This window comes from Zeus faber (genome assembly GCF_960531495.2).
Source record: "Zeus faber genome assembly, chromosome: 20".
Classification (NCBI taxonomy): Eukaryota; Metazoa; Chordata; class Actinopteri; order Zeiformes; family Zeidae; genus Zeus; species Zeus faber.
Genome location: NC_137207.1, coordinates 28,450,017 through 28,520,016, shown reverse-complemented (window position 1 = coordinate 28,520,016; position 70,000 = coordinate 28,450,017). Strand labels below are relative to the sequence as shown.

The 70,000-nt window shown below is 46.7% G+C and overlaps 2 protein-coding genes across 2 annotated transcripts; both read left to right on the top strand.

Moving 5' to 3' along the window:
* Window positions 1-26,998: 26,998 nt before the first annotated feature.
* On the top strand, window positions 26,999-51,922 carry prr12a (proline rich 12a). The gene is given in 16 exon segments (XM_080021617.1): window positions 26,999-27,757; window positions 29,426-29,583; window positions 30,340-30,501; window positions 31,853-32,750; window positions 32,752-36,121; window positions 36,543-36,779; window positions 36,862-37,666; window positions 37,842-38,272; window positions 38,550-38,666; window positions 39,056-39,189; window positions 41,259-41,767; window positions 42,525-42,632; window positions 42,729-42,826; window positions 45,258-45,389; window positions 45,510-45,605; window positions 50,796-51,922. Coding segments are annotated over 16 exon segments (7,473 nt in total). The 5' UTR covers window positions 26,999-27,674; the 3' UTR covers window positions 50,931-51,922.
* Window positions 51,923-54,814: 2,892 nt separating this feature from the next.
* Window positions 54,815-62,565, top strand: irf3 (interferon regulatory factor 3). Its single transcript, XM_080021593.1, has 10 exons — window positions 54,815-54,880; window positions 55,883-56,097; window positions 56,251-56,419; window positions 57,218-57,448; window positions 57,539-57,604; window positions 58,910-59,110; window positions 59,271-59,361; window positions 59,826-60,127; window positions 60,442-60,560; window positions 62,158-62,565. Exons 2-10 carry the CDS (start codon window positions 55,933-55,935, stop codon window positions 62,260-62,262), a joined length of 1,449 nt encoding a protein of 482 aa, XP_079877719.1. The 5' UTR covers window positions 54,815-54,880; window positions 55,883-55,932; the 3' UTR covers window positions 62,263-62,565.
* Window positions 62,566-70,000: the final 7,435 nt, after the last annotated feature.

Below are 70,000 nucleotides of genomic sequence, written 5' to 3'. Positions count from 1 at the left end.
GCATTATTAAAAACTCCTAATAACAGGGTTTGTAGCAGTGTCCTGCAGCTCCATCAGTATGCGCACGGTGCGTCCTGTCTTATATAAACTCTGCAGGCCCGGTCCCGGTTCCGGTCCCGGTCCTTATCCGGGCCCCGGTGTTGTTCCTAGCCCCGTTTCACAGCCCGTTGTGGTCAGGCTGCAGCATCCTCACTGCGGCCCGGGACATGGAGGCTGTTCTCCGGCGGACCAGCCATCTTCACCCCCGCCCCCCTCGTCCCTGCAGCATCTCCTCCGCCCGGCGGTTCGGTGCTGCTCCTCCCCCGGCGTCCGGTCCGGAGGTCTGGGAGGAGGCGGAGGGGTGATGAAGAAGGAGTGGTCCCGCTGTGATGGAGGAGGTACTGGTTCTCCGGGCTGTGCTCCGTCCGGGACGAGGCCTCTCCCTCTGCCTCCTGCTCTTCTTTGCCGTAAATCGATGTTTTCTCTCCGCTCTTCCTTCGCATCAGCATCCGGGTCCCTCCCTCCTCCTCACCCTCCCCTCCCTCCTTCTCTCCCTCCTCCTCACCCTCCTCTCCCTCCTTCTCTCCCTCCCTCCTCCTCACCCTCCCCTCCCTCCTCCTCACCCTCCTCTCCCTCCTTCTCTCCCTCCCTCCTCCTCACCCTCCCCTCCCTCCTCCTCACCCTCCTCTCCCTCCTTCTCTCCCTCCCTCCTCCTCACCCTCCCCTCCCTCCTTCTCTCCCTCCCCCCTTCTCTCCCGTGTCTGTTAAATGGTGGATTCTCCTGAATTATAAGTGGAAGAAAAGGAACACAATGTTTTCAAGGGAAACACCTGAAACATACTGATCTGCATATCCCAAATAGTGTAGCAGCTACATGATATATGATTATTATTATTATTATTATTACTACTATAATAATAATAATAATAATGATAATAATAATAATAATAATAATAATAATGTATTTTTTATTCTATAAAATTAAATTATGACATTATTTACATAGGAACAGATATATATAGATAAGATAGACATTGTGGTATTGCAGCAGCACCTAAAACCTAAAAATTGTAGCAACATTCAATTATTATTAATTTATTATTTGTTTTCTTAAATTATAAAATAGTTTACTTTATTAAATTGTTCAGTTTAGAATATAGAGATAAACGTTTCGGACAAAAGTGTGAAATTGTGCCCAAAAGGGTGTATGGGGGGTGGGAGGGTGGAAAATGTACTTTATTTTCAGGAAAAGTGCCGTCGGCTGCGTCTTGTGCCTGCACCCGGAGGTTGGTTGTATGTGTGTGCCCCTACACCAATGCCAATGGGGATAAGTCAAGTACACTCACTGGTGGACATCGTACACACATACACACACACCCACCCCCCACCCGCCCCCCCCCCCCGGTTGCATCCCTCTCCTTTTCTCCCCCATTTGCTGCCATAAGTATGACAGGAAGAGGTCACGTGACCAGTTGTAGTTCCAGTTTTCCTGGACCTAATTCACTGTTTTTCAATACATGTTGTCATCCAATGTTCATGTTTTTGTGTAAATGTTGTTTGTTTCTATGTTTATTTGTCTCACCGTGGTGATTCTCCCCCTTGGAGTAGTGATCAGTTGTTTATAGACCCAAACATGATAAATAGTTCTCCAAAGAGGGGGGTTGGTGGTGGTCCTCCAGAACCCAAAACTGTGCTCTTGTCATTCTGCAGCTCGTACACAGGACAGAGTTGTTGCAGCAGTTGTTGATGATTTCAGAATGAATAAAGAGTTGCATTGCAGGTTGATAAGTTTAACTCCGCTTGCAGAATAACTCTGTCCTAAATGCAATGGCACAAATACTCTGTGTTGTATGTCCAGCATGCTGACAGCACAGGTAAAAAAAAATATATCTATATAAAATACAATAGATCTACATACGCTACTCACAAAAAGTTAGGGATATTCGGCTTTCGGGTGAAATTTCAGGATGAAGCTAAAATGCACTATAACCTTTACAGGTGAACTTAATTTGACCTTCTCTAAACCTTTGAATGCACATGTCCAACTGTTCAATGTTTCAGTACTTTTTGCACAACTTGCTGTTCTCTAACAAGGAGCTGAATGGAAAAATTCACAACAGGTGTTTGATCCATGAATCCAGCAATACATTTCCTGGTTCAATTAGAATTGGTATTTTAACAGTCCTCTTCATCATGCTGTTCACATGTTGACATCATGAGACCAAGACCACACCTAACAACTGATCAACAGCACCTCGCCTTGCGAGGCTTCAAACAGGATGTTGTCAGAGGGAAGTGGCCACTGAGCTTAGAGTGTCACAGAGTGTCATCAGCAGGTTGCAACAGAGATACAGAGACTAGAAGAGTCACAGAAAGGCATAGAAGTGGACGTCCTTTGGCCACATCCCACACTGATGAGCGCTTCATTGTGAACAGTGCCCTGCGCAACCGCATGATGATGCCACTCAACTCCAGGCACATTTAAGGAAGGTGAGAGGCACCAAGTGTCACGCCAGACCATTCAAAACCGTTGACATCAGCGTGGTCTGCGTGCTAGACCACCTGCAAGGGTGCCTGACCACACCACCAGGCACAGGCATCATGGTCTTGCAGGGGCCAGGGAGCATTGACGCTGGACGAGGGACCAGGGGCCTCAGTGCTGTTCTCTGATGAAAGTCGATTCACGTTGAGCAGAGATGATGGAGACGTCAAGGAGAGCGCTACGCATCAGCCACTGTTGTCACCAGACGAGCCTTTGGTGGTGGTGGTGGTGTTACAGTGTGGGCAGGTGTGTCTAGTCAATACAGAACTGCCCTACACTTTGTGAATGGTACAGTGACAAGCCCATACTACCTGAATGACATCATTCATCCAGTCATTGTGCCCCTGCATGAACAACACATTTCATCTTCATGGACGACAACGCTCCAGCTCATGGAGGAGGCATCATTAGGGAACGGCTGCTGGAGACTGGGGCACCTCAAATGGAGTGGCCTGCACTTTCTCCAGACCTGAATCCCATAGAAAACCTCTGGGATCAGCTGAGTGGCCGTGTAGAGGCTCCTAACTCTGTACCCCAGAACCTCAATGACCTGAGGGCCCCCTTCAAGAAGAGTGGGGGGCCAGGCCTCAGCAAACAATAAGTTGACTTGTGAACAGCATGAGACGTGGTTGTCAAGCTGTAACTGATGCTCAAGGGCACATGACAAGTTATTGAGACATTGACATTTGTTGTTGTGGTAAACCCACCACTGTTGTTGGCTTTTGTTTCAATAAATTGTTTGAGATGAGGAAATCACAATTGCATGCCTCTACTTAGATGATCTACTTTCATGATATTATATTACTGTCTTTTTACATTTTCCATAAATTTCACCCGAAAGCCAAATATCCCAAACTTTTTGTGGGTAGTGTATATTGAATACCTATATCGATCTCTCTCTTCCTCTCTCTCTATATATATATATATATATATTTTTTTTTAATGATTATTTATTTTTATATATATATATATATATATATATATATATATATATATATATATATATATATATATATATATAAGTTGTAAATAGTAAGTAAGTAGTCAGTGAGTAAATAGATATTTAGTAGTAAATGGATGTTATGAACTTATCAACTGGTTTAGCAGATAGTAAATAGATATAGGAAATATCTATATACGTATATTGAGTAAATATATATATATATAATAAATCAATTTTAAATAAGTAGGAAATATATATTTTGTTGTAAATAGATAGTGTTATGAACTTACCAAGTGGTTTAGCAGATAATAGATATAGAAAATATCTATCTATATTTAGTAAATCTCTATCTCTCTATATATATATTGGGTTTTTTTGTAAATAGATATTAAATAAGTAGTAAATAGATATTTAGTAAATAGGTATTAAGTAGTACATATATAATTAGTAGTAAATATATATTAAATAAGAAGTAAAGATATTTAGTAAATCGGTATAAAGTAGTAAATAGATATTAAGTATTAAATATACATTTAGTAAATATATATTAAATAAGTAGTAAATAGATATTTAGTAAATATATATTAAGTAGTTAATAGATATTTAGTAAATATATATACAAGTAGTAAATAGATATTTAGTAAATATATAATTAGTAGTAAATAAATATTAAGTATTAAATATGTATTTAGTAAACACATACAAAATACGAAGTAAATAGATATTTAGTAAATATATCATTCGAAGTAAATAGATATTTAGTAGTAAATTTATATTGAGTAAATACATATTTAGTAGTAAATATATATTTAGTAATAAATACATATTAAGTAAATATATAATTAATAATAAATAGATATTTAGTAAATATACAATAAGTAGGAAATAGATATTAAGTAGTAAATATATATTTAGTAAATACATATTCAGTAGTAAATATATATATCGTAAATATATAATTAATAGTAAAGTAGTAACAGGAGTGGAGTTGGAGAAGGCGGATGAGTTCAAGTACAGGCAGGGTGGAGCGGGTGGAGAAGAGTGTCCGGGGTGATGTGTGACAGAAGGGTTCCAGCCAGAGTGAAGGGGAAGGTGTACAGGACGGTAGTGAGAGCAGCCATGTTGTAGGGTTTAGAGGCGGTGGCACTGACTAAAAGGCAGGTGGATGAGGTGGAGGTGGCAGAGTTGAGGATGTGGAGGTTTTCATTGGGAGGGACAAGGATGGACAGGATTAAGAACGAGGACATTAGAGGGACAGCTCAGGTTGGACAGTTTGGTGGAAAAGTGAGAGGCCAGATTGAGATGGTTTGGACACATGTGGAGGAGATATGAGAGTTACATTGGGAGGAGGAGGCTGAGGGTGGAGCTGCCAGGCAAGAGGAAAAGAGGAAGCCAAAGAGAAGCTTGATGGAGGTGCTGACGGAGGACATGCAGGCGGGTGGTGTCAGGGAGGAAGATGATCCGCTGTGGCCACCACTAACGGGAGCAGCCCAAAGAAGAAGATAATTAATAGTCAATATATATTTAGTAAATATATTATTAGTAGTAAATATATATGAAGTAGGAAATAAATAATACATATTTAGTAGGAAATACATATTGCGTAAATATATAATTAATAGTAAATAGATATTTAGTAAATAAATAATTAGTAGTAAATACATATTTAGTAGTAAATATGTATTTCGTAAATAGATATAAAATAAGTAGTACATACAGATTTAGAAAATATATAATAAGTAGTAAATATATATTGAGTAGTAAATATGTATTTAGTAGTAAATACATATTGAGTAAAGATATAATTAATAGTAAATAGATATTTTGAGAATATAAGTAGTAATAAGTAAATAGTAGAAGTAATAAATATATATTTAGTAAATAGATAAAAAATAAGTAGTAAATACATTTAGTAAATATATAATTAGTAGTAAATAGATATTTAATAGAAACTATATATTTAGTAAATATATATTAAGTAGTAAATATATAAATATATATTAAGTCGTAAATATATATTTAGTAAACACATTTATTACAGGCAGTGTGGAGGTTAACTAGCGCAAATACTGTAATAACACTGGAAACCTTAATTCGGTTATTTCTGGAATGGCACCGTCATTACATATATTACATAGCAGTCTACCTCCTGTTGGCCTTTCTCCTTTGTACACTTCAACACTTTTGTTGCTTTGCTTTCTATGATTTGTTTAATCTTGTCAGTTTGTTAGCACTGGCTAGGTAGTTAGCACGACGCCTACGAGGCGAGATGCCGACGGGTTGGGCGCAACTAAGTTGACAGTGTAGGGGGGATTGAAAAATAAGGCTTTCTTTGTTCGCGAAAGAGAGTTCAGTTGAAAACACAACAGCAAGAAGGTTATGGTTTATTACAGCTTATATTTTCCGTTCATCATGATATGATTATTACAGGGGCTGTGTTGGACGGTTTTTGCTAATTGGGGGGTTCAGAAACCAACCAAGGCGGACATGAAGGAACACTCGCCGAGTGACGTCACCGCTGGCCGCCGAGAGGCTGGTTTGTTGTTTATATTTCAGTGTTTTTGATCCACATTTAAATATTTTTCTATAATAACAAATAAATTAATATCATGGGAGGTTCGATGATAATAGTACAACGTCTGTCGTTTTTGTATCCCATTTTCCTACACTACTCCTACCACTAAAAACAATAATTAGATAATAATAATAATAATAATAATAATAATAATAATAATAATAATAATTATTATTATTATTATTATTATTATTATTATTATTATTATTGTTGTTATTATTATTATTATTATTATTATTATTATTATTTTTATTATTATTATTGGTGTGTTTTTATTTTAGATGTACGTTATTTAATTTTCTTCCATTTCCTTATGGAACGGCAAAAGTGCCCTGCATAATGGGGACACTTTCTCTGCCCTGTCTTTAAATTATAAATATAACAATTCTGAGGACAATTGACACGCACCAGAGTAAGTTCTACTCAATAAAACCACAATAATATCACTGTCAGAATTTATAGACATTCCAGAGATATCAATGTAGACAAACTTCCTGAATTATAATAACTGGTTACAATAACCATGAGCAACATATGCAGCTAGATTTATTATTATTATTATTATTATTATTATTATTATTATTATTATTATTATTATTATTATTTTGATTTAATAATAAAACACTAGAGTTAACCATTTTAAAAACATGTTGATGACGATGATAATAATTTAAAAAAACAATAATAATAATAATAATAATAATAATAATAAGAAGAAGAAGAAGAAGAAGAAGAAGAAGACTGTATATCTATCTATCTATCTATCTATATATATATATATATATATATATATATATATATATATATATATATATATATATATATATATATATATATATATATATATATATATGTATATATATATATACAGAACTTATATGGGGATGGTAGCTCAGGCGGTAGAGCTGGTGGTCTAGTGATCTAAAGGTTGCTGGTTGGATCCCAGGCTCCTCCTGCTAGCATGCTGTAGTGTCCTTGAGCAAGACACTTAACCCCTCATTGCTCCTGGTGGCTGCGTCCGTCAGTGTTTGAACAATTGTAAGTCGCTTTGGATAAAAGCGTCTGCTAAATGTAAATGTATATATATATGTGAGTAATTGACCAGAGCCTGTATATTTGAATATTTTTTATGTCTATTACTCCACTAGATTATTTTGGAGGCTAGAAGAAAGCAGAAAGAGCGTCCAGATTACAGGGTGTCAGACTGGAGGAGGGATATCACAGGGTTAGATCAGATTAACCAGATTAAGCAGATGAACCATTAACCAGGCTGTGTTTAATTGGCTGCTGGCTCCATCATGGGGCACTGGTCTGGGTTTTGGAGCTCTGGTTTACCGATTAGTTTCACTGCATTTAATCTCTGGTTATGTACTCTGGTATGTCAACTCTGGTACATCTCTGGTATGTCTGTCTGACTGGTTATATACTGTACCTGTTCTAGGGATACTATGCAAGATAGATAAGATATAGTGCAGATATATATTATATCATATCTATTATATAATATATATTGTGTGTGTATATATATATATATATATATATATATATATATATATATATATATATACTGTGTATATATATATATATATATATATATATATATATATATATATATATATATATATATATATATATATATATATATTACGATACGATACGAGGCCCCTCGTATCGTATCGTTTTTTGAGGCCCCTCAAAACATTTAGGACGTACAGGTAAGCAATCACTGGAGTGACAGGAAAGAACACAAGTACAAATGGCACCTGGCATGACAGCACAACGATACACAAGCAACACAGATAACAGATTAGACAAGCACAGGTGTTGACAGGATAAACACAAGTACAGACATATGACATGGCACAGCCCACAGATACACAAAAAATAGCAAAAATGACAGGTACGATTTTTTCAATTTACAAAGACATAAGAAGACTAATACCCGTGAAATCATAAAAGGCTCTGGAATCATTTGTTTGTTTAGTAGTAGAATGGACTGATGTACAAAGGAGTTTTTAAGCCTATTTCGATTGAAGGAAGGGACTCTGAAGGGCCTATTTGAAGGCAGGGGCTGATATTCATTGTGCAAAACATGTGTGGAGTCAGAGGAAATCTATATGGCCAGCCCAACCAAGCTGTTGCTATGGGCCTCTGAAAGGCTTGAGCTACAGGGAGGCCAATGATTTTGGAGCAAAGTTTTAACTGATTTTGAAGTAAAAAAACAGGAGTGTGTGTTTACTGTTTTTCATAAAGAAAATCCTCAAAATTCAGTCAACATTTGAACAGTATGAACATTTTTACGATTCATACTTCAACAAATACTTCGATAAAATGAATTATGCACACCATAGAATTAAATAGAATAGAAATGTCAAAAAAAGAAAAAATCTGAGCGATGATGAAAGCATTTAAGGTGAAATGTTCTGTTTTTTTGTGAATAGTTATTGTTACACCTTTAAGTCATGAATGAAATGATTTTGATTTTATGACTTAGAGTGTTTTTAGCTTTAAAAATTTGCAGTATTCATCATCCCTTTTTTTCTTTATCGCATTTTGATTCTTACAGAATGTATTGTGGCGAGCTTGTGCCGTCAAAGACGGAGGGCTCTTTTTTAAGCCTGCGTCCCACACACTGCACAATCAGCAGGGAGTGGTTCCATTTGTCAGGATATATTTATTTTCACAGACGACAATAACCATAACCGGCTACATCGGTCAACGTCACGGTCCTGTCCTAGTCAACAATAGTCAACGCAGTCTGGGTCACCCCTCAACACAAACAACACAGCCCAACACCAACAGAATATCCCGAACAATTGAAAACACATAATAAAACAAAATGGAGACAAAATCCTCATAATCCTTTGCATCAACATTACCAAAAGGCCTGGGCCCACCCCCTTAGGTCGCTACATAGCCCTCACCTGGGGGGTTAGTCGCCCCGACCACTCCATCACCTAATATAAAGTCTGCGAAATGTTCCAGTTGGCGACGCTGACAGACTGGCCGCCGCCAGGCATGGTGCACTGGTCGGGGCGTGGGGTGCTGTGCTTGCCCTTGTCCCCAGAAGGAGAGACAAGGGGCCGATAGGGAGCAAGTCTGTCTTTGTGCAGCAACACCACGCACCCCACTCCTGCACAGCAGTTCAGTAGGACCACAAGACCAGGGACAGGTACAGGTGGCGGTCCCAGTCCCGCTGGTGTTGGTAGGTGAGGATGGCCAGCTGAATTGCCAGGGTTTGGTTGAAGCGCTCAACCAGCCCATCGCTCTGGGAATGCAGGGGCATCGTCCTCGTTTTGCTCACCCCAACTGCCTGCACACCCCACCGAACACCTGGGACTCGAAGTTCCGCCCCTGGTCATTGTGGAGTTCAGCAGGAACCCTGAAACAGGGCGAACATCTCCTCCACCAGCCTCTCCGCTGTTGTAGCCATGCTCTGATCTGGCACCGGATAAGCCACAGGCCACTGAGTGAAATAATCCATGGCGACGAGGACGTAGCAGTTGCCAGAGTCAGTGACGGGGAAAAGGCTGAAGATGTCCACCCCAACGTGCTCCATCTGGGCCCCCACCAAGTACTGTTGCAAGGGGCATGGGAATGCTGCTGAGCTGTACCTACCTTGCAGCAGTGCACATGTAGCTCGACATCCTGTTGGCACCCCGGCCAGTAGAAGCGTCCTCGGAGAGGATGAAGAGTCTGAGAATTCCCGTAGTGTCCCTTCCCTGCTGCACCGTGGACCAGCTGGAGGATCTGGGGACGTAGCACACAAGGCACCAGAAGCTGGAGCCGGTGGTTCCCCCGTCTGGGGCCTGCCATTGACGATACACCGCCCCATCGTGGAGCTCAAGGTTACCCCACTGGAAAAGGTAGCCCTTCCCCCTTAAGGCCCAATACCGACACCTCAGCCCCCACTGGTAGCCATCCTCCAGCCTGGTGGTAAAGTCCCTCAAGAACCAGTGGTAGTAGGAGGCCAGGCCCATGAAACTTCACAGCTCAGTAGTAGTCAGCGTTGGCCAGTCTCGTAACCTCTTTTGCCGGATTGGTGGCAACCCTCTGCACACTGACCACATGCCCCAGGAATGTTGTCTCTCTCCGGAACAGGTGGCAATTACCCTAACCCTAACCCTAACCCTAACCCTAACCCTAACCCTAACCCTAGTCGGCGTAATCTGGTAGTGCGTAGGGAGAGAGAAGAGGGAGTCCTTGGTGGTTACAGCATTCAGATGCCTGTAGTCCATGCAAAACTTCCAGCTAGCATCCTTCTTTCTCACCAGAACGACTGGCGCTGCCCACAGGCTATCCGAAGGCTCGATCACTCCCACAGAAGCCATCTCCCGGTTCTTTTCCTCCGCTACGCGACGCTTGGCTGAGGCCAGACGGTGGGGCGGATGGGTGGGGATGAGCCATTATCAATGGCATGCTGGACTGACCCCGTCTGCATGCAGTCCTTCGTCCTTGGCGGTTATAGACGTCGACATTGTTGTCGAGGAGCTCCTTTAGCTTTTGACACAGTTGGTCATCGAGTGCCTCATGGTTACGTTCCCACAGCTCCTGGACTGCCACCCAGGTCTCAGTAGAGGGAAGGGAGGTAGGCGGCGTAGGGGTCCCCACCGGCTGTTGGGCCCTGGCGGTGATGTGGAGGGCCCCTTGCTGGTGCAGCTCAGGCAGCAGCTGTCCACTGGTGGTCTCGCCGAGTCCTCCTCCTCGGGCCTGGGTGAAGCGCTATTGTCTCCAAGCCAATGGTGAGGGTGGTCTGGAAATGTGAATCTGCACTGGTTTCGTGCCCTTCATACCGGCTTCTTCACCCGTCACCGTACCTAATCTGGACAGCAGTAGAGGTCCATGCTGAAGAGGGTACCCCCCTGGTGCCCTGCAGGATTCCTGGAGGGAAGAGGGTGATGTTGGACCCAGTCGTCCACAAAGGGTTGGCAAACCTGGCCATCGAGTTCATAGTCCACGTAGGGGCCCCTGGTGGGGCCAAGGCGGACTAACAAGGGTGCATCGGCCTTGGAGAGAGGTCGGGTTTGGGAGCGTGATTATCCTCACTGGGCCGCTCCCCTGTCGTTTCCCTGCGGTAGGGTTAACGAGGCTTGGGTGTGGGCGCTGGGCAGGCACGGGCTATGTGACCAGGCTCGGAGCAGCGGCCCATGGTGGTCGTCGCTGGGGCTGGGGGACTGGGGCTGGCACCCAGCAGACAGGCTCTCCATCCTCTTCCTCCAGATCGTAGCAATCCGCTGCTCTGGTGCGTGGTCGGAATGAGGGTGCCCATGGTGGGATGGCTCAGCCACCAAAGATTCCCTTGGCCCGGCTTTTGTACTGCCTCATCTAGTGACCGAGGTGCATATGAGGTGAGCAGCACGTAAAACAAAGCATGTGAGCCGTACATGTTTGCGTAGGTGCTCCAGTGACAGCGCCTGTAGGAAGGCGTGCAGGGCGGGATCCTCCTAGTCTGCTGCACAAAACTGTGGGTAACATTGAACTCGGTCAAGACAGAGAGTTCTTTTATAAGCCACCGCCTGTATCCTATACACCGCACGACCAGCAGGGGCACCTTACATTTATTTTCACGGACACAAATAACATGTAGAACCCCTGAAGCCGTAACCGGCTACGTCGGTCAACGTCACGGTCCTGCGCTAGTCAACAACAGTCAATGCAGTCTGGGTCACCCCCCAACAACACAGCCCAACACCAATAGAATATCCCCAATGATTGAAAGCACGTAATAAGACACAATGAGACACATAACATCTCCGGACTGATAATCCTTTGCATCAACATAGCCAAAATGCCTGGGCCCAACGCCTTGGGTCGCTACAGTATTGATTTAATTTAATTTAAGGAGCTTTCTGCTTCTTTTCAGATGTTTCAAATGATTGTGAGGTGTCTGGGAATGAGTAGCATTCCAAGACAGTGCCCATTGTATAAAATAATAATTATTAACAGACGATGTCAGGGGTCTCAAGAGAGAGACAGAGCCCATTGTCAGGGGTCCCGGTGATAAGGGAGGTGAAAACGTGAACGGTGACCTATGTAGGGGAATCAGATGGTCAACATTGTGTCTGGCTTAGCATAAAAGCACCTGCCTGAGTTTCATTCGACAGAGAATCCTTCCGGCTTTGTTCTCTCCTGGGCTGTCCATGGCAAGTCTGGTCTGATACTGTTCTTTTGTAATATATCTATTATTTTACTCAAGTCAGCGTCATCGGTCACTCCTGCCACTGCCACTTTGTAGTTTCTTGATGAATTTGATGTGTTGATGAAGATCAACACATCAAATTCATCAAGAAACTACAAAGTGGCATCATGAACTAGGATCTGCTAGGCCTCACCTGCCGATGCTGCCTGCTCCAGCAAATTACAACTCACAGGGTGAGTGTTACCTCACAAAATTGAGCTGTGTGTGGTTCTTGAGGCGGTAGTGTTTTGAGGCTGCACTGACAAGAGCGAGTTGCGGCGATGGAGATGATGTGTTGATGTGTGAAGTGAGTTTCCGTCTCAATTTGGGTTTATTAAGTTGTAGAAGAAAGTAAATATGGGGAATAAGAGAATAATGAACGAAGAAAGAGAGAATTAAGTTGAAATAGAGAAAAAATAATATTATATGAATGAAGATGAAAAAGGATGAAAAGTGAAAAAGAGATGAAAGTTAAAAGCCTAAAGTAAGATGAAAAAGATGAAAAGTGAAGCAAAAAGAGTTACAAGTTAAAGGGTTTAATGGATGAAAAATAAAGTTTGAGAAAAAGAAATGGGGAAAGCAGAGCTAAACCAGCCTAAGAGAATGAATGCATGCTGAAAGAATCTGATTAAAAGGATAAATTGTTAAAAGTTTGGCCAAAGTGAAAATTTAAAAGTCTGGCCAAAGTGAAAATCTTGATGAAATTAGAAAAGTATACCTGAGTCGATGTTCAAGTATAAAGCCAAGCGCTGTTGAAGTTTTTGGAGAATCAGCTGTACTGCTGGATAGATGTGTTTTTTTCCTTTGGTGTGTGAGTGTGCCTGTGTGTGTGTGAGAAGTGTGCCGGCTAAAGAGATGTGAAAAGATTTGTGTATTGTTCGTGTTTATGTGTAAATGATATATAGAATACGTGGGTTATTAAATAGGTATACATATGTGGTGAGCAGTTAAATAATACATAAAAGAAACATTTCTTGCCCCTTTAGTGATAAATATATTTTTTTATGTCCTGTTTATGGACTTTGTAAAGCTTATAATAAAGATTATGAGCTTTTCTTTAAGGAAGTTTGAAAAATATATATGAGCCTCTTTCTTCAAAGGATGTTTTATAAATATATATGAGCCTTTTTCTTCAAAGGACGTTTAATACATTTGATAAAGGATATGAACCTTCACAGGACGTTATATATTTGATAACAAAATGAGCCTTCTTGAGAGAAGGACTAGAATCACCAGAAACAGTTTGCCTACACATGCATGTACACATTCAGAAAAGAAAAGAAAATCTTCTGCTCTGAATTATGGGTAGGATTTGTGGATTGTTTGGTTGGTGTGTGGGTTTTTTCTCTTTGTACTTGGAGTGTGTGGCAGTGCTTGTTGTGAGTTCTGTTGGTTAAAGGAGCAGATAGTCTTGGTGAAATAGAAGCAAAAGTTGAGTTTTTGATGCAAGAGAAGAGGTTTTGTGTTTCGGCTGCTGAGTGAAAGGAATCAGCTTTGATTTATGACTGTGCGTAACTGCATTGGGCTGGGCTGTTCCGACGGGGAGCTGAAACAGGATGTTCGTTCGCTGACGACCAGTGCAAACTGGAAGGTGACTAAATTTAAGAGGTGGAGCAAGGGGTGGTGCTTCATAGTGGAACTTAGTCGACTCCCCCTGACAAGAGGGGCGGAGAAGAAGTATGATAGAAGAAAATAAATAAATAAATGAATATTAAAAATAAAATAAAATAAAATAAATAGAAATAAAATAAATAGAAATAAAAAAAATGAATTAGAGGTGATATTAGATTGACTAATATACTCTTTCGATTTAAATGCGTCGTATGAATAAAAGTAAACATTGCTTTATTTCAAATGTGCGAGAAATAAAAAAGCTAATAATGTATGTCTCATTGAATTGTATTATAGTATGTATAAGAATTTAGAGTGGTCTTAGGACACTGAACTCTTGTGTTGTTCTTTTTGTCTTTTCTTTCTTCCTCTCTTTTACTTTGCTGAGTGAAAGCTGAGGGAACGACAGAGAAGGTGGAATGTGTCTGAATTGAATCATCCAAGGGGCAGATGACAAGACATCTGGCAGTTCTTCACAGACACCAGGAGCTTGCGGATGACAGCGCATAAGAAATTCTGAATTCCTTGAATAAGGCCAGTATGGATTATCCACAAACTCTTTTCAATAGACACCTGCATTTACCTATATGTGTGTACATCTAGTTATAACCTACATGATTGCTTGTTCTCACATATAGGATTACAGTAGTTATTTTTCTTATATAGCGTTTGCAATTAGTTAGTAAGAGACTTGGCAACGGACTAACTAATCAAGGTATTTGCCTAATTAATGGAGCATTATTGATTTGATTGATCACATGCGGAAAAACTGATTTGATTTAAATACGGGTGAGTGCTGTGAATATTGGTTTCATTATCTGAGTATGGTTTACCTTGATTGAGGCTGTTTTGAGAGTGAACATTGATGGGCATTTTGATAATTGAAGATAAATGTGTATGATCAGATGTATCAGATCATGAACAAGTGAAGTTGCTTTCATAAGTGGGAAGCTATTTGTCTCCTTTGGGGTTGGTAAATTCAGTTGTTTTTGGTGGAGTGTGATTACACGGTGCTTTATAAATAATTTTTAAATAAATCAATTCGATTTACAATAAAATAAATGGATACAAAAATTACAAAAGTAATCACTCCTATTGATGTAGGGCGAAAGAATAATCCTCTTATTAAAGATATTGCAAAAGTATCAGGAAAATGGAGCAAGCGGGGGCCTGACATTTCACAACCATGGCCAGCTGAAGGAACTCTTAACCCGGATGTGATTAAAACAATGCAGGTGCTTGTTTCCACATACAAAGTAAATCAAAAGAAAGGAAAAAGAGGAAAGAGACGCACGGAGAAAAGACAAACGGAACTTGGCATTCTGCAGCTGTTCGTAAAGGAGGGACAGACATGGTTCGAAGCTGCAAAGGAAAAAAGAGAACAAAGTAGACAAGAAATAAAGAAAAATGAAAAGGAGGCAGAAAAATTGATTGAGAAGATTACCGCACGGATGAGAGTGAACAGGCTGAAAGTGATCAAGAATTGGAGAAAGAAGGTCCTTCCTGTTTTCAACCGTTAGCAGCCACTACAGGGGTAGGAGATGACAGACGCATGGTTTTAAGAGAGATTGAGAGGAGTATAGACAGATGCCTCGAGGACATAAGTGACTCCACCTGTTCAGAAGTTCAACAAATATTGGGAAAACAATTACATGAATTGCAAATAACGGAGAAGAAATAGCCTCAAAAGCCAGACACCTTGAGGTATGAAGAAGAAACAGTCTTTATTCGTCACGCAACACACCACACTACAACACATGCTTGCACACACACGCTTTGATGGTGGCCGGTGAAATGGATCCTCTGCATTTGACCCATCCTGGCTTGTCCTTCCTCCGGGGGCACAGCCAGGAGCAGTGGGCGGCATACGTGGACGCGCCCGGGGACCAGGTGATAAGTGTCCATCGCTGGTCAGATGATGGGTGCATGTTTTTGATGGGGATCCTTACTCACGTGAGGTGGAGGAAACCCCATGTGAGCACGGGGAGAACATGCAAACTCCACACAGAAAGGCTCCTATTTGGGAGATAACCCGCCGGAGCACGGTGCCAACAGCGCCCCAGGCGGGAATCGAACCCAGGACCTTCTTGCTGTGAGGCAGCAGTGCAATGCACTGCGCCACTGTGCCATCGTTCCACGTGATCTATGGCTAAGAAAAGGAAAGAGACCCAACAAAATGTGTCCAGTGATAATTTGAGGACCAATTTTAGAGTACAAGCCTTGGCAGAATACAGACATGTCTAACATACTTGAAAAGTTACCCACTCTTCAAGATGGAGCACATCCTTGGATCTCAAACTGGAAGAGGTTTTGGTGGGAACACAGCCTGCCATGGGAGATATTAAGAGACTTCTGGCTAGCCTTATTGGAGTCCCAGCGATGGAGGAGATCCTGCAGGCAGCAGGCCTTAACAGATATGTGGCAACTGCAGTGTATGACCCAGAATTGTTTGCTGCAAGCAGAGGTCGAATGTGGAGATCATTGAGAGATGAATTTCCAACAAACGTACACCCGGACAACATCTTTGTTGAGTCATTGGGCCCACAAGAAAACCCAAGAGCTTATGTGTGATGGGTTCATCAAGTGTGGAGAAATATCACAGGAAATGATCCAGATTTGAATCAAATGGAGAAATCAATTCTCCGAGCCAAAATACAGAAGGGGCTGCCTCTTCAAGTGAGGAGCAAATTGGCAGAAGTGGTTGGTCTTGGAAGCATGACCAAAGGTGTTTATACGGATCACATAGCACATCAAGTGGAGCTATATCGGAAAAAGGAGCATGACCAGATAGAACAGGACCAGGAGACTCAGAAAACTCAACCAAATACAGTTGGTGGATAATAAGAAGGAAAAGTAACAAACTGTGGTTGTGCAGAGCCAGTCACAACAAAATCAATAACCATCACAACCACAGCAAGGACAGAGTCAGGTTCAACCACCTGTGGTCCCCACTGTCTCCCTTCCACAGCCAGCTTTTGATCAACCACAAATATGGAGAGAAAGAGGTCAAGGAAATTTAGGAAGAGGTAGAGGAGGAAATTGCCAACAGTCTTCAGGAGCTTGTTATAACTGTGGACAACTAGGCCACTTTGCGCGTGACTGTTAGAAGACTGACAGAAGTTCATAAAAATCATGATTTCAGTTCACCAGACAAGGAAACATGCCATGAAGACGCAATCAAACTGTTACAATCAAACTGTTACTGTTCAGGGTTGTTCGTGATGCCATATTGCTGCGCCGTACTGTTGTATACTGTGCTGTATTATCCCAAACACTACCTCACTCTATTCACATTCACATCCCACTTTAGTTCACATGCCACTTTAATGCACATATCTGTATATACATAGGCATATTCCCTCTATCTATTCCATTTTATTTCATTTTATTTTTATTGTATTTTATTCTATATATTTTTATCTTTTTCTTTAAGTATTCAACTTACTGTACTACGTTTTAGGAGTCAGTTAGTCGGTCTGTTAGAAAATGTTTTTTTACTTTTATTTTTTTCCTAGGACATATTGTGTGCTATCACCGGGTGCGTTGCATTACATTTCACTGCATATATGTATGAAAGTATGTATATGTATGTGACAAATAAAAATCTTGAATCTTGAATCTTGAACAGCTATTGGTAGACAACAGACACAAGGCCCCTCAGAAGAAGCTACAGAATTGTCAAGAAAAAGTAGTTTATATGGGTTAGACAATAACCCATGGACACAGAGGCATAATGTTTCGATAATGAAATTGCTGCATGCAATGAATGAATGAAATAGCTGTAGCTAAGTGTGCAGCACACAAAATGGACACGTCAAGGGTTACTCAAGGTGACAAAGCAGCGGATGAGGCTGCTAAAGCAGTTACAGGAGCAAACAAAGCAGGCAAAGTTCTTCTTGTCACCCATGAAGTGGACTTGGAAGATAAAATCACGCTCAGAGATGTGACCTCGATGCAAGAAGCGGTGTCAGCCATAGATAAACAATTATGGTTGGACCGAGGGGCCACACAAGAGTCTACTGGTCTGTGGAGAAATCATGAAGGACTGATGGTCTCACCCCCCGACCTATTAGGTTTGATGATTCAGGAAGCACATGGGTTAGCCCATGTTGCAAGGGGGGAAGTAAGGAGAAAAATCACAAAAGAGTATGGTTTTTGGGCACCGTACTTGCTTGAGCAAATTGATTATGTCATAGGCAGATGAACAATCTGTCGTAAAAACAATGTTCGGAGGGGTGTAATGAGTCCACCCGGTCACATTCCAACTCCGACAGGTCCCATGCGTGAGTTGGTTGTGGATTTTGTTGACATGATAAGACCAGTAGGAGGTAAAAGATTCATGTTAGTTGACGTGGATAGATTTTCATGGTGGACTGAAGCATGTCCAACCAAGCGTTAAGATGCTCAGTCAGTTGCCAAGCCAAGTTTTTGTGTCGTGAGGTCATGAGCAGGTGGGGACTTCCAGATTACATATCTTCAGATAATGGGAAAGAGTTTGTGGATAAAACAGTAAAATTAATTCAGAAAAAATTGGGAATGAAACAATGTCTAGGAGATGTTTATCATGCGCAAAGCCAAGGTGTTAGTGAAAAATTGAATGGTGGGCTGAAAAATCGCATTGTTAAAATCTGTCAGCACACAGGTCTGAGTTGGGTAGAGGTGTGTAGTAAGGAGCTAACACTAGTAGAGAAATATCCATTCTGAATATCTGATTCTGTCATAGACTCAATACTATTTTTGACTGAGAAAATTCATGGAAAAAGGGGGGAAAATTAAAATGTTAATCATATATTGGAATAATGTTGAAGCGTAACGCAAAAGCGAAATTATTATACTGTATTTGATGTGTGTGCAAGATACTGGCTGGTGAATTTTTCTTTCAGGACCAGTCTGAGGTTGGCTGTGTCCGGAGATCGTAACAGCCTAATGGACTTGAACACTCAAACATGGACATTCAAAAATGGAGGATGAAAATAGACGACGGACCCTGAATGAGGACATCATGATCAGGAGTGTCGAGTGAAATAGAATTGAAGATTGATGGTGTTAAAAAGCAACAGTTCAATACATACATAGGTGTTATGCAGGTTTTTATAATATTGGAGGTTGTTTATTACAATGTAACCTGTATTATTGATGAAAGGTCTGTACTCTACAGTAGATATTTTTAGCAAGACATATATATTACTTTGATTTAGTATTGTTTTTTTGAAGTTTTCTGTAACAGGGTGAAATGGAACCTCAGGTGTTTTATTTTTTTCAGGGTTTTGAGGGACATTGATAATCGGCAGGGACAGGTTCATTGGAAGGTCCGATGGGTCGACCAACCTAACTTTGGACAAAATTTTTGATTTGTTTCTGAGGTTCTGAATGTATGCATTTACATGTAACATCCTGTACAGTTGTCTAAGCCCTTCTTCTTTGCGGTTAATTGATTTGGAGTGCAATAGGTGGTTGCCTGGGGCAGAGGAACCGTGAGAGAATTTTCCTGTCTTGATTGTTGTTGAAAGATCTAAGAAAGCAAGCTGCCAGATGGGTTTTTCGCTCTCACACTCCACAAATGTATTGTATTGCTAGGACTAAGCATGTTCAGAAGGGTATAATGCAATCAATTTGTTTGTTTGTTTGTAGGTAATTTCTATTAAGCCAATTAACGTCGTAAGTTCAATGACTCTTCTCTCTGTCGAGACTTTGTGTAGTCTCGAAGGGGGGAAATATGAGGTGTCTGGGAATGAGTCGCGTCCCAAGACAGTGCCCATTGAATAAAATAATAATTATTAACAGACGATGCCAGGGGTCTCAAGAGAGAGACAGAGCCCATTGTCAGGGGTCCCGGTGATAAGGGAGGTGAAAACGTGAATGGTGACCTATGTAGGGGAATCAGATGGTCAACATTGTCTCTGGCTTAGCATAAAAGCACCTGCCTGAGTTTCATTCGACAGAGAATCCATCCGGCTCGGTTCTCTCCTGGGCGTCCATGGCAAGTCCAGTCTGATGCTGTACTTTTGTAATAAACCTATTATTTTATTCAAGTCAGCGTCAGCGGTCTCTCCTTCTTCATCAACACATCAAATTCATCAAGAAACTACAATTGTTTTTGAGATTCCGTTTTTAATCCTTTTCCTGTGGATCTGCATTGTCTTTTTCCTCTTCTTTCCAAATAATTTACTTTTTTAAAACCATGTTCTTCATTCCAGCCCCCTGTTCTCACTCTTTATTCAGTCTACCTCCCTCTCTTTCCTCCTCCACAGTTTTGGTCTTCAATGCTCCACTCCTGGTTTTCCAGAAGCAGCTCTACAAGAAGCCCAAATGTGGATTGAAGCGTGGCGAATATAATCCAGACTGAATCTGCTATTTAAGACACGGTTAAATATTCCAAATTAAGTCATAAATCCATTGCTGTCTTCATTTAAATATTGTCCTTAAGCATTGTTAATAATCACAGCAAGGCCCAAAAAGCAAAAACATGTTAATCATGAGAGGTTTGTTTTTAGCAATATTATGATATTTGAGCATTTATATATATATTTTAGCATTTATATGTGTACTGTACTCCATGATGAATGCCATGAGCACCGAGGCGGGCTGGGAATGGGAATACAATTTATTTTGAATCACTAATTCCTCTAAAGCAACGTGCCACCTGCAGGCCTCTGAAATGTGTAAAAAAGTATAAAAAATAAAAATCTTCTTTTTCTTTGGGCTGCTCCCGTTAGGAGTCGCCACAGCGGATCATCTACCTCCAACACCTTCTGTTCTGCGCATCTTCCTCCCTGACACCAAGCACCTGCATGTCCTCCCTCAGCACCTCCATCAAGCTTCTCTTTGGCTTCCTCTTTTACTCTTACCTGGCAGCTCCACCCTCAGCCTCCTTCTCCCAATGTAACTCTCATCGCTCCTCCACACGTGTCCAAACCATCTGAATCTGGCCTCTCTCACTTTTCCACCAAACTGTCCAACCTGAGCTGTCCCTCTAATGTCCTCATTCTTAATCCTGTCCATCTTCGTCCCTCCCAATGAAAACCTCCACATCCTCAACTCTGCCACCTCCACTTCATCCACCTGCCTTTTAGTCAGTGCCACCGCCACTAAACCGTACAACATGGCTGCTCTCACTACCGTCCTGTACACCTTCCCCTTCACTCAAGAGCCGAATCTCCAAAAAGAGTGGAACCTTCCATCACGACTTATAGTCGTCACTTTCAGAGTGAAACTTGTTCTGATGAACACAGTTGATGTTCTGCTGGAACAGTTAGATCAATTAGTGCATCCTTGCAATTTTGATCTTGCAACACAACAGTATTAAGGGGATGGTTGCTCAGGAGGTAGAGCTGGTGGTCTAGTGATCTAAAGGTTGCTGGTTCGATCCCAGGCTCTTCCTGCTAGCATGCTGTAGTGTCCTTGAGTAAGACACTTAACCCCTAATTGCTCCTGATGGCTGCGTCCGTCAGTGATTGAACAATTGTAAGTCGCTTTGGATAAAAGCGTCTGATCAATGTAATGTAATGTAACTCTGGCTGGAACCCTTCTGTCACAGATCACTCTGGGCACTCTTCTCCACCCTACCTGTACTCTCTTCTTCACCTCTCTCCCGCACTCTCCGCTGCTTTGGATGGTGAACCCCAAGTACTTGAACTCCTCTGCCTTCTCCACCTCCACTCCTTGCATTCTCAGCTTTTCTCCACCCTCCCTCCCATTCAGGCACATGTATTGTGTCTTAATCCTGCTGACTTTCATTGCTCTTCTTTCTAATGCATGCCTCCACTTCTCCAGGCTCTCCTCCACCTGCTCCCTACTCTCGCTACAGATCACAAAGTCATCTGTGAACATCATAGTCCACAGAGACTCCTGCCTGATCTCATCTGTTAACCTGTCCATCACCACTGCAACAAGAAAGGGCTCAGAGCTGATCCTTGATGCAATCTCACCTCCACTTTGAATGCCTTGGTCACACCTACTGCACACCTTACTACTGTCTGCCTGCCCTCATACATATCCTGTACCACTCTTACCTACTTCGTTGCCACCCCCGACCTTCCTCATTCAATACCACACTTCCTCTCTAGGCTGTTGGGTGGTATGCTGAGTGGACCCAGGTGCAGAGAACGAGGCAGATGCAGAGATGAGGTGGCAAAAATAAAGGTTTACTTGTTACAAGCACACAACAAAAAAAAAAAACGGACAAAAGACAAGTAAGAATTTCTTGGGCTTGGAAATGAGAGCTTTGTCAAGGGTCTAGAAAAACTCAAGGCTGAGCACAGAAGGACACAAAAGACAGGGTATAAATAGGAAAGACAAAAAGAGACACAGGTGAAACATATGACATAATGAGGCTGGGTAATCAGAAACAGAAACAGGTGAAACAAAGCAACATTGATGAGGCAGTACTGGCGGCATCTAGTGGCCGATGCCAGAAGGACCCAGGGAAACACTGTCAGGACCCCCTCGTCCAGGATCGACTCCCGACGTTCCCCCAGGAAGTGCCGGGTGGCGACGGCGGAAATCCTGGACCAGGGAGGGGTCCAGGACATCCCGGGCCGGAACCCAGGAGCGCTCCTCCGGACCGTAACCCTCCCAGTCCACCAGATATTGCAGGGCCCCGCGGACCTGGCGGGAGTCCAGCAGCCGGCGGACCGTGTAGGCGGGCCGACCGTCAATGATGCGAGGCGCGGGAGGAGGCCTCGTGATGGGCGCCAAGGTGCTGGTGACCACTGGTCGGAGACGAGACACGTGGAAGGTGGGGTTAATCCTCATGGACCGGGGGAGCAGAAGATGGTATGCGACAGGATTGGCCCGCCGCACGACCTTGAAGGGTCCAACATACCGTGGCGCGAGCTTGCGTGACTCCACCCGCAATGGAAGGTCCCTGGTGGACAGCCAGACCCTCTGGCCCGGACGGAGCATAGGCGCTGGTCTGCGCCGTCGGTTAGCCTGGATCCGCTGCTGCCGGGATGCCCTCAGCAGCGCCTGACGAGCCCTCTGCCAGGTCCATCGGCACCGCTGGACAAACCGCTGGGCTGACGGCACTCCCACCTCCGCCTCCTGCACCTGAAACAGAAGAGGTACGTACCCGAACTGGCACTCAGACGGGGACATGCCGGTGGAAGAGCAGCGCAGAGTGTTTTGAGCGTATTCCGCCCACACTAGACGGTCGCTCCAGGAGGCAGGGTTGGAGGACACGAGGCACCTCAGGGTGGTCTCCAGGTCCTGGTTGACCCGCTCCGTCTGGCTGTTGGATTGGGGGTGGAAACCGGAGGACAGGCTGACAGAGGCGCCGAGGAGCTGGTGGAACGCTTTCCAGAACTGGGAGGCAAACTGCGGACCGCGGTCCGACACGACATCCAGGGGCAGGCCGAACACCCTGAAAACGTGCTGCACCATGAGCTCAGCAGTTTCCAGAGCTGAGGGGAGCTTGGGCAGAGGAATAAAGCGGCAGGCCTTGGAGAACCGGTCGACAACGACGAAGATGACGGTGTGGCCCCGAGACGGTGGAAGGCCAGTGATGAAGTCCACCGAGAGGTGTGACAAGGGACGACTGGGGATGGGAAGGGGATGCAGCAGCCCCATGGGACGTGACAGGGGGTTCTAGTTCTGGGTGCAGACAATGCAGGCAGCGACGCAGGACCGGACATCCTGCTCCATGGTAGGCCACCAGAAAAACTGTGGAGGAACTCGAGGGTCCTGGAGATCCACGGGTGGCCAGTGAGGCGGGATGAATGCCCCCATTGCAGGATTTGTGACCGGACAGCCTTCGGACAAACAGGTGACCCAGGCCCAGACACGGACGAGATTGTATGCGTTTCGAAGATCGAGTTTGGTGAAGACGGTGGCATCTTGCAGTTGCTCGAAAGATGTGGACATGAGAGGAAGGGGATAGCGATTCTTGACCGTGATCTTGTTAAGGCCACGGTAATCAATGCAGGGACGCAAGCTGCCATCTTTCTTACCCACAAAGATAGAGCCTGCGCCCGCCGGGGAGGTGGAAGGGCGGATGAAACCTGAGGTGAGGGCCTCCCGGATGTACTCCTCCATGGCTGTAGTCTCAGGGGCAGAGAGAGAGAGAAGAGACGTCCTCGAGGAGGGCAGGTGCCAGGCAGAAGGTCCATGGCGCAGTCATACGGCCGATGGGAAGGAAGAGTGGTGGCGCGTCCCTTGCTGAAGACCTCCCTCAGCTCAGCATACTCGTGGGGCACTCGTGAAAACTCGGGATGGATGGGAACTTGAATACGGACTGGAGCCAGGATACGGACAGGAACTCCGGAGTGGACTGGGGCCTGTGAAGGGGCCGGAGCTTAGACATGGACTGGAGACTCGAGGGGGTGAGAAGATGGGTTGGAACAAAGTGGTATGGCAGGCAAGACCCCATTCGGTGAGACGCCCGGAGGCCCAATCCAGATGTGGGTTGTGACGGACCAGCCATGGGTAGCCCAGGACCAGTGGAAATTCAGGAGAGTGGATGAGGTGGAGCTGGATTACCTCTGAATGTTTTCCCTCCAATGAGAGCCAAAGGGGAGCGGTGAGATGACACAGGCTACCGGAACCCACTGGTCTTCCATCCAGGGCTGTCACCATGAGAGGATGCTCCAGAGGTGCCAGAGGGAGCTTTAGGGCTTTTGCTAGCCCCACATCCAGGAAGCTACCTGCAGCGCCGGAATCCACCATAGCTTGGAGGGAGTGATGTTGATCTCCCCAGGCGAGGGAGGCAGTCCGCAGGACCCCAGTCGCCTCGAGCTCGGGAGAGAAGGTTGGCCTCGTCACAGTTCTCCCTACCCTGGACGAGAGTTGCCTTTTGCTGAGAGCTCAGGGCAGGAAGAACGGAAATGACCCGGGATCCCACAGTACAAGCAGCAGGGCTCCCTCATCCGCCGGTCACCTTCAGACCGAGAGAGCTGTGTGCTGCCTACTTGCATAGGCTCCTCCGTTGATGCTGGAGACGGGCTCGGGACAGCTCGGAGATGCTCGGGAGACGGCGTCCCCAAGACTGCTCTGCGCGCTGGTAGTGGTGAAGCGGAAGAACGGCGTTCCCTTTGTCTCTCCCGGAGGCGGTTGTCCACCCGAATAGCTGTTTCGATGAGCGTGTCCAGGGCATCCTGCGCCCCCCGGAATGCCAGCTTGTCCTTGAGACCATCAATGAGACCATCCTGGAAGGACGCGTTGAGTGCCTCTTTGTTCCATCCAGACGCCACTGCGAGGGTGCGGAATGTGATGGTGTAATCCGCTACGCTCTGTACCCCCTGGCGGGGCCAGAGTCGACGCCTCCCTCCCACTGACTGGGTGGTCAAAAACTCGGCGCATCTCTTCGGCAAAAGCCTGGTAGCTGGAGCAGGCCGGGGTTTGCTGGTTCCAGATGGCTGTGGCCCAGGAGAGTGCTTTGCCTGTGAGTAGTGTGACAATGTATGCCACCCATGAGCGCTGGGTGGGGAACTGTGATGGCTGGAGCTTGAAAGCCAGGGAGCATTGCGTCAAAAAGCCACGACAACCTCCTGGGTTACCGTCGTACCTCTCTGGCGCCGGCAGTCATGGTTTGCGGTGATATGGAGGACGCGAGTCCATGGGATGCAGTGCTGGCGCAGGAGCCATAGGTGGAGCTTGTGCCTGGCTCTGCTGGACGGCCTGGGCGAGGGACTGCAGTTTGTCCAGGATCTGTTGGAGAGCCTGTTCGTGACGGCCAACCGCAGTCCCCTGGTTCGTCAGGGCCACCCGCATGCGTTCCATCTCTGGAGGCTGACTCTCTGCTGGGTCCATGTAGAGGCTCAGCCTTGCTGTTGGGTGGTATGCTGAGTGGACCCAGGTGCAGAGAACGAGGCAGAGGCAGAGATGAGGTGGAAAAAATAAAGGTTTACTTGTAACAAGCACACAACAAAAAAAAAACAGACAAAAGACAAGTAAGAATTTTGTGGGCTTGGAAACGAGAGCTTTGTCAGGAGTCTAGAAAAACTCAAGGCTGAGCACAGAAGGACACAAAAGTGCACATTACATTTAGCAGATGCTTTTATCCAAAGCGACTTACAATTGTTCAATCAGCGACGGACACAGCCATCAGGAGCAAAGTGTCTGCTCAAGGACACTACAGCATGCTAGCAGGAGGAGCCTGGGATCAAACCAGCAACCTTTAGATCACTAGACCACCAGCTCTACCTCCTGAGCTACCAGGTGAAACATATGACATAATGAGGCTGGGTAATCAGAAACAGAAACAGGTGAAACAAAGCAACATTGATGAGGCAGTACCGGCGGCATCTAGTGGCCAATGCCGGAAGGACCCGGGCGAAACCTGACATAGGCACTCTATCATACGCTCTCTCTAAATCCACAAAGACACAGTGCAACTCCCTCTGTCCTTCCCTGTACTTTTCCATCAGTGTTCTTAAAGCAAACATGTCATCTGTAGTACTCTTTCCTGGCATGAAACCATACTGCTGCTCGCTGATCCCCACCTCTCCTCTTAACCGAGCCTCCACCACCCTTTCCCATAGCTTCATGCTGTGGCTGATCAACTTTATTCCCCTGTAGTTACTACAGCTCTGGACGTCTCCCTTATTCTTGAAGATGGGTACCAGTACAAAAAAAATATATATAATAATAATAATAATAATAATAATAATAATAATAAGAAGAAGAAGAAGAAGAAGAAGAAGAAGAAGAAGAAGAAGAAGAAGAAGAAGAATATATTATTTAAATATTATTTAATCAATTTTCCATTGATCTACGTTTTAGATTGGATTTTTATATTTATTTTAATCCAAAAGTATTTCAAAACATTCAAAGACTATTCAAACCAACCAAAATTCCTTGAAATAAAGGTTTATTCTGAATTAAAATAAAATAAATCCAAAGTTATTTTCATTTATTTTAAGATGACTCAAAAGTGGTTGTTGATTTTCTCTCCCACTGGACTTGAACGCAGCATCAATGTCCGCACGCTCCGCGCGGTCACGACACGGCGGCGCGGCGCGCGTGCACGCCAGCGAGCAGAGGGCAGAGCGCGCGCCTTCCAACATGGCGTCTGCGGCGGAAAAGTGAAAATAGGAGCCGCGGCCTCGGATTTCAGTCCCCGCTTCTCCGCGCCTGTTTCTTGCGTCCTCACCGCGAGAGGAACCGCCTGAAAACACCCAGATACCGGCGACCGCATCGTCGCGATCGAGGAATCGCACGGAAAACAGGAGAGACGGAGCGCGGCGCAGGGAGGTCTGAAGCGGAGCACCGTGTTGTACCGGAGCCCGGATCCGAGCTGCGGGGCGGGAAGGAGCCGAAGCAGGGGGAAATACCAGGTCCACCCGGGAATGTGTGTGGTTTACCGCGGGGAATAAGCCTCGCTGAGCGGCCCGTGGAGCCCGCCATGCCCGCCGTGCGCCCGGTTCTCTGAGGAGAAGCTGAAGCGAGCAAGCGAGAGAGGGGGAATCGGACGGTGCGGAGCGGTCCATCCTCTGGCCTTCACCTCCTCTCCGCCATCATGGCCGCGCGTCTCGCTGCGAGGGGCTGCTCGGCGGAGGGACAGTAGAACCGGGGGAAGAGACGTTCCGCTCCTTCTGGTTTTCGGGGAGGTTCGGGAGTTAATACTCCTCTTCCTCCTCCTCCTCCTCCTCCTCCTCCACCTCCTTCTCTTTTCATCCATCCCCCCCCCCCCCCCCGCCGCCCCTCCACCCCTCCTCCGACATGCCGTTCTCCGCTCCCTGGGGCTGGATGCTCACTTAGCACCGACACGGATTTGAGGATTTTATTTTATTTTTTCATTTCTGTGCACCGTCGACCGAGCCCGAGTTCCGGATACCCCCACTCCCCTCCCCTCGCCTCGCTCCCACCTCCATCCATCCCTCCCCCATCCCTCCATCCTCCTTTCGGATAGATGGATAGGAACTACCCGGGCGCAGGCTTCGGGGACCTGGCTGCTGGAGCGGGATGGAGCTACGACAGATCGGCGAAGGCAAGGTAGATACGGGCACAGGCTGCGTAACACGCACCACCAAATTCCAACGGCTTATTATTATTATTAGTATTAGTAGTAGTAGTAGTAGTATTAGAATTGTTGTTGTTATGATGATCATTATTATTGTTATTAGCGGCGTGCGTGTGATGGAGGTGGGCGGGGTGAGAGGGATGGAGGGGAGGGTGGATGTGATTGACAGGCCGATGGGGTGAAGGTGAAGGTGGGGGTTGTGGGTGGAGGGGTGTCTGGACCATCTATGGGAATTATTGTTGGATACAGGCCTCGAAACCACCACCACCACCTCCCCCCATCCGAACTCATCGACTGATGCATGATGGATCGGCCCTGCAGCCCGGTCCATGTGGACCTGTCTGCGTCGTGCGTGAGGAACGGTGTCATATCCCCGAATGTAAAATCCCATTTGGGTTTGTTTTACAGGTTCATTCTGGAGGCTGGTGGTGACTAATGCACAATTATGCATTTTGCATCATTTTAATTGCGACGTTTGCCGATTCAAGGATTAAAGAAATTAATTTCCAGTGCGACAATCGATGTTTTTATATTTTATTTTTTGACAAAAAACACAAAGGTTTGTTGTAAGCAGCAGTGTTGTAGCCTAGCCAGCCAGACAGCCTGCTAAGGCCCCGACAGGCACCAAACTAGCACAGCCTGGGGGTACGTTTCTAGTCTTTAAGTCGGTTATAGACCCATTAAAAATCTATGTTTTCATGCATGATCATAATATCTATTGGCTGCGGCGGTGCTCTGTCCATCCGCTGGTTCCTCTCACAAAGCTGCTGGGGAGTCATTTGAGGTCACTCGCAAAGAGGCCGAGCGGGGCTTAGCGCAGCTGCCCGCCGTCTGGGAGAGCCTCCAGGCGGGCTGGGTCTCGGGCGAGGTTCCGGCCCTGCAGCCTGGCCTGAGGCTGCGGTGGGGAAGCAGAGGGGTTCATCCTCATACCTGACCTGCGGAACACACTAAAAGCATTTTAATAATAAGACATTTAGTCATAAATACAACCCCACTGCTTGAGATGTGGACCTCACCCTTTGTTTGGATAACATTAGGACAGGAAGTTCCTTGATCTGAACTTTATTAGGGTTGGGGAGATATTGATAACATTTAATATCACAGTATGTTTTGTTGAATACCTCAATATAAATCAATTTAATGATATTTGTGTAAATATCTGCAATAAAATTATTATTTGATACCCAATTCTTAGTAATCACTATTGATTAGACCAGGTAGAATTAACTGTTACCAGGAAACTATCTAGTCCTGTATCACAATATCCATATAAGATAGATATATAACCCCCTTAATTCTAATTATTTAAATGGTTTATAAGCTTTTATATTTGCCTTTTCAATTCGTTTAAGAGTCTCGTGGCGGCTCAACAGGTTGATGGTTTTCTTTTAATAATCTATTAATCTGTTATTAATATAATCATTTATATTTATATCTGTAAAAATACCTTTAGAACAAGGTGATTAACAGACTACTGTCCCTCCTCTCCTGTGTCTCTCCATCCATCCTCTCTTCCATCTCTCAATCCACCATCACTTTGTCCCCTCTTCTCCATTCCTCCATCCCTCTTCTCCACCCTTCCGTCCCGCGTCCTTCCTCGTCTCCATCCGCTATCCCTCCACTCTCTCCTCCTCCCCCAGCCTGGTGTACGGCAGCTCCAGGTCATCCCACCCGGACTCGGAGCTCCTCCACCGCCAGGCCTATGCTGCCCCCCACCCGCTGCAGGGCTATGCTACCAACCACCATCCGGGAGGCTCCACCCAGGGGGGGGCCTGGGGTGCAGCCGGGCGCAGTTTGGGTGAGGGAATGCTGTTTATCTACTTCTGTTGCCACGGTAACAGGCAGCGTCAGGCAGAGTGCAGCGATGTCACTGATGAATATGATGCTGTGTTTTAAGAAATAGTTTTTATTAAACAATGATAATTATTATATTATAGAGCGGTCGCCATCATGACGTTTTAGTTGACGATTGTCAGAAAATTATTTAATTGTGCTTTTTCATGTTCATTTTATGACACTATCATAATATATGCTTATAACAGCGTGTAATAAAACATGTTAACCTGTTGCAGAAGCTATTTGTTGGCATGATGATGGGTAATGTATTGATTAAATTTGGGTAGACTATTGCGTTAAAAAAATCTATAAGCCTTCATTTAAAATTTCAGAGTTAATCGTATTTTCAGAGATGTGAATTGTTTAGCCATTTATAATAGAAAATCTCTGTTGTGCTGAATTTAGTGTTTTAAATTTAAATTTAAACCAACAGCTAGCAAATGGAAATGAACAATGCGGGAAATAAAAATGCGGAGATGTTGAGATTGAAGTAAGGAAACCCAAAATGGATATTGTCAGTACCGTGCTGTCAAATACATTCATAAAAAAATATATATATATAATTGAGCTGATCAGTGCATAGTGCACTACAACATCAGATCATATTTTACAAAATATATAGTGAACAGAATGGAGGACACAGTCTCAGATCTGCAATTAAAGGTGGTTAATAAACAGATTTATTAGTGATTTATATATTTTGTCTTGCGGTGCTCAGGCCTGTCAGGGCTGTTTGACACCGGGCTGCACCACGCCAGCCCCTCGGGCCCCGACACCTCCGTCATGAACCTGATCTCGGCACTGGAGTCCCGCGGGCCGCAGCCTCCGCCCTCCGCCTCCTCCCTCCTGTCCCAGTTCCGCACTCCGTCATGGCAGACAGGTGGGCGGGGCTTCCTGCACGCCACGACCTTTCATATGACATTTAATGCAGCTGCACTCTCAGAGCGCATGTGTTTTTTTTTGTTTTTTTTCAAATTTAATTTAATTTATTTATTTTTAAGAAATTTGGACTGTTTCTAGAATATAAAAAAATATATATATATTTAATATTTCAAATGTTTAATGTTTATTCATTATTAAAGGGGCAATCCAGTTTTTGGGGAAATATCATTTTTGTCTTTCTTACCCAGAGTCAGATCAGAACGTCAACACCAATTTCATCTGTGTGTTTCCAGAAGCATTAGGTTAGCGGCATGCTAACTGTGTAAGTGCAACACAAGGCTGCATTTGGAAAACTAGTACAGTGCCTGTTCAAAACATGTGACTTGCGGTGAAAAACAACGGAAAAATACACTTTCTCACAGGAAGAAACTCACCTAAGTCAGGCTTTTGGATAAACTCGCTGTTGGCGCGTTGATTCAAAGTTGATCAATTTTGCACGTGTCGTGTGTCCAAAAAGCACCAAATTTAACACTGCACGTCCTTGGGTCCCCAGCGGTACACCCGTCAAGTGTGAAGTAGATCACATAAACGGTTATTGAGATAATCGAAGGACAGACACAGAGATTCCTTCCTTTATAGTAAGATACATCTTCCAGAATCTCAAAAAGCTGAGTTATTTAAGTAATAGATCTTATAAATAGGTCTTTAGGACGAATCAAAACATACAAATTAGATATTTGATTCGAGGGTTAATGGGTACAATCTAGAGCTTGGCTAAAAAGAAAAATCGCTGAAGATTCAACTCTTATTGTTTGAATCTCTGAATAGATTTTGAAATTGTATGATATTAAATATTAATATATATTATATACATATACTTTGTTTGGAAGTTATACAATTACATATGCACGGAAGATAAATGTTTATACTTTAAAAATATATAAATGTAGCTGCATTTAAAACAACCCGCATCTCCCTAGATTCCCAGGAGCTAGGCTAGCTGATCCCTTCTGCAGCCATGCATTGAGCTAATTCAGTAAGCGTGCAGCCCGTTGCTATCTCTACTGGACACACAGGGATGATATTGTCATCGATCTTCTGGCCTGATGGACATGATGGGTCAAAAATAACCTGGAAATTGTTGCTTTATGTTTCAAACCAAGATATTGGTTTCATCTGAAGTTACAGGAATTTCTTAATTATGGTGTTTTTTGATCATCATAGATGTTAAACCGCGTCATTTAACCCGACATACATTCCAGTTATTAGAACATACAGAAATACACAGAAGATGTTTTGGAGGATTCATACTCATCAGAAGTTGATTAACTGATCTGTCTCCCCCTCAGCCATGCACACCCCCGCCCCAGCAGAGCTCTTCATTTCGGGGGCGCTGCCAGGCTCCGCTTCCTTCCCCTCCTCTTCAGCGCTCTCGGCCTATCAGCACCCGGCCTCCTTCTCCGGCCGCTCCTTCCCCGCCGCCTCCTTGTCGCTGCAGGACACGGCCACCTTCAGCCCCACCTCCAACGGGCTGCTCTCCCCCCACGACCCCCTGCTGCACATCAAAGCCCCCTCTCAGTCGGGCCTGGGCTTCGACCGCCTGCTGTCCTCGCAGGGCGCCTCCTTCAGGGGGCAGGAGACGGGTTCGGGTTCGTCGCAGAGCTCCGCTTCCCGCCACCTCCAGTCGCACCAGTTCAACCTGCTGGCGGAGCAGCCCCCTCAGCTCTACAACACCTCGGTGTTCTCCTCCGCCCAGGCGCAGTCCGGCTCCGCCCAGGAACGCACGGCCCCTCGCCAGGACTCGGTCATCAAGCACTACCAGCGGCCCGCCGCCACGCTGCAGCACTACCTGAGCTGTGGGGGGGCAGGTTACCAGCAAATCGCCCCCCCGCACCGGCATGCCGGGCTCTCCTGCAGCCCCCTGGGGGAGAACAGCCCCCCCCCCGACCACAAGGCCTCCGCCCGGACGGAGCAGTACCGGCCCATCATCCAGCCCGCCTACTCCTCGTCCTCGTCCTCCTCGGCAGGGAAGGGGACGAAGAGCAGCTCCAGCAGCGGTTACTCCTCCGCAGGCTCCGCCTCTTCCTCCCGGACCCCCCACACCCCCCCCTCTGCCTCCTCCACCTCCTCTTCCTCGTCCTCATCCTCCTCGGCATCGGGCCCCCACCCCTCCAACTCTATCCCCAGCTCGGGCGCGGCCCCCTCCCGGCAGCAGCCCCCACCCCAGCCGGCTCCCCCGCCCCCGCCCCCCCCCGCAGCCCCCCACACCCACCTCGTCCGGCCCCCAGACGCTGCCCAAGTCCTGCCTGTCCGGCTACGGCTCTCCCGCACCCCCCTCCGCACTGACGGGGCAGACCCCCCCCCAGGCCCAGTCCTACTCTCCCAGCCAGCCCCCCCCGGCCCCCCACCTATCCCAGTCCTACGGGGGCTTCAGCTCCCCCCAGGCGCAAGACCTGAGTGCCGCCTCCGGGGGAAAGGCCTATGGGAGTGTGGGGGGGCGGAGCCAGGGCTACTCCTCAGACGTTTACGACTCCGCCTACGGGTCGCTGCCCTCCTCCATGGGGGGCGCTGGGAGCCCGTCACTAGGTTACGGGGCCCCAGGCCACTCCCCCGCCCTTTTAAGGTCGTCCGGGTCTTCTGCTAGCGCCGCAGCTGGAAGCGGAAGCGGCGCCAATGCAGGAGGCGGGAATTCTGGGGGAGGAGCCGGGGGAAGCCTGGCCAATGAGAGGGGTGGGGGGGGCAGCGGAGGGACCTATCACCTCCCAGACTCTAGCCCCTCCCCCTCTGCCAACTCCGCTAGCATGCGTCCCGGACTGCACTCCCCCGCCCAGTCTCCAGGGGGAGCTGGCACCAACAAGTACATTTCCTCTGTGCTGTCCCCGCCCTTCCTGGCCTCCCCGCAGGGTTACCCTGACACCCGGGGCCCCGGCCCCCAGTCCTACCACCCCCCCCCCTCCAAGTCCAAGGCCGACTCCCTGCTGGGGGCGGGGCCTCAGAGATCACAGGAGGAAGTGGACGATGAAGATGACTTCCTGATTCAGCATCTGCTGCAGGCTCAGGCCAGCCCCGCCTCCCACCACCACCCCCCTCAGCAGCAGCAGCAGCAGCAGCAGCAGCAGCAGCAGCAGCAGCAGCCCCCATCGCAGACCTCGCAGCAGGCCCCGCCCCCCACCACAGACACAGGTAAGAGTCTGTCCTACGACTTGGGGAAGACCTCAGAGGAGCGCTACCACCTCCAGAGCGTCATTCGCACCCACAGCGCTGCCAGTGGTGCTGGGTCTGGGGGAGGGGCCGTTTCGGGCCTGGACACCCAGCTGGAGCTGTCGCTGAAGAAACAACATCACCAACAACAGAGGAACGACCGCTCCGTGGGAAGCAGCCGGGGAAGTGGTGGCAGGGGTGGCACAGAGCATCTCCATCACCATGACAACCTAAGCTCGGTGGTCCACTACGGGCGTGCTGACCCATACTCCCACCAGCTGGGGAGCCAGCATGTGTCCTCGCACTCCCAGCTGCAGTCCCACGCCCAGATGGAGCTCCAGAAGATGGAACTCCAGAAGATGGAGCTTCAGAAGATGGAGCTCCAGAAGATGGAGCTCCAGAAGATGGAGCTCCAGAAGATGGAGCTCCAGAAGATGGAGCTCCAGAAGAAGCCCCAGAAACGCCCTGAGATCTCTCCCCAATCCCAAGCTGCGGTGGGCCTCCTGGATCCCTCCGGAGACCAGAACCACCCAGCACCACATTTGTTGCAGTCAGTGCTAGCCCACACCACCCGAAACAAGATGGACTCTCATCAACAGCACCAACAGCACCACAAGATGGACTCCCACCAACAGCACCACAAGATGGACTCTCATCAACAGCACCAACAGCACCACAAGTTGGAATCTCACTCTCAGCAGCAGCATTCCATGGGCCAACAGCAGGCTGTGATGGACGGTGCTAGCGGTCGGATGAGCTCGAGCAAGCAGCAGGCCCAGCCTCCGTCACAGGCCGCCCAGCTCCAGCTCCAACTCCAGTCCCAGGCCTTGGAGGCCCACTACAGTCAGCAGCATGACCAGAACCAGAACCAAGCCAAGCATGGATCAGTGGCATCCTCACTGGATATGCTGGAGCGCTCCCTGGCTCAGACCGGTTCCGAGGTGGCGGCTGCCGAGGAAAGGAGGGTCAGCGGAGGTGGCGGATCTAGGGGTGGAGCTGGAGAGCGTGAAAGGGTGCAGGAGCGGCAGCACACGTCGCACCACCACTCCCAGCTCCACTCTTTCCTATCCGAGTCCGACATGGGCCTTTCCGGCCCATCACACATGCACCACCTCCAGCAGCAGCACCACCCGCAGCAGCAGCAACACCCCAACTCTCACCACCAACAAGCGCTCCCTCATCATAGCCAGCCCCACCATCTCGCCCCGCCTCCAACCACCTCCCTCCCCCAGGGGCAGACTGAACCACAGCTGGGCCCCCAGTCGGCCTCTGAGCAGCACCGGTTTGATTCGGTCAGCCCAGCGGAGAAAAGCGGTCAGAACCAGCAAAACCGCTTCGTCCCCCTGACCTCCATCTGCTTCCCGGACTCGCTGCTCCAGGACGAGGACCGTTCCTTCTTTCCTGGGATGGAGGACATGTTTTGCACCGACGACTACAAGTCTGGCTGCAGTGGCGGTGTGGGGCAGGAGGAGCTGAGTGACGGCCAGGCAGGGCAGGAAACGCTGGACTCCATGAAGCCCGGTCAGGGCGGGGGAGGCGGTGGAGGAGGAGCGGGATCCGGTTTCGACATGCTGGGTGAGCAGGGCTTCGGGCAGTACTGCCACGGTCTGGAGGAGCCCGCCACCAGCAACATGACCCTGGACCTGGACTCCCTGAAAAGCCACGAGCTACCCTCCACTGTCAACACTGAGCAGCTGGGCCTGATCCAGACCCCGGGCCCCCCCGTTGGCCCCAACGTCTCTGCAGGTAAGCTCTCTTCTGGGCCCGGGGGAGCCGGGACGAGCGGTGGGGCCAGGTCCGGAGGGCTCCAGTCCCCAATCTTCTGCTCCTCGCGGCCCAAGAAGCTCCTCAAGTCAAGCTCCTTCCACCTGCTGAAGGAACGCCGCGACCCAACCACACTCCCCAAGAAGAGCTACGCCCAGGAGTACGAGTTCGAGGACGATGAGGACAAAGCAGACCAGCCGGCCGAGATCCGTCTGAACAGTCGGCGGCTCCCGGACCTCCTGCCTGACCTGGTGTCCAGCTGCAGGAAGGGGGCCTTGGGGGCTGGCACAGGCTCCCTGAGCCCCCTGATGGCTGATCTGGACTTCTACCATTCCTCTGGCTACTCCCTGATGCCCCAGGAAGGCCCCAAGAAGCGGGGCCGTAAACCCACCAAGCCCAAGAGAGAGGGGCCCCCCAGGCCCCGAGGCCGGCCTCGCATCCGCCCGCTGCCTGAGCCCTACAGCCCCCGTGGCATGATGGGAGATATGGGAGGCGCTACAGGCGGAGGAGGAGGAGGAGGTGGCGGGTTCAGCGTGGAGGGCAGGGGCCGAGGGAGGGGCCGGGGTAGAGGGAGAGGAGGAAGGAGGGAAGACATGATGGTGGAAATGAGTGGGAAGGAGCAGGGCCACCGAGAGCCCATCCCCCCCCTGAAGGTACCAGCACCCCCACATTACTACGACATCATGACACTGCAGGTCACTACTTAAAGGGCAACCAAGGGCAAGCAGTTACCATTTGGAGCAATCTGTTCCCTCTTATAAGTTTTAATTTCAACAATTTGCACAGCTTATATAAAGTAACTAGATCTAAACTTAAAATAAATCAAGCAACATTGAATACCAGGGCCAGACACTAAAGTTTAGAGGGGGTTGCGAAGACTGACAGAGTCTTAGACGAATTGTAATAATTTTATCATTGGGGTGGATAGATAATTCATTAGCTGGATCGAGGTACACCACGCATGTCGACAACAAATTAACCAGATAGCACAACATTGTTGACAACGGCCCAAAACTGGGCCCCCGTTACTGTCGAGCGCTTGACTCGCAGACTAACATGGAGGTGTGTTTCCAGATCAAGCTGCCCGTCGGCACCATGTCCTCGTCAGACGCCCTACTGAGGACAGACTCCCTGTCAGGGACGGACCCAGCCCTGTCTGACGGCTCGGTAGGCTCTGCCCCCTCCCTGGGCATGAGTCCCGGGGCCCCGTGCAGCGCCGACTGCGCCAGCACCAGAACCCAGGACAAAACCAAGACCAGGGGCCCGCTGCTGAGTGAGGGGGGAGCGGAGGATGAGAGTCTGGAGGAGAGGGTAGGGACCCAAGAAATTAATTGTTAATTATGTATTTGTTAAACTGTATTGGCTAATAGAACTACACCATCGTCCCCTACAGGAGGACGACAAGGACTCTGACTCCAAGGCAGGCTTTATGGCCTCCTTCCTGGACTTCCTGAAGACTGGGAAGAAGCCTCCGGGTTTGGAGATCCCTCCAGGCCTGGACCCTGTCGCCGCTGGCTGTGACCCCTCCGCCTGTAAACCCGGCGGACTGCGGCCCTTGTCGCCCGCCGCCCCGGCTCCGGTGGCCCAGGCCCCACCCCCATTTGTGGAGGCGGAGCCTCTGGGCAGCTGCCCCTCTCCCAAACGCCTGGAGGACGAGCTAAAGCAGAACCTGGAGACTCTGCCCTCCTTCTCCTCGGACGAGGAGGACTCCGTGGGGAAAAACCAGGACCTGCAGAAGAGCATCTCCTCCGCCATCTCCGCCCTCTACGACACCCCACAGCTGGGCTCTGCCCCCCTGCCGCCTTCTCCCCCGACGCCTCCCTCCTCTCAGCTGCCGCTACACCTACCTCTCCCTGCACTCAGCCCGCAGCCCACCGCCCCCTCCTCCCCTCCCAAGCTGAGCCCTCAGACTGACGTGCCCCCCCAACAGGAGGAGGAGGTGGAGGAAGGGGTGTCGCCCACCGAGCCCGCCCCTCTGGAGAGGGAGACGGAGGAGCAGGAGGAGGAAGAGGAGGAAGAGGAGGAAGAGGAGGAGGAGGAGGAGGAGGAGGAGGAGGCGGCGGTGGTGGTGGAGGAGGAACAACAACAGCAGCAGCAGCAGCAGAGAAAGGAAGAGGAGCGCGGGATAGCGGGGAGCGATGAAGACAATGAGGACGACGATGACGACAGGAGGGAAGAGACAGATGACAAGCCGGAAGGTGAGGCTGCCTTGCCCTTGAGCAACACAGCAGCACTAGCATTCTACTTAGCACACCAAGTTAGCATGTGAGGGGCGTCAGTCTTAGTCCGTCTGAAGTACCAAGATGGTGTCAAATATCCTGGTGTCCCACAATGCATTGATGCTTCCCTAACCCGTGTTCGTCTTTCCTCCAGAGTCTCAGCCCAAAGAGGTGCAGCCTCCCCAGACCCCCAGCCCCCTGCCTGATCCTCCCTCCCCTGCCTCCCCCGCCTCCCCCGCCTCCCCCCTGCCTCCTATCCCCTCGCCTCCCCCTCCGCGGGAAGAGAAGGAGCCGTCTCGCCGGCAGAGCCCCAGCCCACCCCCCTGTGACCTCGCTCCACCACCCTCGGCTCCACCTCCCGCCACCCCTCCCCCCACCCTGCCTCCCTCCTCCTCTCCTCCCCCGCCCGCCTCCCCCGAGGAGCCCCCGCCTCAGAAGATGACCTCCCTCCACCTGGCGGAGAAGCAGGGCGGCGCTGCCATCGCGGGGGAGAGCGAGGAGAATGAGAGTGAGAGTGGGGGGGAAGGAATCTTCCGAGAGAGGGACGAGTTTGTGGTGCGGGTGGAGGACATCCGCCCCCTCAAGGTATTTTCTGTTTATATCTACTCAATCTGTTTTTAATTATATACTATTTACACCAAAAATACACATTAAAATGAATTATGTTGTAATTGATTACTACCACCTCAACGTGGTAGTAAACAGGTGAAACAAAAAGTGTGTGTGTGTGTGTGTGTGTGTGTGTGTGTGTGTGTGTGTGTGTGTGTGTGTGTGTGTGTGTGTGTGTGTGTGTGTGTGTGTGTGTGTGTGTGTGTGTGTGTGTGTGTGTGTGCGCGCTCGCTCTACCACGTGCCCCCACCAGGTGGCGCTGCAGACGGGCAGAGAGCCCCCCCCCATCTGGAGGGTCCAGAAAGCTCTGCTGCAGAAGTTCAGCCCTGAGATCAAGGACGGACAGCGGCAGTTCTGTGCCACCAGTAACGTGAGTTCTCTTAATATAATATTACATTCATACTGCACTTGGATTGAACCATGATTCACTGTGTACAGTATATACTGTCTGTCATTAGATGAAAGCATGCGTCAAAAAAAACAGACCGGTCCGATCTGGTACCGGCAAGAAATGCTGTGTCAGACATTGGAGGAAATAATTAAGAATCCGTTCAGATCCTCTCACAAATAAAGCCTGACATATCGTGGAAACATGACGTAGAGTCCAGTGACCTAACCCAGGTCCAAAATGAGAGAATTCACTGCTTCATACATTATTTCATAAATATATAATGTTTTCAGGATGAAACTTCATATTTAGCCTCACTTTAAAGAGAATTATGAAACGATAAATCTAGACCCGTTCCTCCTCCTCCTCAGTATCTTGGCTACTTTGGCGACGCCAAGAAGCGCTACCAGCGCCTCTATGTCAAGTTCCTGGAGAACGTCAACAAGAAGGACTACGTCCGAGTGTGTTCCAGGAGGCCATGGCGTCGCACCGCACCCGCACTCAGGTCATATTTACATTATTAACCTCATTGTATCTGTAACACCTCACTATACCTCTGTCACACCTCATTATACCTCTGTTATACCTCATTGTACTTCTATAATACCTCACTATACCTCTGTCACACCTAATTATACTTCTGTTATACCTCATTGTACTTCTATTGTACCTCACTATTCCTCTGTCACACCTCATTATACCTCTGTTATACCTCATTGTACTTCTATTATACCTATTATACCTCTGACACACCTCATTATACATCTGTTATACCTCATTGTACTTCTATTATACCTAATTTTACATCTGCCACACCTCATACCTCTTTCAAACCTCATTATACCTCTGTTATAGCTCCAACACTGATCTCATTAACCCTCTGTAAAGCACATTAATACCTCATCACAACACTCTTAGTAGCTCATTAAACCTTTGTAACACATCTATAGTTCATCAGGGTGTCCACGAGTCTTTAAATTGCCTTCAAATGTGCTAAATTCTGCCATAGGAGTATTTATTGCACTTGTTTATTTTTTCTCTAAATGAGTCAATTAGGATTGGGCCAATGTAAATTAAGCCAAACATTGGACCGGACCAGTATACAGACTCTTACCACTAGGTGTCACACTTGAATCAGCAGCCGCTCACATTGGCACCACAATCCGCAGGACAACTGAGTGACACATTGGTCGTTTCTCAATACCAAGTACGCCGCTTCGTGCCAAATGCATTGTGGGATACTTGTCTGTCCCAAGTCCACACCAGTCACCACCGATGCATCCTCCATAAAGTGGACGGAGCGAGTCCACATCCTGGCATTTGGACTGGACTTGGCTTGATGAGTACTTTGAATTGGAACAGTACTTGGGCTGCGACTGATGACGTTTCACAAGTCTACAAGAACACAAGTACAGACAAGAACACAAGTACAGACAAGAACACAAGTACAGACAAGAACACAAGTACACACAAGAACGCAGATAGAGAAAGGCCTTCTGTGTTTTTATTACAACCATTCAACTTAACTTTTCTTCTTCTAAACATCAAAATAATAAATACAATTTATTATTATAGACTTGAGTCTCATGAAATTGGAGAAAAAAAAACCCTGAGGTTTAAATGAGGTTGAGGATAGGTTTAAAAAGTTAGTTGTATTTTTTTGCCTCAAATGTGAAGTATTTCCAAACAGCACTCCTGCTGTTTTCTTTGTCAATCAAAACCGGTCGTGGTGGCTCTGCACTTGCCATCGTTAAGGAGCTTACACTATAACAAACCGGAGCGAATGAGACGAGTGGGCGGAAGAAGACAGCACTGAGTGAGAGGAGGCGGGGCTATGTGGGCCCTGCAGTGGTGTGTGTGTGTGTGTGTGTGTGTGTGTGTGTGTGTGTGTGTGTGTGTGTGTGTGTGTGTGTGTGTGTGTGTGTGTGTGTGTGTGTGTGTGTGTGAGTGAGTGAACTCACTGTCGAATAGAAGAGAGAGTGAGGAAGTGCAGCTGTGCTTTCAATGCATTATTTTAAATGATATAGTTATGTTTACAATGATATATTGAGGGGGACTCTGTAATTTCCTCCCCTGCGCTAGTGGCTCAATTAGTCAGTTTATAAACAAACATAATATCATGTTAATCACCTAGTCATATTATTACGAATACAATATAAGTTGGGTTAAGTGCTGTGACACCGTCCACACAGGTAGCTGATGTAGGCTACTTTTTAATTTGCCAGAATGTCTAATGACAAATACCGGTATAGTTGGTTTGCATAAAGTCAAACCGGTTTAGGGTCGTACACCGGACCGGTAAAACTCGAAATTGACTTAAGTCCAGAGCCGAGTCCTTTTGCGTCAGCATCAACATTAATGATAAAACCTAAAAGCTACTGCTGAACCTGACACTCACTGCTCTGTTCCAAATGTACAGAACTTACCAGCAGAACTCATTGAATAAAAGCGTCTCAGTCTTAAATGTAGATTTGTTTTAAATTGAACCCTGTTATCCCTGCAGATGCTCCAGTGCCTCGTCAAGGCGTCCTAACACCGTTTCAATGTGTTTGATTCGTTCACATTTTAAAACAGGAGTCTGGTCACTGCCCCACCCGCCCCTCACGAGTCTCCTCCCCTCCCCCGCACCAGACGCCAGTTGCCCCCCAGAGTGCCACCTCCTGCCACCGCCACTACCCAGCAGCCCCTGCTGCGAGCTGCCGCCGCCAAGGAGGAAAAGGCAGAAAGAACCAAGACCTTGGCCAGAGCCAAGGACAGAGGGGACAAGGAAAGGAGGGTACACTCCGAGAAGAAGGAGAGAGGAGACAAGGAGAGAGGGGAGAGGGAGAGGAGGGTCCAACCCGAGAAGGAGAGACTGGAGAGGGAGAGGAGGGTTCTGCCTCAGCCCCAGCCAGAGAGGCCGGAGCGAGGGAAGCCAAAGGAGTACAGGAAAGCTGTGAAGGAAAAGGCAGTGCGTCCGTCCAAAGCCAAGCAGGCCAAGATGGCCGAACCTCCACCAAAGAAGAGGAAGAAGTGGCTGAAGGAACCTCCTCCTCCTCCTTCTTCCTCCGAGTCGGAGTCTTCAGATGCCAGCGAGGACGACGGTAAGACCATTTTGTTTTGTTTAACGGCAATGTTAGTTTTTCAAGGTGTTTGGTGTAGTTTCAGAGCTTTAGGACTTGTTTCAGTTTATAGGACAGTCAAAGATTCTTAAGATCAGCAAAAATGAATAGAGAAGTCAAACCATTTGTTTCGGGCCGGCCACCTGCCAGGTGGACCATTAGCGTCTAGGGAGAGTGGAAAGAGTCGGTAGTCCACAGGGACAGAGTGACTTCATAGCTCTACTGGGGGCCTCGACGATGGAGAAACGGCCCCAGCTGAACCCGAAAGCTGCTTTGTTACTGGACTTCTGTGCCATGGACTGTCCATAACAAGCACCATGTTCCACCACCAGGGGCAGTGTACCTACTGCCAGAGCACTTTGGGCTGAAGGTCCATGGTCAACTTTGCAGTCAGGTCAAATGTTCTCAGAGGAGCAGAGCTGTCTAGCGCCACCTGGTGGTGAGCTGGATAAAATGGTGGGGTAGTCAACTGGACAGACCTAGGAAGTCCAAACAGGAAGTGAGGGTTTGCTAGGAACGACTGCTAGAGGACCGTGTTCAAAGCCGCCATCCTGGAAGGAGCTGCTTGGGGGGTGTGGCCAGAAGGAGGGCAGTGCCTGTTATGGCGACAACCCAAGGAGGACACAAGGGTTAGGGGTTCTGTTCCCAGTGCGTCTACCATTTGGAACAATTATCACCTAAGTCAAGTGTAATTCCTGTGTTCAATCTCTCTGTCTCTCTCTCTCTCTCTCTCTCTCAGTGCTAGTTAAAGGGGGGATGATGAAGGAGATGTACAGGAGTTATGTGGAGATGCTGGTTAGCACGGCGCTGGACCCCGACATGATCCAAGCTCTGGAGGACACGGAGGGTGAGCGTGCAGACGCACGCACGCATGCACGCATGCACGCATGCACGCATGCACGCAAGCATACTGAGGCTGACGGCGTTTGCTGTGTGTCCCCAGACGAGCTGTACCTCCCCCCGATGAGGAAAATAGACGGCATCCTCATCGAACGGAAGAGGAGGCTCCTGAGACGACTCAGTATGAGCACGCAGCACCAGGTGAGAAGGCGGAGTTTCACGCTTTACCTCTGAGGAGGAGGAGGAGGAGCAGCAGCTCCACACCTTCCCGCTGAGGGGTGTGCTTATCAACTGAACCATGTGTATCAGCGTCACCATGGCAAGCAGTGATGCTAATGAATGTAGCAATGGCTCAGAAATGTAGAGGTGGGAGATTTATCAACACCGATATTGTTTGTTCTAAATAATAATAAAATATTATTATTATTATTATTTTTTTTTTTTATTATAGATCTATTTTTAACCTGTGCTGTCATTATTTTTATATTTGAATGAGTATTTGTGCCAATGCATTTAGGACAGAGTTATTCTGCAAATGGAGTTAAACTTCTCAACCTGCAATGAAACTCTTTATTCATTCTTAAATCATCAACAACTGCTGCAACAGCTCTGTCCTGTGTACGAGCTGCAGAATGACAAGAGCACAGTTTTGGGTTCTGGAGGACCACCACCAACCCCCCTCTTTGGAGAACTATTTATCATGTTTGGGTCTATAAACAACTGATCACTACTCCAAGGGGGAGAATCACCATGGTGAGACAAATAAACATAGAAACAAACAACATTTACACAAAAACATGAACATTGGACGACAACATGTATTGAAAAACAGTGAATTAGGTCCAGGAAAACTGGAACTACAACTGGTCACGTGGCCTCTTCCTGTCATACTTATGGCAGCAAATGGGGGAGAAAAGGAGAGGGATGCAACCGGGGGGGGGGGTGGGTGGGTGTGTGTGTGTGTGTGTGTGTGTGTGTGTGTGTGTGTGTGTGTGTGTGTGTGTGTGTGTGTGTGTGTGTGTGTGTGTGTGTGTGTGTGTGTGTGTGTGTGTGTGTGTGTGTGTGTGAATATATATCATCTGGGACCTCACCATACGAGGCGTGTTTTCGCATAAGAGGGGATCCACGCGGGGCACGAGGACCTGGGGGAGCTTCCCGGGAACCTGGCACTGGTGACACGAATGAGTCGTCATCCAGTGGGGTTTCAGCACGAGTTCCGTGTTATGTTTTCACCGTAACTTTCACTTATTTCACCTTATCAATCCACTAGGAAAGAAATAATAAACCCAGTTGCTGAATCTTAACTCATATTAGATTTACAAGATATAATTTAAAACTTTGTTCCCACTTTTGTAAAGCACGGGCTCGCTCGCTTGGCAATTTTCTGTTTCATTCAATTCACTTCGTAAAATGTAATAAATACATAGACAATAAAATAATTTTTTTATTATATTATTTGTCCCATCACCGGCACATCCATCACTGAAGGTTCAGTCACTGTCCTGGAGCAGAAGTTGAATGAGTTTCTCTAAGAATTACGATCGTTCCTACAGTAGTGAGGCGAGGACACAATGAAACGGACGGTTCTTCCAAAACGTCCTTAGAACGATGAAAAAGTTCCTGCGGTTCAAAAACGCTGCAGGAATGCATATGTCAAGTTTGGCGATACATTAAGCATTGTGATTAGATGAACAGAACATATTCCTAATCATGTATATTTTTCATTAAATAAACGCAGGAATATCCTGAATACGCGAGTTGCTTTACGTTTTGAACCACACACCCCGGTGGACAGATAAAGCATTGCAACTGCTTTTCTACAATTGCAGCCTGGGGGCGTTCCCAGGCACCGGCGCAAAATTACATCATCGAGGGGGATGTAATTCCAGCCAGGGTCCGAGCGCGGATGTGTCACGGTTCTTGCATGGTTCAGCCACGCCCCAATTACTGGTCTGCCTAGGCTCTGTCATGCTCCACCTGTTCTCTCCAAGTGGCTCCTACTGTCGGTGTCTGTGTATCGTCTTACCTGTTTGACGTCATCTGGGCTTTTCGATTTATATTTTCTCGTTTGCTCTTTTTGGAATAGAGACATTCTATTCGCATCTAACCGTGTTAGGTTAGGTAGTTCCTTACTTTGCCGGATTCAAGGAAGTCGTTAACATATAAACTGTGCAAAGCCATGATGGGTTTCATGCACTCGAAGGCATTGGAAAAAACAAGGACAGAGCAGAGAAACAACCATGTGACACGAAAAGCCAATCATACAGCAGGAGGGCTGGCACTTCCTCCGCTCTCTCCCCGACCATGGCACTCTTCAGCCGGGCAGCGCGCAGCAGCGATGAGGCCCCCCGGAGCAGACCCGGCGGGTCTTCCTCAACCACCGATTTGAACTGGAACTCGCGCTCCTCCCAACCTGAGCGGGGCGCGGCCCACATCGCCACAAAATGAGCGATTAAAGAAAGAATCCGTGGTTTTCAGTGACCTCTAGTCTGACAAATGTCCCTGCATATAATCACACGTGTAATACGTACATAACTAATGACTAAACTGGACCCTGTGTATTGCTGCCTGCAGCTAAATTTATTATTATTATTATTACTATTATTAATAAATCCGTTCTTCCATTTCCCAGGAGGCTTTGCAGTCCTACCCCCAGATCACCCTGGAGCCACTGGACTCTGGTTCGGTTACAGTGCGACTCAGCGGAGATGCCTACAACCGCAAGACGCTCAACAGGGTCAAGAAGAGTCTCCCCAAACCACAGGTGTGTTTGTGTGTGTGTGTTTGTGCAGGCAGCTTTTTAGAAAACAGGAAATTGACATAACATATACAGTATATCATATCAGTCATATTAGTCTTGAAAAAAACTGTTGTTGTGTCTCAGGACCTGAAGCTGTCGGCCGACTCCTCCAGACTCTACAGCCTCTTCCACTCCCTGCATCACTACAAGTACCACACCTTCCTTCAGTGCAAGAAGGAGGTGCGTGCGCACACGTGCACACACACACACACACACACACACACACACACACACACACACACACACACACACACACACACACACACACACACACACACACACACACACACACACACACACACACACACACACACAGACTTTAGTACTGAAGTATTGATCCTGTTGTTTTAAGAGTGTACAGTATTGTGGGGGGGGAAAGAGCCACATTTCTCTATTATATCAATATTTTCTCACTCCCAGAGTTGTTAGAGTGTTCCTTTGTGACAGTGATCCACTGTGACAGTGATCCACTGTGACAGTGATCCACTGTTACAGTGATACATTGTTACAGTGATACATTGTGACATTGTTACAGTGATACGTTGTCACATTGTGCCATTGTTACAGTGAGAGATTGTGACATTGTTACAGTGATACATGGTTACGGTGATACATGGTTACGGTGATACACTGTGACATTGTTACAGTGGTATATTGTTACAGTGATACATTGTGGCATTGTTACAGTGATACATTGTGACAGTGATACATTGTTACATTGTGGCTTTGTTACAGTGATACATTGTTACAGTGATGCATTGTGACATTGTTAAAGTGATACATTGTTACAGTGATACATTGTTACAGTGATGCATTGTGACATTGTTACAGTGATGCATTGTGACATTGTTACAGTGATACATTGTGACATTGTTACAGTGATACATTGTTACAGTGATGCATTGTGACATTGTTACAGTGATACATTGTGACATTGTTACAGTGATACATTGTGACATTCTTACAATGATACATTGTGGCTTTGTTACAGTGATAGACTGTGACGTTGTTACAGTGATACATTGTTACAGTGGTACATTGTTACATTGTGGCTTTGTTTTGTGATACATTGTTACAGTGATACATTGTGACATTGTAACAGTGATACATTGTTACAGTGATACATTGTGATATTGTTACAGTGATACATTGTGACATTCTTACAATAATACATTGTTACATTGTGGCTTTGTTACAGTGATAGATTGTGACGTTGTTACAGTGATACATTGTCACAGTGATACATTGTGACATTGTTACAGTGGTACATTGTTACAGTGTGGCTTTGTTACAGTAATACATTGTTATAGTGATACATTGTTACAGTGATACATTGGGATATTGTTACAGTGATGCATTGTGACATTGTTACAGTGATGCATTGTGACATTGTTACAGTGATGCATTGTGACATTGTTACAGTGATGCATTGTGACATTGTTACAATGATACCTTGTTACATTGTGGCTTTGTTACAGTGATACATTGTCACGGTGATACATTGTGACATTGTTACAGTGGTACATTGTGACATTGTTACAGTGATGCATTGTGACATTCTTACAATGATGCATTGTGACATTCTTACAATGATACCTTGTTACATTGTGGCTTTGTTACAGTGATACATTGTTACAGTGATACATTGTCACGGTGATACATTGTGACATTGTTACAGTGGTACATTGTGACATTGTTACAGTGATACATTGTTGCATTGTGGCTTTGTTACAGTGATAGATTGTGACGTTGTTACAGTGATACATTGTGACTGTGATACATTGTGACTGTGATACATTGTTACGGTGATACATTGTTACAGTGATACATTGTTACATTGTGGCTTTGTTACAGTGATACATTGTTACAGTAATACATTGTTACAGTGATACATGGTGACATTGTTACAGTGATACATTGTTGCATTGTGGCTTTGTTACAGTCATACATTGTTACATTGTGGCTTTGTTACAGTGATAGATTGTGACGTTACAGTGATACATTGTTACAGTGATACATTGTTACAGTGATACATTGTGACAGTGATACATTGTTACAGTAATACATTATTACATTGTTACTCGGGCTGAACGATAAATCTAATTCAAATCAACATCGCAGTTAAATTGCAAAGGCTGCGATAAAAAAAACAACTGTGTGTGTGCGTGTATATATACACACACACTACTTACAAAGATTTATGGAAAATGTAAAAAGTTGACGCTCCAGTGATATGATGAAAGTAGGGCATTTAAGTAGAAGATACAATGGAGAATTCCTCATCTCAAACAATTAGTTAAAACAAAAGCCAACAACTGGTGGGTTTACCACAACAACAAATGTCAATGTCTCAATAACTTGTCATGTGCCCTTGAGCATCAGTTACAGCTTGACAACCACGTCTCATGCTGTTCACAAGTCAACTTATTGTCTGCTGAGGCCTGGCCCCCCACTCTTCTTGAAGGGGGCCCTCAGTTCATTGAGGTTCTGGGGTACAGGGTTAGGAGCCTCTACACGGCCACTCAGCTCATCCCATAGGTTTTCTATGGGATTCAGGTCTGGAGAAAGTGCAGGCCACTCCATTTGAGGTGCCCCAGTCTCCAGCAGCCGTTCCCTAATGATGCCTCCTCCATGAGCTGGAGCGTTGTCGTCCATGAAGATGAAATGTGTTGTTCATGAGCACAATGACTGGATGAATGATGTCATTCAGGTAGTATGGGCTTGTCACTGTACCATTCACAAAGTGTAGGGCAGTTCTGTATTGACTAGACACACCTGCCCACACTGTAACACCACCACCACCACCAAAGGCTCGTCTGGTGACAACAGTGGCTGATGCGTAGCGCTCTCCTTGACGTCTCCATCATCTCTGCTCAACGTGAATCGACTTTCATCAGAGAACAGCACTGAGGCCCCTGGTCCCTCGTCCAGCGTCAATGCTCCCTGGCCCCTGCAAGACCATGATGCCTGTGCCTGGTGGTGTGGTCAGGCACCCTTGCAGGTGGTCTAGCACGCAGACCACGCTGATGTCAACGGTTTTGAATGGTCTGGCGTGACACTTGGTGCCTCTCACCTTCCTTCAATGTGCCTGGAGTTGAGTGGCATCATCATGCGGTTCCTCAGGGCACTGTTCACAATGAAGCGCTCATCAGTGTGGGATGTGGCCAAAGGACGTCCACTTCAATGCCTTTCTGTGACTCTTCTAGTCTCTGTATCTCTGTTGCAACCTGCTGATGACACTCTGTGACACTCTAAGCTCAGTGGCCACTTCCCTCTGACAACATCCTGTTTGAAGCCTCGCAAGGCGAGGTGCTGTTGATCAGTTGTTAGGTGTGGTCTTGGTCTCATGATGTCAACATGTGAACAGCATGATGAAGAGGACTTTAAATACCAACTCTAATTGAACCAGGAAATGTATTGCTGGATTCATGGATCAAACACCTGTTGTGAATTTTGTGTGTGTGTGTGTGTGTGTGTGTGTGTGTGTGTGTGTGTGTGTGTGTGTGTGTGTGTGTGTGTGTGTGTGTGTGTGTGTGTGTGTGTGTGTGTGTGTGTGTGTGTGTGTGTGTGTGTGTGTGTGTGTGTGTGTGTGTGTGTATAGAGTGTTGCACGTGACAGCGATGAGGTGCCTGTGAGCAGAACCTGAACAGTGTGTTTTTATTTCACGTCTCCTTATGGAACGAAACAAGTGCGTATGAAATGAAAGCGCGCCTCATGGGGACACGTTCTGACTGTCTTACCCTCCCACCCATAGCGATAGTTTTACCCACCGCTCCTGCCCAGACCACAGTGCGTTGTGCGGGGCGTGTCCTGCTGGCAGAGCCCCGAACACCCGTAGAGTCCGGCGGGGCCGGGAACTAGTCTGAACGAGTCTATTTATTTAATTTCTTTAACTTTTTGAAATTGAATGAGCATCAAGCTGTCCCTGAGCACACTGTGGGCTCTCCGTGTATGTGGACGTATGCGCGCAACCCAACTTATTAAAGAAAAAGACATTTCTGCTCAAGCACTGCATATTTTTGGAATGTTAATTTTCAGATTTTAATCATTACAAGTATTAATGGGGAGTTAGACTCTTTTTACTGACTGGAGTTTGTATGAGTCAGTCACGAAAGAGAGTCTGGTTTTTGAGTCACGCAGAGCTTGGGGAGTCCTCCAGCGCCCGCAGAGCACACGCACCATAGACGTGGAACTTCGGGTTTACTCCTTCGCTCACACGAACGGGTTAAAATAATTAAATGCTGCAGCTCTTCGCGACTTTCCAAATGTTATCAAAACCGAATAGATAAAGTTCTGACAGTGAAACTAATCATTTTGCAGAGGTTGTGACGCTCAAAAAAAAATTACAATTTGTTTTACAGCTGCTCCTTCTCCCATGATCGCTTGTGGGGAAAAATGCTTTTTACTCTGTCAAACTGGCTTCAAAGCCCATTGCTGTTCCTCAGGAGAAGCAGTCAACCTATCAGAGCCGCTCTCTCTGACTCACTGCTCACGAGCTGAGGAGTCAGAGCCGCTCAAATGCTCAACAAAATTCACAGGCGATTACCGTCACTGTGGCAAGGAACCTGTGGGTCATGGAGATGGGTGCAGTGGCAGCCCAGGACCTTAAGCTCCGGGCCGGGAGAGCGAGTCCCGAGTGAGCGAGTCGGCGTTTCGCAGCCCGAGTCACTGACTCAAGGCTATGGACCCGGGGTGCGACTCTTTCTCTCACTCACTCATGCGTCAGACCAATCGGCTCGGGGAGGGTTGCGGGGCTCCGGGCTGTGAGAGTTGAAGCAAACACCAAAGTGGTTTATTTTCAATACACTCATGAGCTTCATACATTTCCACAAATACAGTTAATGTCAGTTGCACAACAGTGTTAGTGACACGTTGTCTAGCTCGTAGCAGGTACATTTACATTTACATTTAGTCATTTGGCAGACGCTTTTATCCAAAGCGACTTACAAGGGAGAATAACATTCAGCTACATTGCGACAGGTAGGAGGGGCCGGTCGGTAAAAAGAGTTCAAACTCGCACATCACTGATTACAAGGCTCAAAGTTTAATGAATCAGTTAATCTTCTACTGTGATTGAAGCTTTCTTTTTACAATTCAATAATTAAATGAAGATATGTTATTCATATCAATTCATGCATCAGCTTCCATCAGGAAAGAACAGTTTATATGTGGACTGTGTCCGTGTCGTGTTGGTCATACTATAGAAAGATTTATTTCTTGTGTTTAGTGATGAATAAAGATAAGGAACTTCAATCGCAATATTAGTCTAAAAATATCACAATTCAATTATTTTCCCCAATTGTTGTTTGTTACAGTGTTAAAAAGCTGCATTGTTATGGTATTAAAATGTTGCTGTGTATTGCCGTGCAGACTGTGATGGTTGCCGGGGCGGCGGAGGACCCCGGCCAGGAGGAAGTGGTGCAGCAGTGCATGGCCAACCACAGCTGGCTGGACGCGCTGTACAACGCCTTCACCCAGCTGCTGTCAGTCGGCGACAAGGCCTGACCCCACCCCTCCCCCAACGCGCACGCCCCCACGTGCACGCCGGGTCGCCGGGAGACAGCGCTGTACAGTAGGTTTATCACAGCGTCAGTGTTATCGTTGCTATACAGTGTTAGTGCCACATGGATAATGATTTTATTGTTAAATACAATAATAATATTTAAGTGAAATAAAATAAATGATTCAAAGTTGTTGGTTTGGAGACAAACTCTCCTGCGCCGCCGAAGCGTTCACTTCCTGGAACCGCGCTGTAAGACAGTATTACAGATGGAACAACGATGATTAAAACCACGACAGACCTACTGTACAGCCCAGAGGAAAAAAAAAAAAGAAATAGCAAAACCTTCTTCGATCTCCGAGAGACTTCCTGGGAAACGGGAAACAGGAAGTGCGAAGATGTCATCCCGGACGGCGACCACTAGGGGGCGGGCGTCGCACTGGGACAGTGATATTGACGGACGGCGTGCGGAAAGCCATTACTGTAGAGTTTTTACATAAATTATTTTTTGGAGAAGACTTTACCGTGAGCTCTGGAGAGAAGGAAAGAAGAGAGAAAGGAAAAGGAAGGAGAGGGAGAGGGAGGAGGGGGATCCTGGAGCTCCGTGTCGGACCAGCTCGCTCTGTGATAATATATAAAAAGACGTTTTTATTATTTATATCAGGAGGTTTTTAAACTGAAACTCACAAAGGCCGTAACATTTTAAATAACATTTTAAATAAAGTTTTTCTCTTTTGTTTTTCTCTCTAAACTAAACATAACATATCCAGCCGTCTTCCCCCCCGACGCAAAGGAACACGTGGTATTTAAAGAGGAAATTGTGTTGTTGTTTTCTTTTGTTTTTGTTTCTCTGCTTTTGGTGTCTGTGCAAACTGCGACTTGTTTGGGAAGCGGATCCCAGCTCCCAAAAAAGAATGGAAAGTCACTTTTTTTGTGTAAATATTGTACAGTTGTTGAAGAAAATTCTGTTCTGTACATTAACTCCTGGAAAGAATAAAACACCACGAAAAATAGTTTGTGTGTTATTGTGTGTGTGTGTGTGTGTGTGTGTGTGTGTGTGTGTGTGTGTGTGTGTGTGTGTGTGTGTGTGTGTGTGTGTGTGTGTGTGTGTGTGTGTGTGTGTGTTATTGTGTGTGTGTGTTATAGCGCGTGTGTTATAGCGCGTGTGTTATAGCGTATGTTTGTGTGTTATAGCGTGTGTGTGTGTGTGTTATAGTGTGTGTGTGTGTGTGTGTGTTATAGCTTATGTTTGTGTGTTATAGCGTGTGTGTGTGTTACAGGGTGTTTGTTTGTTATACCGTGTGTGTGTGTTACAGCGTGTTTGTTTGTTATACCGTGTGTGTGTGTTACAGCGTGTTTGTGTGTTATAGTGTGTGTGTGTTATAGCGTGTGTTTGTGTGTGTTATAGCGTGTGTGTGTGTGTGTGTGTTATAGCGTATGTTTGTGTGTTATAGTGTGTGCGTGTGTGTGTGTGTGTGTGTTATAGCGTATGTTTGTGTGTTATAGCGTGTGTGTGTGTGTGTGTGTGTGTTATAGCGTATGTTTGTGTGTTATAGTGTGTGTGTGTTATAGTGTATGTTTGTGTGTTATAGCGTGTGCGTGTGTGTGTGTTATAGTGTGTGTGTGTGTGTGTGTGTTATAGCATGTGTGTGTGTGTGTGTGTGTTATAGCGTATGTTTGTGTGTTATAGCGTGTGTGTGTGTGTGTGTGTTATAGCGTATGTTTGTGTGTTATAGCGTGTGCGTGTGTGTGTGTTATAGTGTGTGTGTGTTATAGTGTATGTTTGTGTGTTATAGCGTGTGTGTGTGTTATAGCGTGTGTTTGTGTGTGTTATAGCATGTGTGTGTGTGTGTGTGTTATAGCGTATGTTTGTGTGTTATAGCGTGTGTGTGTGTGTGTGTGTGTGTTATAGTGTATGTTTGTGTGTTATAGCGTGTGTGTGTGTTATAGCGTGTGTTTGTGTGTTATAGCGTGTGTGTGTGTTATAGTGTGTGTGTGTGTGTTATAGCGTATGTTTGTGTGTTATAGCGTGTGTGTGTGTGTGTGTGTTATAGCGTGTGTGTGTGTTATAGTGTGTGTGTGCGTGTGTGTGTGTTATAGTGTGTGTGTGTGTGTGTGTGTGTGTTATAGCGTGTGTGTGTGTTATAGCGTGTGTGTGTGTTATAGCGTGTGTGTGTGTTATAGTGTGTGTGTGTGTTATAGCGTGTGTGTGTGTTATAGTGTGTGTGTGTGTGTGTGTGTTATAGCGTGTGTGTGTGTTATAGTGTGTGTGTGTGTGTGTGTGTTATAGCGTGTGTGTGTGTGTTATAGTGTGTGTGTGTGTGTGTGTGTGTGTTATAGCGTGTGTGTGTGTCATAGTGTGTGTGTGTGTGTGTGTTATAGCGTATGTTTGTGTGTTATAGCGTGTGTGTGTGTGTGTGTTATAGCGTGTGTGTGTGTGTGTGTGTGTGTTATAGCGTGTGTGTGTGTTATAGCGTGTGTGTGTGTTATAGTGTGTGTGTGTGTGTGTGTGTGTGTGTGTTATAGCGTGTGTGTGTGTTATAGTGTGTGTGTGTGTGTGTTATAGCGTGTGTGTGTGTTATAGTGTGTGTGTGTGTGTGTGTGTTATAGCGTGTGTGTGTGTTATAGTGTGTGTGTGTGTGTGTGTGTGTGTGTTATAGCGTGTGTGTGTGTTATAGCGTGTGTGTGTGTCATAGTGTGTGTGTGTGTGTGTTATAGCGTATGTTTGTGTGTTATAGCGTGTGTGTGTGTGTGTGTTATAGCGTGTGTGTGTGTTATAGTGTGTGTGTGTGTGTGTGTGTTATAGCGTGTGTGTGTGTTATAGTGTGTGTGTGTGTGTGTGTGTGTGTTATAGCGTGTGTGTTATAGTGTGTGTGTGTGTGTGTGTGTGTGTGTGTGTGTGTGTGTGTTATAGCGTGTGTGTGTGTTATAGTGTGTGTGTGTGTGTGTGTGTGTGTGTGTGTTATAGCGTGTGTGTGTGTGTTATAGTGTGTGTGTGTGTGTGTGTGTGTGTGTGTGTTATAGCGTGTGTGTGTGTTATAGTGTGTGTGTGTGTGTTATAGTGTGTGTGTGTGTGTTATAGTGTGTGTGTGTGTGTGTTATAGTGTGTGTGTGTGTGTTATAGCGTGTGTGTGTGTGTTATAGTGTGTGTGTGTGTGTGTGTGTTATAGCGTGTGTTATAGTGTGTGTGTGTGTGTGTGTGTGTGTGTGTGTGTTATAGCGTGTGTGTGTGTTATAGTGTGTGTGTGTGTGTTATAGCGTGTGTGTGTGTGTTATAGTGTGTGTGTGTGTGTGTGTGTGTGTGTGTGTTATAGCGTGTGTGTGTGTTATAGTGTGTGTGTGTGTGTGTGTGTGTGTGTGTTATAGCGTGTGTGTGTGTGTTATAGTGTGTGTGTGTGTGTGTGTGTGTGTGTGTGTGTTATAGCGTGTGTGTGTGTGTGTGTGTGTTATAGTGTGTGTGTGTGTGTGTGTGTTATAGCGTGTGTGTGTGTGTGTGTGTGTGTTATAGCGTGTGTGTGTGTTATAGTGTGTGTGTGTGTGTGTTATAGTGTGTGTGTGTGTTATAGCGTGTGTGTGTGTTATAGCGTGTGTGTGTGTGTGTGTGTGTTATAGCGTGTGTGTGTGTGTGTGTGTGTGTGTGTTATAGCGTGTGTGTGTGTTATAGCGTGTGTGTGTGTGTGTGTTATAGCGTGTGTGTGTGTGTGTTATAGCGTGTGTGTGTGTGTGTGTTATAGCGTGTGTGTGTGTGTGTGTTATAGCGTGTGTGTGTGTGTGTGTGTTATAGCGTGTGTGTGTTCGCGCGCACCCTCCGTGGACTCCGCGAGCAGGAAACTCCGCCCGTGACGTCATCGAAGGAAAACGAAAGTGAAAGTGATGTATTTACCGAGAAGGGAGAGAGGAGCTGCTTCTGATCGGTCACCCTGTTGAGAGCGGAGCAGCCTGCAGAGCAGCTCAGGTCAGTCTGATCCACTTCATTCATCAATGACTTGAATGTCTGAGCAACACCTTCTGTGTGGAAGTGAATTCAAACGCTCTAAATGCTCTTTTGACTGATACATTTCAAAATGACTTATGAAATTAATATTTCATCAGTTTATTTTTATTTTATGAACTTACCCTCCAATATTATTATTATTATTATTATCTTTATTAATAATAATAATAATAATATTAATATTATAAGGCAAATTGAAAATGTCCAAATAATGTTTTTCACAGTTTCACAATGCTGTAACACACAGAAACAGGCGCAAATAAAATGAAAACAGATATGAAGGACAAAAACAAATAAAGGTCTAAGGCTTTGCAACTTCTGATGCAAATGTAATGTTTTCATGTATTTAAAGGCTTTCATATGCAAAATGAATCACTTTGATGAACCTGGACTTATGTCAATAAAATGGAGGCAGAATGAGTTGTTGAGCACAACAGTCAGTCATGCAGGTCCAGGCCTCAACACACATGCACTGGAAGGAGATCCAGGATCCTTAGATGGGGCACGATGAGGTCAAATATAAGGCGTTTTTGTCCAAGTTGTAACTTTACTCATCAATTCCTAAAAATGAAAACTCGATATGAATAAATATGGAACCATCAAGTGGTGTAACACGGGATTTTGTTTTTTTATTCAATACATGTCACCGATTCTACGATGATGATACCGTTACTTGTGTGCAATTCAAAGTGCTTCACATTGATTGAAGGTGATTAAATAATGATGAAAGATATTTGTATTATTATGAGCAAACAAGAAAAATGGTGTCTTTAACAAAAGCAATAAGTCAGTTTTGATTCGTCGATGTAGACTTAGGCATCGAAGGAACAGGATTTTCAATCAGTATTTCTTTCAAATGATTATTCTTGAACTACTCCAAGCAATCCTAAAATAATCCTCCATAGTTTGGGAACCTTTTCAACAGAATCCTCTCTTAAGTGACGTTAAATATAATGTTTGAAGGATAATGCTGTAGCACCCAAACCTTCCACGAGGTGAATAGTCCCAGCAGGATGGCCCAGTCCAAGCCGCTCTTCGTGCCCTGGCTCCGGGCCCAGCTGGACGGCAGCCGCTTCCCGGGTGTGGCCTGGACCGATTCGTGCCACACCCACTTCTCCATCCCCTGGAAGCACGGGCTGCGGCAAGACGCACGCAGCCAGGACGGCCTCGTCTTTCAGGTCCACGCCTACACATTCATTTATCTCTGATGATATCTCCACACGAGTTCAAAGCATTTAGCTTGTTTATCTTTCAGGGAATTTAAAGCCATTTAAAATGTTTTTTAGGGGATTTAAAAATGAAAAATTTGATTTAATCTCCTTCCCTCTCAGGCATGGGCGGAGGTAAGTGGGGGCAGCCGACTCCACGCCGACCCCTCTGCCTGGAAGAGGAACTTCCGCAGCGCTCTGCGGGCCAAGGGCTTCCAGGTGGTGGCGGACCAACGCAACGACGCCGCAAACCCCCACAAGGTGTACAGGTGGCCCCAGGGGCCCCCTGCAGGTGAGAGCCGGTCCACACATAGCTACACCAAGGAGGGAGGGAGGGAGGGAGAGGTGGGGCAGCAGGTTTGACGGACGTCTGGCTCCCTGGTTCTCCACCTTGTGACCCATCGGTGTTGGGTGTCTCCGTCGAGATGAGGTGGAGGTGCTTTCAAGCCTGTTTCTCTTGAAGCTGCTTCGCATCTGTTGTTGCGCTTCTCTGTGAAAGCTTGTGACGTCCCTGTGGTATAAATACACTGGAGCTGAAGTGAAAAGGTTTCTTTTGGAGCAGAACAGAAGTGAGAGTGAGTGCAGCTGCTGCAGAAGGTTCCAGAAGCCGAACGCAAGCGACACACGGCGCTGCCGCTTTGAGCATCGGGTCTCAACCGGGCCCAGTCCCGAGTCTTCGGTTCCCGACCTGCTCTGTGTTTGGCTTTAATGGCACAAACCTGCCAAGCTGGTTGCCATGGTAACGACAGATGTGAGCAATTTTTTTAATATAAGAGTTTGGCCTTTGAGGTGCCCAACTGGAGGCCCCGGGGCCAGATCCGGCCTGGGTGTTCTTCTGAAGCTCTAGTTTTACTAACTTTCCATTTAAAGTTCTTCTTTGGAAAACAGCCTCTTTGTGTTTCTGTCCATTTTGGCAAAACTTAGTGCAACAAAAACACTAGAAATGGTCAAAAGTTGCTTTGTATTTGAACACGGGGGCAGGTCTCGTTTACATTCTTGTTCCAGCTTTTGAAATGATTCTCCCTCAAAGCTCATTCTCACCAATCCACTGATCAATACTTTTTCTTGCTCTTTGTTCCTCCCTCTCCAGCCAGTTCAGCCGACTCCTCTGCGAGCTCCCAGAGCCTCCAGGAGCTTCCTCACCCACTCCAGGAGCTCCAGGAGGTAAGACAGGAGGTGAGCTCCACTGCTGTGGAGGGAGTCTGGGACCTTCAGGATGTTCCAGTATCTGACTCCTTGATGCCTGAAGTCCTCCAGGGATCCTGGATCCAGGTTCCATGTGTGAACAGCGCCTACTTTCCAGAAGAAGCCATTGTTCCTGGTAATGAGGATGAAATGTTTGTTGAAACCAGTAGCAACTGGAACCAGATGTTTGTTGAAACCAGTAGCAACTGGAATCTTTCTTTTCCAGTTGAATGCACCATTAATCCAGAGCAGCTGGGCAAATGTCTGCTGGGACTCAACATCACACCACCAGGTTGTCTGTCTGTCTGTCTTATTATTATTATTATTGATGATGATGATTACTATTATTGTTGTTGTTTATTGTTTTAAATAATCAGGCGTTCATCCCGTAGGGATGGCACCCCATTGTTATCGTTCGGAATTTTATCATAATTATTCTCCTTGGCACTTTTCGGGGTTAAAAGTGTCTGGAACAGGGCAACCGCTGCAGCTATTGACACAGTAGAAGTGTCGTTAGAACCGGGACATCGCAGACATCTCGTGGTTCAAATTTCATTCAAATCAATCGTCATTCAGAGCAGGAATTAGTGAAAAACCAACAAAATATGACCGGAAGTAGCCGAACGTTGGTCTATCGCCAACAGGCTGACGTGCCGACACGCGGACGTACCGACGCACCGATGTGCCAACAGGCCGACGCGCCGACAGGCCGACACGCCTTGTGATATCCGTGGTCCTTGTGGTCTGTCTGTCATCCGTCCGTGGTCAAGGGTACCAGACATGTTCTGCTGCCAGATTGCCCCATGTGTTCACGCCGCAGACTTCCATGCTCCACGCCGACACACCGACAGGCTGACGCACCGACGCGCCGACACGCCTTCTGATATCTGTGGGCCTTGTGGTCCGTCTGTCATCCGTCCGTGGTCCTTGCGGTCAGTCTGTGGTCCTAGGTAGCAGACGTGTTCTGCTGCCAGATTGCAGCATGTGTTCGCGCCGCATGCTCCACGCCGAAACGCCGACAGGCCGACGCGCCGACACGCCGTGGTCCTTGTGGTCCGTCTGTCATCCGTCTGTGGTCCTAGGTACCAGACGGGTTCTGCTGCCAGATTGCAGCGTGTGTCGCGCCGACACGCCGACAGGCCGACGCGCCGACAGGCTGACGCGCCGACGCGCCGACAGGCTGGCATACCGACCAGCCGACGTCCCCACGTGCCGACAGGCTGACGCGCCGACAGGCTGGCATGCCGACCAGCCGACGCCCCCACGTGCCGACAGGCTGACGCGCCGACCGGCTGGCATGCCGACCAGCCGACGCCCCCACGTGCCGACAGGCTGACGCGCCGACAGGCTGGCATGCCGACCAGCCGACGCCCCCACGTGCCGACAGGCTGACGCGCCGACGCGCCGACGCACCGACGTGCGGACAGGCCGGCACGCCTTGTGATATCACAAGGCGTGTCATCCGTCCGTGCTAACTGATGTCACACAATGTGTAACTGATGCGGATGAAACAGTCTGTTTGCCTGTAGCTGTTTGTTATTATATATTATGATTCATAATAATAATGGTCATTTTTTTCCCTATTTCATTGCCATAGAAAACGTTTATTTCCTGGAGCCGCTTCCCGTCCAGCCTGTGATAGGTGGAGCAGCGTTGCCGGAGCGACAGCAGCCGTGTCCAGTGTCAATGGAGGTTGCGGAGGGCGGAGCCTCGCTGCCGCCTCAACCACCTGGTGTGGGCGGAGCCTGCGAGAGGTTCATGGACGAACTGTCTAGAACCTTAGTGGGAGAAAGTTTCAGTGAGTCTGAGAGAAAGAAGCACAACCATCCCAAAATATTCAACCGCCCTTTCAGTGTGTGTGTGTGTGTGTGTGTGTGTGTGTGTGTGTGTGTGTGTGTGTGTGTGTGTGTGTGTGTGTGTGTGTGTGTGTGTGTGTGTGTGTGTGTGTGTGTGTGTAGAGACACACTTCAGAGTGGCTGTGTACTATCGGGGCGTTAAGGTGCTGGAGCAGCTGGTGGAGAACGACTCTGGATTCAAACTGATTTACAGGTAACAGACCAAAGTAGGAAGCTGTGCACAGGAAGTGGGATGTTGTAAACAGGAAGCTGTGAACAAGAATCTGTGAAAACAGGAAGCAGGATGTTGTTATCAGGAAGCTGTAAACAGTAAACAGGAAGCAGTCTCCCAGACCAATCATAATAATAGCTAAACAACTAATTAATTATGTGTTATGTTAAATGAAAAACAATCATAGCGAATGTAATACCTTATCATTATATTAGAGCATTGACTGTGTTGTAGTCTTTACTATATAAGTAAAATACTATAAAAACTGTATATATAAATATCTATAATATAATGACTCACATATGACAAAAAACTGGAAGTATTGAAAGTAATTATGGGAGGATCATTTGGAAGAGATGGTGCTGTCCCTTTAAAAGAGATACATGATATAATAACTGTCGTTACATATCATAATTAGTCATTAAGTGTTGGTGTTGGTCCTTCAGGCCTGAGTCGGACCAGACCCTGGACCCCCAGACCGGCCTGTCCCTGGTGTCCCTGCCCAGCCCGGACATCCTGGTGGACCAGAACCAGGCCCGTATCACCCGGCGAATCCTGGAGCGGCTGGGGGACGGGCTGGAGGTGGGGGTCTCGGGGCCGGGGGTCTCGGGGCCGGGGGTCTACAGCTGGCGCCGGGCCCAGATCAAGGCCTTCTGGAGCCTCTGGAAGGCCCACTGCTCCGGGATCCCCCAGGAGGTCTCCAAGATGGAGCCCCAGCCCCTCTACATGTTCAAAGACTTTGTCAGAGGTGAGACAGTCCTTGAGCTAGGACACTGGGTAGGGGACAGACTAGGAGCTTGGAGACAGTCTAGGAGTGAGGAGACAGTCTAGGAGACGGTCCAGGGGTTAGAGGACAGTGTAGGAGACAGTCTACTAGCTAGCAGACTGGGTAGGAGACAGTCTAGGAGTGAGCAAACATTCTATGATTCTTGCTGTGTGTCCTTAAGGATCCCGGGCTACATGAAAGGGAAGCTGTGTCCTCCATGTTAGGAGACAGTCTAGGAGTTAGGGGACATTCTAGGAGCCAGGACACATACCATGGTCCTTGCTTTGTCTCCTCAGGGATCCTGGGCTTCATAGAGGGGAAGCCGTGTCCTCCATGTTCCCTCTTCTTCTGTCTCGGGGAACAGTGGCCGGACCCCAAGGGCCGTCCCTGGGAGAAGAAGCTGGTACTGGTGGAGGTGAGATGCCCCCTGGTGGCCCGTGGCCACGCTCACATTTTTGTTTTCGGACTTTTCCTTCAATATTTTTTATATTAATCAATATCTAGTTATTTTCATGTTAATCTGTCGGTGGGTGTGATCTGTGAACCCAGCCAAATATACGACCAGCCACAACATGAAACCACTGAAGGTGAAGTGAAAAACATGGATCATCTGGTTCCAATGGCACCTGTCAAGGGGTGGGATGCATATATATATATATATATATATATATATATATATATATATATATATATATATATATATATATATATATATATATATATATAGTTATGTATAATTATTATATAGATACTGTTATATATTATTATACTGTTCCGTGTTATTATTATTATTATACTATTATATATTATTATTATATATATTGTGTTATACATTATTATATATATGTAGTGTTATATATTGTTGTTATTATTATATAGTGTTATTATGTAGTGTTATATATTGTTATTATATATATAATCAGAATCAGAATCAGAAATACTTTAATAATCCCAGGGGGAAATTACTTTCGTTACAACTCCAATCTACATACAACATATAATAATTATTAAGAAACATACTTATATATAAATATATATATAAACATATCTATATGCACATGAATAGTGTTATATATTCTTACTATATATACTATTATTTATTATTATAATATATATATATATATATATATATACTGTTATATATTATTATTATATATATATACTGTATGTATTATACTATATATATTATTATTAATATTATTATTATTATTATTATTAATAATAATAAATATATTGTGTTAAATTATTATTATATATATATTGTGTTATATTATTATTATATATATACTGTTATATATTATTATTATTATATTTATGTATACACTGTTATATATTATTATTATATATATATATATATAGTGTGATTTATTATTATATATATATAGTGTTATATATATATATATGAGGCAGCAGGTTGTTGTTGTAGTTGTCAGTTGTTGAAGTATAAACATGGGCGTGGTCAGGATCTGAGCCACTTCAACAAGGAGCACATTGTGATGCTGGACGACTGGGTCAGAGCATCTCCACAAGCACAGCTCTTGTGGCTGTTCCCGCTGTGCAGTGGTTACTACCAAAAGCGTCCAAGGAAGGACGAGCGCTGAACCTGGCCCCACCTCCAACTTCCAGGACTTGAAGGATCTGCTGCTAACGTCTTGGTGCCAGACACCTATCAGAGTCTGGTGGAGTCACTGCCTCCACCTCACAGCTATTGGGGTGGAGTCCATGCCTCCACATCACAGCTGTTTTGACACGAGGGGGAGCTACACAGTATTAGTGTTTATTTGTGGTGCTTGAAATGTTGTGGCTGATTGATGTATAGTTCGTACTATAAATATATTTTAAAATGTACCGTATGAATATGTTTTAGGATGTACATCATATATATGACAGTGTACAGTATAAATATATTTAATTTGCAGTAATACTACGACAGTAGTAATACTACGACAGTAGTATTACTTTCAAATGGTTTTATTTTCCTGTTGATGTGAGTTTCTCCTCCTGTCCTGCAGGTGGTGCTCACCTCGCTCGAGATCCTCAAGACACTGGCGGTGGCCGGTGGCGCCTCCTCTCTGCAGTCGGTGGAACTGCAGCTCTCTCTGGAGGAGATGTGCTGAAGCTTTGACACCACCCATCCTACACCACCACCCTCCATGGGGTCAACAGCATGGAGGAGCAACATGCAGAATGTGACACATTGAACGACTGATTCTTATAACGTGTACGATAAGAAAACCATCAGCGCTCTCGATCCACTGAGAGCAGCCTTTAAATGCTGTTTTTAAAACATTATTTTTAAAACTTTGTTTTAATCATATTTTAACATTCATTTTTCATGATTTTTCTGTTGTCTCTATGATCGTGAAACAGGATTTTGGTGTAAAACAGTACAATGTTTAAAGGTTGAATGAAAAAATAAAATGTTCACTATGTGGTCGCATTTCTCTTTACATTTACATTTACATTTAGTCATTTATCAGACGCTTTTATCCAAAGCGACTTACAAGGGAGAATAACATTCAAGCTACATTGCAACAGAGATTAGTGTAACAACAACATTCGTGTAACAATAAATACTGCAAGGTGGTGCTAAGTAATTGTAGGTTAGGACTGGAGGTACTCACTGAAGAGCTGGGTCTTCAAGTGCTTCTTAAAGACAGAGAGGGAGCTCCCTGCTCTGGTCATTTTTGGCAGCTCGTTCCACCAACGTGGAACTACAAATGAGAATAGCCTGGATTGCCGTGGCTGTATGGCCGGCAGAGCCAGGCCACGCTCATTTGACGAGCGCAGCATCCGGGGGGCAACATGTGCTCTTACAAGAGCATTTAAGTAGGTGGAGCATTCCCAACAATCACTCTGTAGGCCAGCATAAGAGACTTGAACTTGATGCGGGCGGCTACAGGTAACCAAGCAGCTACAGGTAACCAGTGGAGCTCGATGAGCAGCGGAGTGACATGTGCCCTCTTTGGCTGGTTGAACACCAGTCGCGCCGCCGCATTCTGTATCATCTGAAGTGGCTTCACCGCACAGGCCGGCAAGCCTGTTAAGAGGGCGTTGCAGTAGTCGAGACGGGACATCACCAAGGTTTGTACCAGCAGTTGAGTGGCATATTGGGTCAGGTACGGCCTGACTTTTCGGATGTTGAGTAGTGCGAAGCGGCAGGACCGGGAGACGGCGGCAACATGGTCCGAGAATGTCAGTTGGTCATCAATAATGACACCAAGATTCCTTGCAGCCTTGGTAGGAACAAGAGATAGAGAGTCAATTTTAATATCAATGTTGTGATAAATACCTTGTTTGGCCGGGAAGACCAGCAGTTCCGTTTTCGCCAGATTTAGTTGAAGATGATAATCCTTCATCCATGTGGATATGTCAGCGAGACAATCCGAGATCCGCGTCGAGACAGTGGGGTCGTCGGGCGGGAAGGACAGATAGAGTTGAGTATCATCCGCATAGCAGTGATATGAAAAGCCATGCGAGCGGATGATCGGGCCCAGTGAGGTAGTGTATATGGCAAAGAGGAGGGGTCCTAGCACCGAGCCTTGGGGCACCCCTGTGGTGAGGTTGTGAGGCACAGACAGCTGGCCTTGCCATGTCACACTGAACGAGCGCCCAGTAAGGTAAGATTCGAACCAGGAAAGTGCACTGCCCGTTATGCCCACACTTGAGAGTATGGACAGGAGTATGCAATGATTGACAGTGTCAAAAGCAGCTGATAAGTCTAGCAGAATGAGAACTGAGGATTTGGCAGCAGCTCTAGCAGTTTTTAAGGCCTCTGTCACAGACAACAGGGCTGTTTCGGTGGAGTGACCACTTTTGAAGCCAGATTGAAGTGTATCAAGAAGGTTGTTACTTGACAGGTACTCTGTAACCTGTCTAGAGACCGCCCTCTCTAAGGTTTTGGAAAGGAATGGGAGGAGAGAGACCGGCCGATAGTTTTCTACTTGATTGGGATCGAGTGAGGGTTTTTTGAGCAGTGGTGCGACCCGAGCCGCTTTGAAAGCGGAAGGGAAAGTGCCGGAAGTTAGGGAAGAATTAATCACATGTGTGATTGCCGGGGTGATAGTCGGTGATATGGCGTGAAGGAGGTTGGATGGGATCGGATCTAGCGGACAGGTAGTAGGACGGCTACATGTTAGTAGTTTAGATACCTCACTTTCAGCGAGGGGGGTGAAACCAGGGAACGATGAGCCTAGGGCTGGAGGAGACAGGTTGTGAGTAAGTTGTTTAGTGAATTGGCTGCTGATGGCTGCCACTTTGTTAGTAAAAAAGGAGGCAAGGCAGTCAGCAGTGAGGTTAGTAGCTGGGGGAGGTGGTGGAGGGTAAAGCAGAGACTTGAAGGTGGTGAATAACTTACGTGTGTCTGTGGCACCGTTGATCCTATCGTTGAAGAAGGCCTTCTTGGCAGCAGTGATGCCGGAAGAGAAGGAGGACAGCAGTGTCTGGTAGCTTGCAAGATCCTCAGTTGTTTTGGATTTGTGCCATTTCCTCTCGGCTGCTCTGAGGTCAGTGCGCGTTGTCCGGAGGGTGTCAGTCAGCCAAGGGTGCGACTGGGTTGAACGAGCAGGTCTGGTGGATAGTGGACACAGGCTCCGGACATGAGCTCAAGGTGGAGCAGAGAGAGTCAGTGGCATCATTAACCTGCAGAGAGGAGAAAGTGCCGTGAGGCGGTAGAGAAGAGGAGAGCACAGAGGAGAAGTGGGTGGGAGACAAGTTGCGGAGATTGCTGCGGATAGTAACCATGGGTGGGGAGGTGGGGGGTTGTTTTGGTAGCTGGACATTGAAGTGGATGAAGAAGTGGTCAGAGAGATGAAGAGGAGTGACCCATAGGTTGTCGGTGGTACAGCTCCGAGCAAGAATGAGATCAAGCTCTTTGCCAGCCTTGTGAGTCGGTGGAGTCGGGATCTGTCTTAGGTCGTACGAGCGAACCAAAGACAGGAAGTCAGCCGAGCTCGCACTGTCCAAGTGGATGTTCATGTCTCCGAGGACGAGCATGGGACACTCATGCTCAGGGATTGATGACAGCAGGGTGTCAAGCTCATGTAGGAAGTCACCTAGTTGTCCTGGTGGACGGTAGATGACGACCACATAGGCTTTCACCGGAGCAGTCACCAAGACGGCGTGATATTCAAAGGAGGCAAAGTTGTTTAAAGGCAGCAGTGGATTAAATTTCCATGTGTTGGAAATTAGCAGGCCAGTCCCACCACCACGGCCAGATGGTCTGGATGTGTGGGAGAATGAGTAGTTAGTGGAGAGTGCAGCCGGGGTTGCGCTATCTTCCGGTTTAATCCATGTCTCAGTGAGAGCAAGGAGCTCCAAGGAAAGGTGGTTGGCATGACCAGAAATGAAGTCTGCCTTGTTAACTGCAGATCGACAATTCCACAAGCCAACAGAGAAGGAGGTGTTTGCAGTAGATGTTTGCTGCAGGGATTTCTACTCTTAAATATAATAAATAATTGCATGAGAAACAAACACACAATAATACTCAAACACACAGGCTCATTTTTTAAAGAGAACTATAAATACATCAGATAGTGTCGTTTGAAAGACGTAAAATAATATAAAAGGAATTATAAATAACTGAGCTGAACAGAAGCAGATAGTAATGAACAGATGTATTTACATGCTGGGAGTGTTTATTACTACACCTCTTCCACTTCTACACCTCTACTACACCTCTGCCATTACTACACCTCTACCACTACTCTCCCACTTCTACACCTCTACGACTACTCTCCCACTACTACACCTCTTCCATTACTCTCCAACTGGATGTATTTACATGCAGTGAGTGTTTTCTACCACTAGAGGGAAACATTTCCTCAGTTGAATCTGACTTTTGTCTTTTGCTTCCAACTTGATCTGAAAACTACAAACAGTCTTCACACTGAAATAGAAGTTTACTCTCCCCCTACTACACCTCTACCGTACCTCTACGACTACTCTTCCACTACAACTCTGCTGCACCTCTACCACTTCTACACCTCCACCTCCCCCCACTACACCTCTGACTACTCTCCCACTACTACACCTCTATGACTACTCTCCCACCACTACACCTCTACCACTACGACACCTCTACTGCACCTCTACCGCTACTAAACCTGTACCACTACTAACCCTCTACTACACCTCTCTGACTACTAAACCTCTACTATCATGCTACTACCACATCTCCACAACTTCAAGGTCACCCAGAAAGCCTCGTTATACCATACGCCGATGCAATCCGGGTAACCTCAGGTCCCTGCAGCAAACATCTTCTGCAAAGACCTCCTTCTCTGTTGGCTTGTGGAATTGTCGATCTGCAGTTAACAAGGCAGACTTCATTTCTGGTCATGCCAACCACCTTTCCTTGGAGCTCCTTGCTCTCACTGAGACATGGATTAAACCGGAAGATAGCGCAACCCCAGCTGCACTCTCCACTAACTACTCATTCTCCCACACATCCAGACCATCTGGCCGTGGCGGTGGGACTGGCCTGCTAATTTCCAACACATGGAAATTTAATCCACTGCTGCCTTTAAACACCTTTGTCTCCTTTGAATATCACGCTGTCTTGGTGACTGCTCCGGTGAAAGCCTATGTGGTCGTCATCTACCGTCCACCAGGACAACTAGGTGACTTCCTACATGAGCTTGAACCCTGCTGTCATCAATTCCTGAGGATGAGTGTCCCATGCTCGTCCTCTGAGACATGAACATCGTCTTTGGTTCGCTCATTCGACCTAAGACAGATCCCGACTCCACCGACTCATGAGGCTGGCAAAGAGCTTGATCTCATTCTTGCTCAGAGCTGCACCACGGACAACCTATGGGTCACTCCTCTTCATCTCTCTGACCACTTCTTCATCCACTTCAATGTCCAGCTACCAAAACAACCCCCCACCTCCCCACCCATGGTTACTATCCGCCGCAATCTCTGCAACCTGTCTCCCACCCACTTCTCCTCTGTGCTCTATTCTTCTCTTCCGCCCCACGGCACTTTCTCCTCTCTGCAGGTTAATGATGCCACTGACTCCCTCTGCTCCACCTTGAGCTCATGTCTGGATATCCTGTGTCCACTATCCACCAGACCTGCTCGTTCAACCCAGTCGCACCCTTGGCTGACTGACACCCTCCGGACAACGCGCAAATCCAAAACAATTGAAGATCTTGCAAGCTACCAGACACTGCTGTCCTCCTTCTCTTCCAGCATCACTACTGCAAAGAAGGCCTTCTTCAACGATAGGATCAACGGTGCCACAGACACACGTAAGTTATTCTCCACCTTCAAGTCTCTGCTTTACCCTCCACCACCTCCTCCAGCTACTAACCTCACTGCTGACTGCCTTGCCTCCTTTTTTACTAACAAAGTGGCAGCCATCAGCAGCCAATTCACTAAACAACTTACTCACAACCTGTCTCCTCCAGCCCTAGGCTCATCGTTCCCTGGTTTCACCCCCCTCGCTGAAAGTGAGGTATCTAAACTACTAACATGTAGCCGTCCTACTACCTGTCCGCTAGATCCGATCCCATCTAACCTCCTTCAAGCCATATCACCGACTATCACCCCGGCAATCACACATATGATTAATTCTTCCCTAACTTCTGGCACTTTCCCCTCCGCTTTCAAAGCGGCTCGGGTCGCACCACTGCTCAAAAAACCTTCACTTGATCCCAATCAAGTAGAAAACTATCAGCCGGTCTCACTCCTCCCATTCCTTTCCAAAACCTTAGAGAGGGCGGTCTCTAGACAGGTTACAGAGTACCTGTCAAGAAACAACCTTCTTGATACACTTCAATCTGGCTTCAAAAGTGGTCACTCCACCGAAACAGCCCTGTTGTCTGTGACAGAGGCCTTAAAAACTGCTAGAGCTGCTGCCAAATCCTCGGTTCTCATTCTGCTTGACTTATCAGCTGCTTTTGAGACTGTCAATCATTGCATACTCCTGTCCATACTCTCAAGTATGGGCATAACGGGCAGTGCACTTTCCTGGTTCGAATCTTACCTCACCGGGCGCTCGTTCAGTGTGACATGGCGAGGCCAGCTGTCTGTGCCTCACCACCTCACCACAGGGGTGCCCCAAGGCTCTGTGCTGGGACCCCTCCTCTTTGCCATATACACCACCTCACTGGGCCAGATCATCCGCTCACATGGCTTTTCATATCACTGCTATGCGGATGATACTCAACTCTATCTGTCCTTCCCGCTCGACGACCCCACTGTCTCGATGCGGATCTCGGATTGTCTCGCTGACATATCCACATGGATGAAGGATTATCATCTTCAACTAAACCTGGCGAAGACGGAACTGCTGGTCTTCCCGGCCAAACAGGGTATTTATCACAACATTGATATTAAAATTGACTCTCTATCTCTTGTTCCTACCAAGGCTGCAAGGAATCTAGGTGTCATTATTGATGACCAACTGACATTCTCGGACCATGTTGCCGCCGTCTCTCTTAACAGGCTTGCCGGCCTGTGCGGTGAACCCGCTGCAGATGGTACAGAATGCGACGGCGCGACTGGTGTTCAACCAGCCAAAGAGGGCACATGTCACTCCGCTGCTCATCGAGCTCCACTGGTTACCTGTAGCCGCCCGCATCAAGTTCAAGTCTCTTATGCTGGCCTACAGAGTGATTGTTGGGAATGCTCCCGCCTACTTAAATGCTCTTGTAAGAGCACATGTTGCCCCCCGGGTGCTGCGCTCGTCAAATGAGCGTGGCCTGGCTCTGCCGGCCATACAGCCACGGCAATCCAGGTTATTCTCATTTGTAGTTCCACGTTGGTGGAACGAGCTGCCAAAAATGACCAGAGCAGGGACCTCCCTCTCTGTCTTTAAGAAGCACCTGAAGACCCAGCTCTTCAGTGAGTACCTCCAGTCCTAACCTACAATTACTTAGCACCACCTTGCAGTATTTATTGTTACACGAATGTTGTTGTTACACTAATCTCTGTCGCAATGTAGCTTGAATGTTATTCTCCCTTGTAAGTCGCTTTGGATAAAAGCGTCTGATAAATGACTACTGTACAATACCTCTTCCACCACTACACCTCTACCACTACTATACCTCTTCTATGCCTCTACCGCTACGAAACCTCTACTACACCTCTACTCTACCACTACTACACCGCTACCACTACTAAACCTCTACTACACCTCTACCACTACTACACCTCTACTACTACTAAGCCTCTACTACACCTCTACTACTACTAAACCTCTACCTTACCTTTCCTCTACTCTACAACTACTGCACCTCTACCACTACTAAACCTCTACTGCATCTCTACCACTACTTCACCTCTAACACTACTACACCTCTACTATACCTCTACCACTACTAAACCTCTACTGCACCTCTACCACTAATACACCTCTACTACTACTAAACCTCTACTCTCCCTCTACTACACCTCTACCACTACTACACCTCTAGAACTACTACACCTCTACCACTACTACACCTCTTCTATGCCTCTACCACTACTAAACCTTTACTACACCTCTACTCTACCACTACTACACCTCTACCACTACAAAACCTCTATTGCACCTCTACTCTACAACTACTACACCTCTACCTTACCACTACTATACCTCTACTACTACTAAAACCTCTAATACACCTCTACTCTACCACCACCACACCTCTACCACTACTAACCCTCTACTACACCTCTACTCTACCACTACTACACCTCTACCACTACTAAACCTCGACTACACCTTTTCCACTACTACACCACTACCACCACTCTCCCTCTACTACACCTCTACCACTACTCTCCCACTACTACACCTCTACCACTACTACACCTCTTCTACGCCTCTACCACTACTAAGCTGCGACTACACCTCTACCACTACTA

What these genes read in the sequence shown, in the direction of transcription:
- irf3 (XM_080021593.1), top strand. Translation starts at nt 55,933, where the DNA reads ATGGCCCAGTCCAAGCCGCTCTTCGTGCCCTGGCTCCGGGCCCAGCTG. An exon ending in ACTCAACATCACACCACCAG is followed by an intron (nt 57,605 to 58,909) that starts GTTGTCTGTCTG and finishes TCATTGCCATAG; the next exon opens with AAAACGTTTATTTCCTGGAG. An exon ending in AGAAGCTGGTACTGGTGGAG is followed by an intron (nt 60,561 to 62,157) that starts GTGAGATGCCCC and finishes CCTGTCCTGCAG; the next exon opens with GTGGTGCTCACCTCGCTCGA.